This window comes from Apium graveolens, chromosome 9 (assembly GCF_009905375.1).
Source record: "Apium graveolens cultivar Ventura chromosome 9, ASM990537v1, whole genome shotgun sequence".
NCBI classification, from domain to species: domain Eukaryota; kingdom Viridiplantae; phylum Streptophyta; class Magnoliopsida; order Apiales; family Apiaceae; genus Apium; species Apium graveolens.
Genome location: NC_133655.1, coordinates 287,036,560 through 287,108,648, shown reverse-complemented (window position 1 = coordinate 287,108,648; position 72,089 = coordinate 287,036,560). Strand labels below are relative to the sequence as shown.

General features: G+C 35.9%; 1 pseudogene; it reads right to left on the bottom strand.

Annotated features, from left to right (window-relative positions):
* Window positions 1–42,968: 42,968 nt before the first annotated feature.
* On the bottom strand, window positions 42,969–48,014 carry LOC141684005 (protein root UVB sensitive 6-like; annotated as a pseudogene).
* Between the last annotated feature and the right edge of the window lie 24,075 nt (window positions 48,015–72,089).

Here is a 72,089-nt window from a genome sequence, read left to right as displayed (position 1 = left end):
ACAACAACCCTAGTCCTCTTTATCTTCGTCTCCCCCAACCAGCTACTTATTCTTACACCGGAGGCGCCACAGGGACAAAACCCCCCTCTGGTGTTGTTTTGCAGGCTCCCAAACAGCAGTTAAACCTCATTAGCACCCAGAAGGTCCAGGAACGGCGTCGGATGGAGCCGCCCCGCTCACCGGAGTTATCAAAGTCTTTATTAAAGCATTTTGTGATTTGTAATTTGTGCTTTCATTTACGATGATTACAGGGGATCTATGCTTATAAGTTTCCAGGCTTGAGAGAAATGAGGTTTGCATAGGCATTAAAGAAGCCCAAAAAATTTATTTTATAAAGTTAAACAACAATTACCAACAAAAATAATAATGTCATTTGCTCAATTTCCTGACCAACAAAATCTGAACAGTATCTTAATTTGTAATTATTTTGAACAATAGTCAAAATTCGAATATCTATGGCGTATTTTTTTAATTTTCTTTAATTATATAATAATTAATTTTCGTTCAAATTCTAAAGACAGTCCAAAAGGACGGAGTATTTTGTTTATCTATTTAAGAAAACCTAGAACAAGAGAAATATTACACAATCAGAAATCCAATAATTGTGCCCAACGAGATAGATAATAGATTGGTAAGAGAAATTTCAACAGCTTCCTCCAAAGAATTTGAACAACGTCGTAATGACTTCTTGTATCATTAATACTTTTCACTTATCAGTTATCACTCTTATTTTTAAGGAATCACTAGTCATTTATTGTATCATTTTTTAAATATTTTTTTTTCTTTTACTTCTTCACTCTCTTGCTTCCATACTTTTCAAAATTTATTATAAAAATAATAATAAAGAAGAAATATAAAAAGTATTGTTAGAACTGAAATATAAGATAATCATTTTAATTATTAGAACTTAATAAGTATTTTATAATATTTATAAGAAACTTCCTAGCATTGTGGGACTCGCTCTAAGAGCTTCTAATTTGTCTGTCCCAAATTCTCGTGATCCCGAGATCTACTAAAAAAAATGGACACCACCTAATATGTTAGAGCATCTCCAACGGGGGAGACCCCTTAGCTAAAAATCTACGTGGCATGCCATAAATATAATTATAAAGATTATGTAAAAAATAATTGCACTCCAATGGAAATTGACTGTTAGCTAAAATTATAGCCAAGCTTATGATGTTGGCTAAATTTGTTGAACCACTAGAAACCTGTAAGAAAATTACACATCATTTGTTACCATATTAAATTAATACATTCTATTATCAATTGGAGATGCTCTTATAGGCTATAATAAAAATATTAAGAAAGCCACCAACCAAATAGCATACTGGTTTTAAAAAAGAAACCACTAATATCATAAAAGATCCAGTAAATGAAGCACAATCCGACCATAATTTGCAGTTAAAACTCTAACATAGTAAGAACAGATTAGGATATGGTGATACGGGACACGAATATTCCGAAATTCGTTAATGATCGAAGAGTCTTGAATCTAGAACTCGACAAACAAAATAATAATAGTAAATAAATATACATATCTATATTCATGATAAGATTTCTATATGTAAAATACTTCACATTTTCATTCAGAAATCATAAATTCATAACAAGTAATAAAAGTTTAGTTCTTCAAAATAAGTGGAAAATTTGGAAAACCTCGGTCAACATTGATAGGGGATAAGCAACCTGGCTAGGGCCCAACCTGGATCTAAGGGGTATCAGGCTCAAATGATGGATCAAGACCCCCCTCACACAGTGCAATCAAGTGGAGAGACCCAGGCTTAGAGCCAACCAATCAAGTGGCTATGACCGGGATCACCTGCCTACCAGGATCAAGTACATGACCTGGATCACCTGCCTACCGGGATCAAGCACATGACCTGGATCACCTGCATACCAAGATCAAACACATGACCTGGACCACCCGCCTACCAGGATCAAGCACATGACCTAGATCCGGCCAAGAAACAGGATCACCCAGAGGGGGGTCCAGGCAAGCAAATGCACACTCCACAACCCGTCAAGGAAGGGTACATGGGCACGTGACGGTGACAGCTATCAACAACCAATATATCAGACAAACACGACGCGTGTCAGAAGGCCGTTAGGATGCCCTGAAGATGGTCCTCCCCTGGACACGTGTGAGCAATCCACCCAAGTCAGGCGTCCTCCGCCTCCAAGAACCAACGGTCCCGATCTAGAGGTACCAACCCCTAAACCCTGCCTTTTGGGCTTTATATACCCCCAAAAGATGAAGGGTTTAGAGGGGAGAAAAACACTTTCATTACACACACTCACATACTCAGCCTATACACACACAACAACCCTAGTCCTTTTTACCTTCATCTCCCCCAACCAGCTACTTATTCTTACACCGGAGGCGCCGCGGGGACAAAACCCCCCTTCGGTGTTGTTTTGCAGGCTCCCAAACATCAGCTAAACCTCATTAGCACCCAGAAGGTCCAGGAACGGCGTCGGACGGAGCCGCCCCGCTCACCGGAGTTATCAAACATTATGTTCATTTTATTTATAAAGAAGAGACTTCACTTTTGGTTCGTCGAGAAAAAGATTTGCAATTGATAGAAAACTTTTCTCATGAATAAGTATATACAGTGGCTGACTATAAAAGAACCGAGTTTTTTCTAATTTGGTTGGGTTTTCACTACTTGGGCCGAATCAGATACATTTCGTCCCCGAGTCTAATGTGTTTTCGTGCAGACTCCCCACCTGGCTAGTCCAATATGCACTCGGACAAGTTGGGAGAGTCAGACTTGCATACGACACTCAAAAAGAAGATTCCATACTTCCTGGACTTTTACTTACATTTAACCACAATTTGCATAGTAAAAACATCCAAAGTGGGACATCATTTGGGGCTGATCAATCATTACTCCCTTGTTCCATTAGGAAAAAAAAACTCTTTGAATACAAATTGTCTCATCTTTCTGTATAAATAAAAGGATAACTTCTTTTCAAAATTATCCCTATATTTATTATTTTCAAGATTTGATTTTCTAAAATAAAACAGTATTCTCATTTTTCAATATATTAAATAAGAATATTCGGTAGAAAATGTTAACCAACCAACTTTTTCTTAATAAACATTATTTTTTCAAAAAGTATATATAAAATGGACGAAGGAAGTACTATAAGAACCTTAGTTGATTGAAAAATGCGCTTCTACAAATTAATTACTACATTAAAAAGCACAAACGATTTGCTGTATGCATTATTGGGAATTGGATGTAATATGCACTCGGTAAGAGCAAAAGTAGCATCTATACAATTTGAAACAAACTTCACATTGTCAAATAATTTACCAAACAACAATTTAACCATTGAAGACATTGCATGCCTAAACAAAAGAAGACTTCTTCAGGCTACTTGTTCGTCGCTAGCAGCAGAGGCATCTTCTCTCCTATCATTGGGCAACGATAGAAGTTCCATAAGCTCCAAACGATGCTCTAGGCCTCTGACATAATGGCCCAACAGCATACACCTATACAAAGAGGAACAAGATGAGGTAAACATACAGAAACCAGAGATATTGTTGCCTACACAAGCAATCACTGAACAGAGCGAATGCGAACATTTGATAGGCAGTGGGCAAAGAGAGTAAGAAAGAATGTAATACTGAATCAAAAAGTTTAAGAGATGGATACAATTGAGCTTACAATATAGGTTGATAAAAAACTGAATACACTAATGAATCATACTTAATTTGAACAATACGGTATAAGGTTATCTATACTTGACTCCTAAAGTCCGTAAAAGATCTATTTCTCAGGATTACAAATTAGCATCCAAGACATTTCAAATTTTAAAACTTCGAGTAAAAAAACAACCTAACAACCAAATCATTGAAAAAATAACAATAATAATGATAATGAACTGCACAAGGCACGGATACTCGAGCTTGAGAACTGTAACATAGCAAACTGGCACACAGAACCCCACAAATTTTGAGGAGCTGGTGGATGGGGCATGTCATAACCAGAGGGACTAGTAAAATACTTTCCAAACTCTAGGTTTTTTAAATAGCTTCTTTTAATTGTTCTCTAGAAAGTGTCAGTTGACATCATCAACTTGTTGTACAATACCCCTAACTTGTTTTAAACACTTTCTGTTCTCATTGTTGAAGCTTTTTTCAAGTATTTTCAGCACAACCAGAGTTGTACAGAGATTACAGGCTACAGCAAAGTAGCTATGCATTTGCAACGGAGGCTTGTGAAAGTAGCAATAAAAGAAATGGTAAATGTGCAGCACTAAGTTCACGGGATTTAGAAAAGATAGAGAGCTATCGAACCAAAACATGTAGACGTGCTAGATAATCCCGGGTCAACGAAACCATGGGATGAAAATGAAGAGATGTGTTCTCAACAAGATCAGCGTGGTCTTCCTTAATTCCACCATTAGCAGTTCCACTTGAAGTATTGTCCGGTAAATTTGGTGCCTTTGAATGCACTTTTGGAGAAAGGGTTGCCAGGAGACCATGGACCACCGAGTGAATCGTCTCTCTCAATTCAGGAGACGTTGGCTCTGATAATTCAGCTACCTGTTAAAATTGTGAATTAGATCACATATGTAGGTCCCAAATGATACTAAAAGAAAGCGAAAAGGAGAAACCAGATATTCAAATGAATTTGATAGAAATTATCTGATTTGTAAATATATTTTTGACATGGGGAATACCCAAGTTGCAATAGCCAACTGATTAGACCCACTAGACCTGGGCTTAAAATCAACTCAACTTGATTGCAATAGTTATAAAACAGGAAAATCAATAGATAATAGGCATCCACAGCTAGGGCCGAGCCAAACCGCTCCACAACTAGAGCCGGCCAAACGAGCGGTTTGGCTCGGCCCGTTCGTAATTCGACTCGTCAAAATTCGTCTAATTCGGCTCGTAAACGAACGAATAATTATTCGGCTCAAACCGTCAAGTCTAACGAACCGAACACGAATATCATTTTGTGAAACCGGAACCGGATCGGCCCGAACCGTATAATTCGTCTAAGAATTTTTCTTATAAGGAGCGAATAAGCCCGCGAATAATTCGTTCGGCCCGCATAATTAAAAGTTGAGGAAATGCAGTGTGGCACATGAAATTTTTGTCATACTTGCTGAAAGAACAAGACAATTAAGAGATAAAAAATATCTCTAGAGTAAACACTAATGTGAAATAGTTTTTAAAAGAAAGAAAATAAATTAAAGTAATATTTAATACTATTTAGGGGTTATTTATTTCGTTGTTAACTAATACTCCTTCCGTTTTATATTACATGTTCACTTTAAAAAAAAATTACACATATAAGAAGAGTGAAAGTTAAATTGAAAAAAAGTGCATTAAATAAATATAATATGATAAATATGATTAATCTTTAAAATATAAAGTAAAGTTATATGAAGTAAAATTGATTTTAAAAATATAAACAAAAAGATTTCTTAAAAATGAACATGTATTATGAAAGGGAATGAGTATATCTTATTTAATTTTGATTTTTAAACAACAATGGTGCACCTAGCTAGTAGATTGGTTTAATCCATTCGCAGCTTCTGCTCGCGAATAATTCGCCCGGCCCGCGAATAATTCGTTCGCCAGACTACAGTGCACGCGCCTCCAATAATTCGTTATTCGCTTATTCGTTCGCTTATTCGCCAGATCGCCAAATTCGTTCTATTCGCGATCCGTTCACGGTTTCATATTCCTTCTAACCGGCCCGGCCAGGCACGCTCAACTTCACGGGCCGTCCACGAGTTACCTGACTGATGAACCGGGCCGCCAGAAATTCAGCCCGGCCCGCATGGACCGACCGTTTGGCCGGCTCTATCCACAACCCGCATTAAATTACAGGGAGAAAATGAGCCCTGAAACTATTCTTATAAGCAAAAAGTATAAATAAATAATTGCATAATTAAATTAAAATATAAACTTGTGATATGTAAGACCCGAAGAAGCAGTAACTCTTCAAATAGTCCACAGACTGCGCACATACATTGAATATGATACTACTTGCCTAAACAATAAGAAGTACAATAAAACGTGAAAGTTCATTTAATAAATGTCAGTAGTAGCTCAATATAAACCTTTTTTGGCTGCAATGATCTTAGATAATCCAGCAAATCATTTTTCTCTTCCCCAACAAACTGCTGCATCTGTAGAGCAGCAGTTTTCCTCTTGGCTTCACGAAGCTCCTTAAATATGCAAACAGTAAAGTCCATAAGAATGTATGTTTACCCAATCAAAAAGATATGTTACTGAAAGAGGCATGAGTGATACTGCACACAGATATAATGTAGAAAGAAGCATCAACATATAAAATTAACACTGCAGAATTTGTTTCAGGATTCTCTACTCATAGAAAGACAATAAAGTCTATGCTACAGTAATTACAACCAAGCATACTCTGACTTACTAGTACAAAGTTTTTTTGCATGGTAGTTACCTTCTATATTTTCAGCTTTTGTCAAGTGTTAGACTACGTTAAAATAGTTCACTAGCAAGAGAAAACTACAGGAGACTGTATCCGCCTGAATCAGAAACCATCAATCACTTTAGTCTTATTAATCTCTCGGTCCAACAATATATTTCTCAAAAAGCCTTTTGTAGATCCTTTCAATAATCAGTCATTTTCTCTCATTTTCCTAAACTTTCTGTTTCTTTCGTTAACTTCTCCAAATTCTCATATTAAGACTTGACAAGCAAAATCAAGGGCTCACACCTTGTTCCAGTATATAGCAACTACCAAAATACTAGCCTACAAGTTGGTCCCACACTATCAATACCTAATGCAATTTGGTTAGCTAATTACACATTAGTTTACACTAATCGGGGCTAATCTTCACTAATCGCCCTTAATCAGGGTTAATTTTCACTAATCATGAAATTTGAATAAATTTCATTTTCTACAAAATATGTCGAAAAATTAACCTATATTCGTCAAAAATCGCTCGCGGGGGGTCACAGGACCTCGAAGGAGGCCGAGGAAACGTGCCGGAGGTCCCTCAAGGTCCCTACTCGGCCGTTTCTACTTGGCCAGGGGGTCCTTGAAGGCCCTACTCGGACGTTTCTAGTCGGGTTTTTTTTGCTTCTCCCTATCTTGCAACGCTCTTGTGTGGACGTTAGAGGCAGACTAGACTTGACTTCTCGGAGCACTTGTCCTATCATGAATGTTGGTCGTGGTGTAGGAACACAGTTCCTAGTTGGATGTTAGTCGTGGTGTAGGAACACGGTTCCTTGTCCACCTTATTACCTAGTCATTTTTTTCTTGATTTAAGGGCTCACGATGTTCCTAGTCGGACTTTTCTAGTCCTCCGTCGGACTAGGAACTTCGTCGTGACCTTCGACGGCTAAATTCTGCCTTAGCCAAATTTTCTTCAATTAAGGGCTCACATTGTTCCTAGTCGGACTTTCTAGTCTTCCGTTGGACTAGGAACTTCTTCGTGACCCTCGACGGCTAAATTTTGCCTTAGCCAAATTTTCTTCATTTAAGGGCACACATTGTTCCTAGTCGGACTTTTCTAGTCTTCCGTTGGACTAGGAACTTCGTCGTGACCCTCGATGACTAAATTTTGCCTTAGCTAAATTTTCTTCATGTAAGGGCTCACGTTGTTCCTAGTCGGACTTTTCTAGTCTTCCGTTGGACTAGGAACTTCGTCGTGATCCTCGACGGCTAAATTTTGCCTTAAAGGTCATTTTGCTAATCTCTGGCTTTGCTTGTTTGATTAACATAATTAACATCTATTTAGTGAATAACTTTAAGCTTAATCTTGGCTTAAGCTTTTTTCAGTTGTTCACTTAATTCATGGAGTTCCCTACCCGAGATATACCATTTATTACGATCTTTTCCGCTATATAACGCTATTTTCGGCGTTTATAAGGTTGTAACCTGCAAGGTAACCTGTAAACGCGAACCAGCCTGACTTGTGACCTGCTACATTAGGTGCCTTTTTTCTTATAAAAGAACGGAAGAAGTGTTCGTTTCACTTCACTTCTTCATTTCTCATCTTTTCAATTCTCTCTTTCTCTCTGGTTTTTAAGTTCTTCACCCTTCTAAGAAGATGTCTGCGAACAACAACCACGACCCTCCTTCGCTGGGTGAAGCCTTGGCGAGGCGTTCTAGGGAGAGATCTTTGAAAGGTATTTCCCTTCTTCCTCACTCACTTTTCAACATTGTGCAGGAAACATCAAAAGCATGCTGGACGAGCTATCGGATAAGTTTCCGAGTGTCCACTTTGACGCTTTCAACCATTCATGCAACCTTTCAAGACCCGCCTTCAAGCAACTGAAGAGCAAGTACAGCTATCCCGAAGGGGTCAAGGTTCGTGAAGCCTCCCCCAATAATAGGACATGCAACTGGAGTCCTACAAGGTTGTGCATGTATAAGGGCGCTTTGGATCTCGGGTTTCGATTTTCTGTCCATCCTTTCATAGTGGAGCTCTTGAACGAGCTCAAAATTCACCCTTGTCAGCTTTATCCCAATGTTTGGGGACTGATCGTGGTTTTTATTGTGAAATGCCATCAGCTAGGCATCCCGCTGTGTACTACTCTCTTTCGAAGCATTTTTATAGTAAAAAATTCTCCTCTGTCAAGAGCTGGTTGGGTACAAATCAACCATAGGACTGGGGTTGATAACATTGTGAATGCACTCTCTTTGCCTGACTCCAATCATGGTTGGCATAAGAAATTTCTCGTCCTTGAATGGGAAGGAGGAGATTGGGGAGAGTTCTTTAGAACCAGTTTTGGTAACGTTATTGATCATCCCGATTGGATTCTCTTCCTAGATGACAATGCTCTCTGTGCGCGTGACGCCCTTATATCTGACAAGGGGGAGACTCACTATCATTATTTTTTGAACGAGCGAAAGCTTGTCAAAGCTGGACTTAGCTATCTTTCTTTAGATGGTATTCTATCTTTCTTTAGCAACCTTTGGATAAGTTTGTTCTTATTCCAATGTTTTCCTTGTTTTGTTTCAGCTGCTGACATTTTGGATGCCAAAGCTGCCGAGAAGGGGATACAGCCTACTCGGAGGATGATTAAGAGGGCAGAGGAAATGTCAAAATGACTTCCTCCTAAGGTGCCCGTGTCCCAAATTCAGGATGTTTCTGGGAAGAGGAGGACCAAAGGCTCCGACGGTTGCTCCAAGACTCCATTTGTGCCAGCTTGGGGCATTTGCAACCAGGATTCAGTTTTCGGGAGTCCTCATCTTGCCTTGGGTTGGTCCAAGTGCTCCATCACTCCTCCAGACCTTATCACTGTCACGGGTGGTGACAAGATTCTCGAGTACGAGATGTTGGGTGCTCACGCACTATACCAGGCAAGTTTTTCTCACTTGTATATATTTCACCATCTTATGTTCTCAGTTGAACCTTTTTGTTTCAATGAAATGTGCTTAGTCGGACTTTTCTAGTCTGACTTCAAGGCTTCACAATACACCTAGTTGGACTTTTCTAGTCTGACTTTAGGGCTTCACAATGTACCTAGTCGGACTTTTATAGTCTGACTTTAGGGCTTCACAATGTACCTAGTCGGACTTTTCTAGTCTGACTTTAGGGCTTCACAATGTACCTATTCAGACTTTTCTAAGTTATGTCTTCATTCTCTTTTTCAGGCCAATGTTTATTTCACCTCCCTTGCCATTCAAGGCCGTGACCTTAGGGAAAAGAACATGGCCATGGAGAAATCTTTCACTAAGTATGAGCAAGACTGCAAGGATTGGGAGTTGTTAGGTCCCGTAAAAGGGCTATATTAAGCTAGAAGGGGGGTTGAATAGCTTAATTACCAATTTTTAAATTATTATGGCGTTTTAAAAATATTTATCCCTTTTAAAATATTTTACCTTGTCGTTAAGCAGATAATAGATGCGGAAATAAAAGACAAAGTAAAGAAAGTACCACACGAAGGATTTTATCCTGGTTCGCGATGGCGTAACCTCTAATAGATTCGCTCACCCCTACGTCCAGTCCCCGAGCTCCTCTCCCGGACTCGAGATTTCCCTTAATAATAACTCGCTCCTTTAGTAGGCGGAGAAGCCTTTATAACCCAACAAATATTTGTCTTGGAGCGTAACACAAGGGTCACCTCCTCAAAATAAATGTTAACACTACACAACTTATCTTGGACAATAACTCCCCGCTATTTCTTCAAAGTTGATGTAGCCCCTTGTGTAGTCTTTGTCCTTCCTCGCTTTTGCCGGTCTTGGATCTTTGGTCTTAGGTCTTGGGTCTTTCCTCTTCTTCACGGTGCGAAGACTACTAACTTCCCATTAGTACGTCTAGGACTTGGGTCTTAGAACGAGAATCACCTCAATTCACTTCACCTCACTGCAAAACTTAGAAGACAATATCTATGAAATAATCCCTTTATAAAAGATGAGTTTGGACTAATGTATCTTGACTAGACCGGATAAGACTTATAATATTCTTAAAAGAATATTAACGTATACTTTCTTGAGATGTTAATTTATGCTCAAAGTATAGTTATAAATTACTCCAAATAAATAAAATGTAATGTGGGAGTAATAAATGTAAAGTCCTTTAAGTTTTCTCACTTAAGGCTTTGTAAAAGTATACTTTGTGTATTGACTTAAAATAAATGTCAAAGTATACTTGTGATTACTTCGTGATTCAAAATACGTCTATTTCCGAAGTAATGAATATATCAAGTCTTTTGTAAAGCTTTGTTGCTTTAGGATCTTTGATAAACTAACTCATCATTTAGTATAGTCGTATTTAGACTTATACATATATTTTGTAGATCGGGAGTGTTATAAGATTAATTTAACTATTTGCACTAAATAAATTTGGCCAATAAAGATGTGTGGTATTTAAACACAACAGATTACACGATATGAGAGCGGTATTTAAACACAACAAGCACAAGCAATATATATATAGATAGAAGCTTATAAGTTTTTCCCACGGAACACTGAAGGTGCTAGAAGAGAATCGAATTAAGCTTTATGACTGTTATAGCAATATATATATAAAGACAAGATATATATAAAATAGAAGCTTTAAGATTATTTCCCACGGAACACTGAATGTGCTAGAAGGGAATTAAATCCAGCCTTATCACAGTTATAATATCACAGTTATAATATCACAATTATAATATCACAATTATAATATCACAATTATAAAATCACAATTATAACAATTTATATATATATCAAGACAATAAAAATGAAAGCTTAAACAATCGTCTTCCCGCGCAACACTAGAGGTGATCGTCGGGAATACAATCAAGCAAAAATAAATAAATGGCCAAAATAAGTGCGTTTAAGTTAAAGCTAGCTTTCAAGATCTTCTTCCCACGGAACACTAGAGATGATAGATGGGAATTAGATCAAGCTATGTAAAAGATTTGACCGTCGTCAAATGTAACTTCTTTGTTCGAAGTAATATTCTATTTTCGAATCGTTATTCGAATAAATCCTTTGTACGGATTGATAGTCTCGTTTTGAGATCTAATATAAGAGCTTATAAAGATGAAGATATGTAAGTATAAAGCTTTGTATATGTATAAAAAGATGGTCGGTAAGACACGAATAAAAAGGCTAAGAGAATACCACTTTTAAAGATGATCGGAAAAGTTCGCCTGAAAAATTCGCCGGAGTAACGGCCGGATTTTGGAACTTGGTCGAACTTGGGCAGCCCTTTGGGAGGCCGGAAAGTGGTGTGGATGAGCTTTTCTTGGAGATGTAGAGCTTGGTTGGTGGAACTAAGTTTGTAGTACAAAAACCTTGAAAATTTGATATATATTTATAAGAATAGAGGTTTTTGAGATGAAGAATTGTGTATAGATTTGAGAATATATTTGGAGAGGATATTTCTTCAAAAACTCCAGAAATTTAATGGCTCTTAGCTTGTGTAAAAATGGTGGGGGTGAGGGTTTATTTATAGTGGAGGTTAGGTAGAATGAATGGTGGAGATTTAAAAGAAATAGATGGTGGATGATGAAAGTGGCATGGATTGATGACATGGCTTTACTATTTGTGTTTCTTTGCCACTTGCATATAGGACAAACAAGTTTATGGAGCTGGTTCATTTAAATAAAATATTATATTTGTTTATTTCTTTCAATCATTATTTAATTACTTAAATAAGCAATTAACACCATTAATTGCGAAGACCTTGAAAACCCTTAATAAATTTCAACGAAAATTATGATAATTACCTAAATAATATATAATGATGATCTGGAGATTTTGGTCAATTTGGTCAAAGGTAGCTTGGTCATACGCTCGGTCAAAGTCTTGGTCAACAACCCTGAAAATCACACCCCGACGAAAGTTCTCGAAATTTTACGAAACTTTTACCATGTATAGAAAATATTATTTAAATGATAAATCTCAAGTTTCATAATTTTCTAGCAAGTGGAGGTATTTTATTTGGATTTAAAACGATTAAATCAGGGTTCGGTTCCAAATAAAATATGACTGTTCTTTCATAAATACTAGATAAATATTTTGGTTAGAGTTTTGGCTTGGATAAATACTTAGAATATATTTTCTAAAATATAAAATATTTTAAGAGTGTAGGAAATAATATTTAAGTATTTATAAAGTATTTTCTCTGTTAAATAATATATCTGAGAGATGAGAGAAAAATACTTTGAATAATATAAGGTGAGAGATAAAATGAGATATTAATATTCCTTTACTAAATATTAATATTCAAGATTATAAAAATCTTTCTTTGAATAAATAACTATTTTTGATATGAAAAATTTATATTTTTATCCCTGAAAAATATTTATTTTAAGAACAAATTTAGCACGAGTCTTCTAAAGAATATCCAAACTTTGATATTCCTTTTTGAAACTTATTGCCTTATTAATTTTGCAATAGAGGCCTAAGAAAGATCATATCTCGATAATTCTTTTTCGATCTCATTGCTTTGAAAAATAGAGAATATTCCTTAATATATATATATATTAATTTTTCAGCAAATGGAATATCTCTTATATTTATATTTGATATTATAAATATATTTTAAGGATAATTTTGAAAATATCTTGCTAGAAATTATTTTCCACTTTTGATTGTATCGATTAAATAAGTGCCTATTTAGAGAGGATCTACGTGTATTAAATTTTATGTTAAATTGTGTAAATACCAAAATAAATATTAAATCGAAGATATCCTTTCAGGAGTCACGTGCTATAATTGCCGAAGACAAGGTTGCTACAGCCGAGGAGAGGGCCAACTCTTTCGAGAAACAGTACAAGAGCCTTGTCAAAAAGAAAGGGATGGTGATAGGGAATAAAATAAACCCTGATTGCGTAATTAATATCGCATTACTTTTATTGACATTGGGATGACAATGAATCCCAGTTAGAAAGGGCCCAAAACCCTGATTATTAATTAATTTCGTAATTAATTAATAAGGGAAAAATCAGCTATTAAGAAGAGTCCCAATAAGGACATAAATCCTAGTAGATTAGCCTCCAAGGGACCTAAAAAGATAAGGAATTAGTTTCCTACCACTTAGGACTCCAAAATCCATTCTAATTCTGAGACTTACCCACCAAATATCCTAACCCAAGTCCAATTCAAAGACTCCCAACATCTATATAAGGGGCCTCACCCCATCAATCAGAGCGACATTTTTAGACTTAATCCTTGGAGGACATGAAAATCACTACGTCCTTGGTGAGCCCTCGCCGCAATAGCCCCGAGGGCAAGTATCACCAAGAACTACGTTTTTTGACTTGATCCTTGGCAATCAGCAAAGTACGTAGGCATCTTGTTAAGGCAGATTGAGTCACGAAACACAAGAGCAGTCAAATCAAGCCTCGAAGCTCACGTTCCTTAGTGATAAATACAACAATCATATACCCTAGTTTTTGATCCATAACAGATGGATTGCAAGAAACTCATCCAACTTTATCAAGAATCGGAAAATTTCTTGAATCTCATTGATTCTCATGATGACAAGATGCGCTCTGTTAACATGTCCATTGGTTGGAACAATGTTGTTAGCACTGTCCATAGTGAATATCCCAATATGGTAGATCTGTCTCTCTTCCCCAGCCCTTATGCCTTCTTCATTAGTCTCTAGTTCATAAGCTTCGACCCTTAAGCTTCGATCCTTAAGTATGGTGAATAGTGGATTAAAGCCCATTTTATCCTGAGAATCATACATTAAAAAAAATCATATTACACATAAATAAGGGTGCATTAAATATTAAAACCCATTGATTCCTCTAACAATTATAAAAATTAAATGCACTAACATCTAAACACCATAAGTTTCTGGTACGCCACGATGTGTGACATGTATACCACCTAAATTTGTTTAAATGTTACTTCGGTCCTATTACTAAACAATATGCCACATTGGGGTGGTCTATATTATTTTTCATAGCTAAGTGTATACCATCATCAAATCTTGAATTATTCGAAATCTATGGAACTTGGTACGCCACGATGGGTGGCGTGTATACATTCCAATATTCGCAATTTTTCCTTGAATAGAATACTTCAATTCAATATTCATCAATGGTTTGATTTCCAGGTAGTGGAGGAGTCACATCGGTCTCACTAAATACCCACAGCCTTACACGTTCGATAAACCCGTTTTTGACAAAATCGCCCCATATCAGAAATAAAGAAAATTCGTATTTATTCCTTTTTAAAACTTATTAATTTAAGAAGTTTGTTCTAGTAATTTATATAACATTCTAGACCCATAAATTACATGTCACGATGGGTGACGTATATATAATTTATATTCGTCTTTATGTTAAATTACATGCAAACAATAATGGAGACCATGGGATTTAATTTCATATTAATTCCCTCTCCCACTTAGTATTTACTTTGAGGATTTTAATCTAGATGCATCGTCCTATGTTATTTCTTCGAAGTCCACATGTATTATAACAACACAAAGAACAGATAACATAGCAGCATACTATCATGATTAAAGCATTAATAAAAACATCCCTATGTCCATGTCATTCTAGCATGCTAAGGGTTAATATCACATGGCATAACAACACAGACAAGAAACATATAGTAGTAATAATCAAGAGAAGTATAAATTATGTAAAACATAATAAAACACATCCACTATTATGGCCCCAGAAAAATAGCTTCGAATTCATCTTTCAAAAAATTCTGGAAATCTTCGAGAGCCCGGTTGGAGGCCTAAACAGCCTTAAAACGCCTTGAAATAATGGGTCAATGGTCTTTTGACCTTTTGATCCCTGATCGTCTCGTTCTGCCATTTCTGAATTGGTATTGTACGCCTAAATCGGACATCGTATGTAAAATCTGCAGCCAAAACAACGAAGCACCCCGAAAACAGAATGCAGCAGCGGAAAATCTCTATTTCTTGCAGCTCCGTTGATCAAACAATTACATAAAAAATAATACAAATGAACCAGCCTATTCTCTTACATCAGATCATAATCTAAAACAAGTACAAATTGATTTACAAGATTACAAGATCAGAATAAGAAAAAATAAAACTATCACGATCAACCCTCGTGATTTACAACAAAACCACGATAAACCACGTGGAATCCAATCATAACAAAATAACCACAATTAAACCATGTGGGATCCAAACACATAATTAAAATATGGCCATAATAGTGAATAATAACCTGCATCACAGAATCAATACAAGCTTACCACTATATACATGCATATATAATCATGACATGGACAACATATCATAAAACGCAGAACCTAGAACCAGACTCTTAATACCAATTGTTGGATCTATCGAATCTTGGCCTTGCATTTTATTATATTAATTAAAAGAGTACGAATAGAACATTAACCTTAATCGCTATGGTGCAAGCGATTCAAATCCACGTCTTCTACTGTATTCCCTGATTCTCCTTGGACGAAGTGTGGGCTTCGATCTCCCAAGGTGTACCTCTCCCAAAAATCCGAAATTCCAAAACCCTAGCCGCTCCTTGAGAAAAACGGCTGCCTCTCTCAAACCCTAGTATGTGATTTCATTTTTGTGTGTTAACCCTAGCTTTAGGGGAATGAGAATATTTATAAGCTATAGTAGGGATCATGGACCATTAGGTCAGGCCTTCTAATGACATTCCGGGCCAAGCCCAATGTCATTAAATATTAATTCAATCCACTAAAGAATTAATATTTGCACTACCTTTCCTAATTCTGTAAATTAATTATTTAATTCGGCTTCCATATTAATTGCTTATAAATTCCCCATATTTAAGATATCGCATGTCCATTAATTAAATTAATTTCTGACAATTAATTTAATCAATATCTTTTATCCTCGATCATCCACTCAACCTTATAATTATGCAAGAACAAATCTGCCTGCAGGACTAAAGCATAATTATCTTTATGAGCTTTCAAGAGGACATCATCACCCGGATATATTTTTCGGACACAGTTTCCTTTTATAGTTAATATCCCACTCTGTATATAATGTCATTGCCCAATACATAATTTCATAATTTAAGATAAGTTACTTAATGTATGAATCGATGCATGTGCATTAAATACAAGTGTCAATTACTACATCCGGATTAAGAACCTAAGGAATAATAATATCGTAGAATTTTAGTTCTTCTTTATTGTCAGAATAAAAGAAATAATTATTCTACTATTTTGATCCCGTTCAATATACACAAAGTATACAAGTATTATTCAATAGTCAAGATAAACTATTTCTAAATAATACTTCAGCCGTTCCAGTGGTTTGTCTAATACCACCTAGACTGTGAGCCTTTATTATATTACATAAGGAGTTTGACAATCTAATCTTCTGCTATCTCATTTGATACTAGATTGTCTACAATATATAATATACAGACTATGTGAAAATATGCATTCAAGATTCTCAAATAATTTATTATTAAAGTATATACTTCAAATGAATATTTCATTATAAACCCTAACATTAACATCATCTTGTGGTGCCTAAGCACCTCGAACGCCTCTCTGAGGTGATTAATATGATCGGCCTTAGCTAGGCTTTTGACTAACATGTCATCAATATAGACCTCCATGGTTTTTCCAATTAGATGGGCGAATATCTTATTCACCAACCTTTGGTAGGTGGCTCCTGCATTCTTTAAACCAAAAGCCATAACAAGATAATAAAAGACACCAAAGTCAGTTATGAAGGATACCTTTCGGATATCATCTTTGTGCATCTTGATTTGATTATAACCGCTGAAGCCATCCATGAAGCTCGGCATCTCATGTCCAGCCGTAGCATCGATCAAGGTGTCAATCCTTGGTAGGGGGTAACAGTCCTTTAGACATGCATCGTTTAAATCAGTGAAGTCAATGCACATCCTCCACTTCTTGTTGGATTTCTTGACCATGACAGGGTTTGCCAACCATTTAGGGAACTGGACTTCTTCAATGAAACCAGCTTCCAAGAGTTTCTCGACTTCTTGCTTAATGGCTTTCAGCCTATCCGGAGCATAAGTCATCTTCTTCTGCTTGACAGTCTTCCTAGTTGGGTCGACGTTCAACTTGTGAGTTATAAGTTCGAGGTCAATCCTTGGCATATCAGCTGTTGTCCAGGCGAATACATCGTTGTTCTCTTGCAAGAACCTTTTTAGTTGACCCTTTAAGGGATCCTTTAGTGTTGCCCCAATATAAGTGACCTTACCTGGGTCTAAGGGGTATAGAGGAACTGAAACTAGGTCCTCAGCGGGTTTTCCTCGACGTTCTTCGTTATCACGGACATCCATGTCTTCTATGGGGAGGACCTGGCCCCCAGTGCCATCAGGCCTCAATGCAGCCACATAACAGCTCCGCGCCATCTTCTGGTCGCCTCTTTCTTCTCCAACTCCATTTCTTGTTGGAAACTTGAGTTTCATATGGTAAGTCGAAGGCACAACTTTAAACGCATGGATCCCTGTCCTTCCAAGGATTGCGTTATAAGTGGACGAGGCCTTGACAACCAGAAACTCCAACATTTGCGTGGCTTCCCTTGGCTCTTCCCCAACAGTCATGGGGAGTTGTATAGTTCCTTCCACCTTAGACTCTACTCCATTGAATCCGTACATAGGTGAGTCTGATGGTGTTATCCGCGAATCATTGTAACCCATTCTCTGAAAGGTATCGTGGAACAAGATGTTCACGGATGCTCCACTGTCAACTAAGACTCGCTTGACAGGGAAATTTCTGATTACTGGAGTGATAACCAAGGGGTCATCTTGGGGGAACTTCAGTCCTTCGAGGTCGGAATCATCACATCCAAGTGATACTTCAGTCTTGGCACGCTTGGGTGCTTCTCCAACTATATTTATCACCTCCCTGGCATAAGCCTTTCAAGAGTTCTTCGTTGTTCCAGCCGTTGTTGGGCCTCCGAAGATTATGTTGATCACTGGCCCTCAGGGCCGTGGGTTACGACATCGATCGTTGTCCCTCCGATCATTGTCTCTTCTCTGGCCTCCACCATCATCAGTCTTCGTGTAGTTGCCATATTTACCTCTACGAATCAGGTATTCGATCTCATCCTTGAGTTGTTATAGTCGTCGATGTCATGACCAACGTCCTTATGGAACCTACAAAATTGGTTCTTATCTCGTTTCTCAGAATCTCCCATTAGTGGCTTCGACCATCGGAACTCTTTGTCCTTCTGAATCTCCAACAAGATATGGCTCCTTGGAGCATTCATCCTTTCATATTCAGTGTACCTTGGTCCTTTATTTTTCTTAGGGGCAGCTTCAGAGTCTTTGCCAGTTCGAGGATATTTGTTCTTGGCATCGTACTCCTGACTCTCCTTGCGCTTCTTATTACTACTCGGGCTCTCATTGCTTTCCTGAGTTTTCTTCATACTTTCTTCAGCCTTGATATACTTCCCAGCCCTCTCTTGGAGTTGGAGCATGCTTTCAGGTGCACGCTTGGCCAGAGACATCTTGAAGTACTCGTTCTTGGTACCTTACTACATGGCTATCATGGCCACCTTGTCCTCCAGATCAGGGACTCTCAGCATCTCCGTTGTGAATCTATTGATATACCCCCTCAGAGATTCCTTCAGTCCATGCACTATATTCATTAGAGATGCAGGGCTTTTCTCGTGCACTCTCCCACTTATGAACTGCCTTTTGAAAGCTTGGCTGAGATCTCTGAAGTTCCCAATCGAGTTAGGAGGCAGACGACTATATAATCTTTGAGCCATGCCACTTAGGGTTTGGGGAAAAGCTCTGCACTTGACGGCGTCGTCGGCTGGTTGTAGCAGTAAGGCGTTGGAGAACGTCCTCACGTGATTTGTGTTAGTGTATACTGAAAATATTTATTTGAAGTATGTACATTTATTTCTGGCCAGTTATTTGAGAATCATTTGAATGTTTACATGTTGTCTAATATTATATATTGTGAACAATCTAGTATCAAATGGGATACAGAATATTAGATTGTTAAATACGGTTATATAATATAATAAGGTTCACAGCACAGGTGGTGTTGGACAATCCACTGGTATGGTTGTAGTATTATTTAGATTAGTTTATATTGACTAATAAATAATGCTAGTATACTTTGTGTATATTGAACATGATCAAATTTAGAATTGTTCCCTTAATACTGATTAAGAAGGAGAACTAAGATTCTATGTTATTATTAATGCTTAGGTTCTTAATCCGGAAATAGTAATTGACACGTGTATATTATTTACATGCTTTGATTTATATATGAAATAATTCTTTTGAATTATATCATTATATTTTGGGTGATGGAATTATATACATGGTGGATATTATTTATTGAAGGAATCCATGTCCTGATAATATTCCGGTTAATGATGTCCCCTTGAATGCTCAAAAAGATTTAATTATGTGAAACCCTACAGGTGGAATTTATTCTGGCATAATTAAATAAAGGTTGAGTGGATGATCAAAGATAAAAGATATTAATTAAATAAATTATCAGTAATTTATTTAATTAATGGACATATGATATTTTAAACATGGGGAATTTAATAAGCAAATAATATTGGAACCGAATTAATTAAATTACGGTATTAGGAAAGGTAGTGCAAATATTAATTCTTTAGTGGATTGAATTAATATTTAATTACATTGGGCTAGGCTCAAGATGTAATTAGAAGGCCCAACCTAATTATCCATGGTCCCTATTGTAGCCTATATATATTCTTATTCTCTTCTTGCTTGGCAATTGTGTGAAAATATATTGTAGCCACCAAGGAGCAAGAAGAGAGGATAACTTGAGAAGATGGAGGCCACACTTCGCTCAAGGGAATTTGGGAATACAATAGAAGAGCGTGGAATCAACCATTAACAAGGTAATCCTCTTTTCGTAATCTTTATCGTAAAACGTAGTAACACCCTAAGTCCGTGGTTCCCAACAATTGGTATCAAGAGCCTGGTAATGGGTTCTACGTTTTATGATATAATGTCCATGTCGTAATTATATATGCGTGTATATAGTGTTTTGCTTGTATTGGTTTTGATGCAGGTTATTAATCCACTATTATGGCCATGTATATTTTAATTATGTGTTTGGATCCCACGTGGTTTAATCGTGGTTAATTTTTGTTTTGGTTTTCACGTGGTTTAATCGTGGTTGTAATTTACACGAGGGTTGATCGTGTTAGAATAGATTTTACAAAATTAGTTTTGTATTAGATCTATTTTTTTGTAATTGTTCCGGGTATTTTGTAATAGTTATGTGCGATCGGAAATCAATTCCGGTAGTTTTTTGTTCCGCTGTGCGATTACAAGGGGCTGCTGTTGATGTTTGGATCGAACAAAATCAAAACAAAACTCACAGAAAAGCAACAGGCGCGCGCGCGCTCAGCGGCCGCTGGGGCTGCTGGGGGCGTCGGGGGCGCGCTTGGGGCAGATTTTTTTTTTGAGAGCTGGATTTTTTTTTCAAGGGCCATAATAGTGGAAAATTTATTTTAATTTTTTTCATTAAATTTTAATTATTGCTTTAATTTATTGATTATGTGTGTCGTTAATTATGTGTGTAATTCTTTTAAAATTGCATGTTTAACTTAATTAGGACGACATGGACATAAATTTTATTTATTGCTTTAATTAAATGTTATATGTTGCTAAAATTATGTGTGTATTTTGAATGCATGATTAGACATAATTATAACAACATAGGGCCCCATTTAATTTTAAAATTCCTCAATTTTAATAAAAAAAAATCTAAGTGGGAGAGGGAATTAATATGAAATTAAATCCCATGGTCTCCATTATTGGTTGTAGGTAATTTAACATAAAGACGAATATAAATTATATATACGTCACCCATCGTGGCATGTAATTTATGGTGTCTAGAATGTTATAGAAATTACTAGAACAAACTTCTTAAATTAATAAATTTTGAAAGGAATAAATACAGATTTTCTTTATTTCTGATTTGGGACGATTTTGTCAAAAACGGGTTCATCGAACTTGTAAGGCTGTGGGTTTTAAGCGAGACCGATGTGACTCCTCCACTACCTGGAAATCAAACCATTGATGAATATTGGATTGAAGTATTCTATTCAAGGCAAAATTACGAATATTGGAAGGTATACACGCCATCCATCGTGACGTACCAAGTTTCATAGATTTCGAATAATTTAAGATTTGATGATGGTATACACTTAGCTATGAAAAATAATATAGTCCACCCCAACGTGGCATATTGTTTAGTAATAGGACCGAAGTAACATTTAAACAAAATTAGGTGGTATACATGTCACACATCGTGGCGTACCAGAAGCTTATGGTGTTTAGATGTTAGTGCATTAAATTTTAATAATTTAGATCTTAATAATTAATGCACCCTTATTTATGTGATGTTTTTATGCATGATTCTCAGGATAAAATGGGCTTTAATCCACTATTCACCATACTTAAGGATAACAAATTTACCGGACCTAACTATATTGAATGGAAACGAAATTTGGACATTGTGTTGACTGCTGAGGAGTACAAGTTTTGCACTTATGAACCCAAGCCTGAACAGCCTGCTGCTGATGCTCCTGAAGATGAGAAAGAGTATTATAAACGGTGGATTAAGGCTGATGAGATGTCGCGATGTTACATTCTGGCAGCAATATCGGGTGTTTTGCAGCATCAGCATCAGTCTATGACCACTGCTTTGGATATGCTCTTTAATCTCAAGGAACTTTTTGGAGATCAGAATAGGGCTGCTAGGCAAGTAGCCATGAAGGCTTTAATGAACACTCAGATGGCTGAAGGCACACCTGTAAGGGATCATGTTCTCAAGGTGATGTCGCATCTGAATGAGATAGAGATCCTTGGTGCTGAACTTGACGGGGAAACCCAGATTGACATTATCCTTATGAGCTTGTCCAAGAGTTTTGAGCAGTTCCGCTTAAATTACAACATGAACAAGAGGTCGTATAGTCTCGCGGAACTGCTGACAGAACTTCAGGCAGCTGAAGGATTATTTTGGCAGAGTGTTCAAGTGAATGTGGCTGAGAAAGGTTCTTCCTCTAAGCCGAAAGATATTAAGAAGAAGAAAAAGGCTCAGACACAGAAAGCTGTGAAGGCAGTGGGAGTTCAGGGTGGTGTGAAAAAGCCTAAGAGAAAGTGCTTCAGATGCAAACAGTTAGGTCACTGGAAACAGGATTGTCCTCTTCCTAAGAAGACAAACAATACTGGTATGTCTCTTTCTCTAGTTACAGAAACATTTATAGCGGCTATTTCTACGAGCACTTGGTGTGTAGATACAGGAGCCACTGATCATGTTTGTAATTTTATGCAGGGGTTCCAACTATCCAGAATGCTTAGAGATGGTGAGATATACGTGTTCATGGGAGATGCTACGAAAGTAGCAGTAGTTGCAGTAGGAGTTATTCATTTATCTTTTGGTTCTGATAGGATTTTGGTTTTGAACAATTGTCTTTATGTACCTTCTTTTAGAAGGAATTTAATTTCGGTTTCTAAACTTGCTTTGGATGGTTATAATGTTTGTTTGGATCGTAATGTTTCTATTATGATGAATAAACCAATTATATGTTCTGGTACATTGCAAGACAATTTGTATATAATTAATCCTAGTCAGCCTGCACTGCAACTGCAATTTAGGGAATTAAACAACACATCTTCTAACTCTACTAAAAGAAAGGAACCTTCTAGTTTGAACCAAACATATCTTTGGCACTTGAGATTAGGTCATATTAACTTGAGAAGGATTCAAAGACTGGTAGTAGACGGGCCTTTAAGCTCATTGGCAGTGGAGCCATTTCCAGTTTGTGAATCCTGCTTGGAAGGTAAAATGACTAATAGGCCTTTCAAGGCAAAAGGGAATAGAGCCAAACAACTGTTAGAATTGGTTCACTTTGATTTATGTGGACCCATGAATATCCAAGCAAGAGGTGGTTATGAATATTTCGTCACTTTCATTGATGATTATTCTAGATATGGGTACATTTATTTGTTGCACCGTAAGTCTGAGTGCTTTGATAAGTTCAAAGAGTACAAAGCTAAAACGGAGAAGCGACTTAATAAAAGTATCAAGTCACTACGATCAGATCGTGGTGGCGAATACTTGCTTGGAGAATTTAGGGAATATTTATCAGAAAATGGGATAGAATCCCAGTTAACTGCACCAGGCACACCCCAGCAGAACGGTGTAGCAGAGAGAAGGAACCGAACTCTTTTAGAGAGTGTTAGATCGATGATGAGTTATTCGGATTTACCCAAGTCGTTTTGGGGACATGCCTTAGAGACAACAGCTTATCTTCTGAACTTAGTACCTTCTAAATCGGTTCCTAAAACCCCCTTAGAATTGTGGACCGGGGATAAACCGAGTCTAAGACATATTCGAATATGGGGTTGTCCAGCACATGTGCTGAACAAGAACACGACTAAGTTAGAATCTCGTACAGAAGTAAGGTTGTTTGTAGGCTACCCCATGGGAACGAAAGGATATTTATTTTATAGTCCAAAGAATCGGGATGTCATTATTAGCACCAATGCAAGATTCTTGGAGGAGGACTATATAATGAATCACAAACCCATGAGTAGTGTCGTTTTAGAGGAACTAGTGGGAGGGACAAATAATACCCATGAAGCTGTAGTACAAGTAGAACAACCACAACATAATGTACAACATGTCACTAATACTGCACCAGTGCCTCGTCGTAGTGGGAGGGTTGTTCAACAGCCTGATAGATTCATGTTTTTGGGAGAGTCTTCAGACTTGGTCCCTCGTGAACATGATAATGATCCCCGTACATACGAAGAGGCAGTACAAGACAAAGATGCAGATCTTTGGCAAAAGGCGATGGAATCTGAGATAGAATCAATGTATTCTAATCAGGTTCGGGAGCTCGTGGAACCACCCAAAGGTATAAAACCTATTGGATGTAAGTGGACCTACAAGAAAAAGAGGGGATTAGATAAAAAGGTGAAAGCCTGGAAAGCAAGACTTGTTGCGAAAGGGTATACTCAGAAAGAAGGTATCGATTATGAGGAAACCTTTTCACCGGTAGTCATGCTTAAGTCAATTCGTATTCTTTTATCTATAGCAGCTCATCTCGATTATGATATTTGGCAAATGGATGTCAAGACAGCTTTTCTTAATGGAAGTCTTGAAGAAACCATCTATATGCAGCAACCAAAAGGATTCATTAAGGAAGGCCAAGAGCATCTGGTATGTAAGCTTAAGAGGTCTATTTATGGACTTAAACAAGCTTCTAGAGACTGAAATATTCGTTTTGATCAGGCAGTCCAGTCATATAGATTTGATCAAAGTCCAAGCGAATCGTGCATGTATAAGAGAAGTGAAGGTAATGCAGTGGTTTTTCTAGTACTATATGTAGATGATATTTTACTCATTGGAAACAATGTTGAGATGTTGTCATCAGTAAAGGCATGGTTGTTCAAACAATTTGACATGAAGGACTTAGGTGAAGCAGCATACATCCTTGGGATCAAAGTTATAAGGGATCGCAAGAAAAGGATGTTGGCTTTATCTCAAGAGCCCTACATTGATGAAGTATTAGCTCGTTTTAACATGCAGAACTCCAAGAAAGGTTTTTTACCTTTTAAGCATGGAGTTGCTCTATCTAAGAAGCAGTATCCTTCGACACCTAAGGATATAGAGAGCATGAAAGCAGTTCCTTATGCTTCGGCATGTGGAAGCTTAATGTATGTTATGTTATGTACGAGGCCTGACATCTGCTTTGCTGTAGGCATGGTTAGTAGATATCAGTCGAACCCAGGTCAGGAACATTGGAGTGCAGTAAAAACTATACTCAAGTACCTGAGAAGGACTAATGAGTATATGTTAATTTACAAGGCCTCAGATCTATTTCCTTTGGGATATACTGATTCAGATTTCCAATAAAATTGGGATAAGAGGAAATCAACCTCGGGATATGTTTTTACTTTGGGAGGTGGAGCCGTTATATGGAGGAGTGTAAAGCAGAAATGCATTGCAGACTCCACCATGGAGGCCGAGTACATGGCGGCCTTTGAGGCTGCCAAGGAGGCTGTATGGTTCAGGAACTTCCTTTTGGACTTAGATGTGGTACCTAATTTGCCTAGGAGCTTGACAGTGTATTGTGATAACACTGGTGCTGTGGCAAATTCAAAGGAACCGCGAGACCACAAAGCAGCTAAACATATTGAACGTAAGTATCATCTCATACGAGGAATCGTAAAGCGAGGGGATATAGTTGTGGCTCACATATCATCAGAAGACAACCGAGCAGATCCTTTCACAAAGAGCTTGCCAACCAAGGTTTTTGACAAGCATGTGGAAGCGATAGGAGTGAGATGGATGGACACATAGATATTTATGTAATAGTGGATTAAATAAATATTGATGTACATATAGAATATTTTGAGTATAAGTGGGAGATTGTTAGTGTATACTGAAAATATTTATTTGAAGTACGTTTATTTGAGAATCATTTGAATGTTTACATGTTGTCTAATATTATATATTGTGAACAATCTAGTATCAAATGGGATACAGAATATTAGATTGTTAAATACGGTTATATAATATAATAAGGTTCACAGCACAGGTGGTGTTGGACAATCCACTGGTATGGCTTTAGTATTATTTAGATTAGTTTATATTGACTAATAAATAATGCTAGTATACTTTGTGTATATTGAACATGATCAAATTTAGAATTGTTCCCTTAATACTGATTAAGAAGGAGAACTAAGATTCTATGTTATTATTAATGCTTAGGTTCTTAATCCGGAAATAGTAATTGACACGTGTATATTATTTACATGCTTTGATTTATATATGAAATAATTCTTTTGAATTATATCATTATATTTTGGGTGATGGAATTATATACATGGTGGATATTATTTATTGAAGGAATCCATGTCCTGATAATATTCGGGTTAATGATGTCCCCTTGAAAGCTAAAAAAGATTTAATTATGTGAAACCCTGCAGGTGGAATTTATTCTGGCATAATTAAATAAAGGTTGAGTGGATGATCAAGGATAAAAGATATTAATTAAATAAATTATCAGTAATTTATTTAATTAATGGACATATGATATTTTAAACATGGGGAATTTAATAAGCAAATAATATTGGAACCGAATTAATTAAATTACGGTATTAGGAAAGGTAGTGCAAATATTAATTCTTTAGTGGATTAAATTAATATTTAATTGCATTGGGCTAGGCTCAAGATGTAATTAGAAGGCCCAACCTAATTATCCATGGTCCCTATTGTAGCCTATATATATTCTTATTCTCTTCTTGCTTGGCAATTGTGTGAAAATATATTGTAGCCACCAAGGAGCAAGAAGAGAGGATAACTTGAGAAGACGGAGGTCACACTTCGCTCAAGGGAATTTGGGAATACAATAGAAGAGCGTGGAATCAACCATTAACAAGGTAGTCCTCTTTTCGTAATCTTTATCGTAAAACATAGTAACACCCTAAGTCTGTGGTTCCCAATAATTTGCTGGATCACAGGTTCCATCATACGCCTTGATGGTGGGAATATTAAACTTCCTTGAGATGTGTGCCCTCATGATTTTCTCCGTGAATGGAGGAGTTGGGTTATCTGGGTCTCCAAATGGCAACAGATTGTTGGGGTCTGCCCTTGGAGCGTTCATCATCCTGGGAGTGGTATTTAGGTCAATGATATGGGGTTCTACCCTTGTTCTCGCTTCGTACGTTGGCGGCTGCCTAGCCTCCCTGGCCACAAGGTCTTGCTTGAGCCTTCGAATCTGCTCTTCATGCTCACGAATTCTTTCTCTTAAGATTTGGGACTCCGTCTTCTCAGCCCTTTGATAGCGTTGTTGTCCTCTTCCCGCAGGCTCCTTGCTCCTGCGCCTTCTCCGAGGATGAACATCGTCATCAGTGGAAGGATCAGATTCATTCTCAGTATAAGGGCCGGAATATTCACGTTTTCTTGGATGGGTTCTAGACCTCGTATATATTGTGCGTGTTCACTTCCTCCAACCTCGGGCACGAATGGCATCCCGTAGGTGGGGTTAGGGTTATTCGGTGAGGGAACAATGGTGGTGGACATCTGACATCCATGCCGTGAAGTGTCAAATGGTACGTTCACCATCTGAAGCTGGGGATTTGTCCCTGAATGAATCAGATTATGAGGTGTGGGGTTCGCCCCTGATTGAGTCTGATCCACGGGATTTGCAGTTACCGTGGAAGTGCCTCCTGCTTGAGAATCATAATTCGAGTGTGGAGGAATCTCGATTGAAGAGGATATAGTACGAGCAAGGTTTGGGTTGTCACTAGTGCTTCGTGTTCTTGCCATGGTTGATGTTGTTTTCCCACATACGGTGCTAAATGTTGTGGAATAAAACTAAGGTTTGTGTAATTCATGCTAGGGTTGGTTGAGCTTCGCGCTTTTAATGGCTGCACTCACGTTCGGGACTAGTCGGTCCTCGTAAGATGCCTACGTATCTCTGTGTTGCTTAGAGAATCAAGGCAAGACGTAGTTCTAGATTGAGGGATAGAACCCTTTATATAGGTGTTGGACCTTGTATTAGAGTAGGGTTAGGAGACTTGGCGGACAAGTCTCCTACTTAGATGGTAATTCAGATTCCTTGGTGGAGGTGGATTCTGAATCCTTCCATGTTGGATATCATTTCTAATATGTGAACAGTGGTGGTCATGTTCGTAGTTGGGCCTAGCCCACGACCAACTACGCTTGTAACCAAGGCTGGGCCTTGTTCACGATCAAGTGCGTTCGTGCTTGTGGTTGGGCCTTGGACATGGACTTTTAGACATAATTAATGTAGTTATAATTATGTCTCCACAATTTTATATCTATTACTTTTTACCCATATCAGTATATATTTCTGATTTTTTATATCTTATGAAATCATTAAACTTTTTATAATTTTTCATTTTTTCTTTCATTACCTTTTGAAATTTAAATTTAATAAATATTATAGCCCATTTATTTTCATATTATTTAATTATAAAATATTTATTATTATGTTTGATGTATTTTTATAATAAAAATTTAGGATATATATCTTATATATTTTTTAGCTATTATCATCCTAGGTGTTTTAGGTTTAGGATTAGGTGTGCATTTATGTTATGTTGTTGACGTGTTTTAGTTAAAGTATATCGCTGACGACCAAACCCTACCAAACCATATTAACTCCCTTACTCAAATTATATATAAGGATATAATTTTAAAAAATACTTTCTGATAATTAATTTTTTAATATATTAAAAGTATTTTGATACTATATATATATTCCTGAAAATTAATTTTTTTAAAGAATGTTTTTGTTATTTTATTATTCTGAATTTGACAAAAAGATGATTCTTTTGAAATGTACCTTTCATTTTTGAAAGTGGAAAGTTATTTTTTGATACGATTTCTCAAAAATCTTAATCTTTTTTTCTTCAAGAATATCTACTATATCTATGTTTTTCAAAGAATAATAATAAATATGAGTACATCCGTGCAGGGGGAGCAAGCTGATAATATTACCACATCTCAAGACTCTCAAGAAGCATCAGAACCTGTAACTGGTTCTGCAAGTTCTGATGAGCCAAATTCTGATGATTCTGGAAATTCTAATTCTTCAATTGCTGAAGGATCTAACTTAGAGAGCATAACTTTAGGGGGAGCATCAGAAAATGTTGAAAGAGACAGCATGGATCATGGGGGAGGATCCAGTTCTAAAGATCAACTTCCATATGCAAGGAAGTGGATTAAAGCACACACACCTGACTTAATAATTGGATATCCTGAAGCAAGTGTCAGAACTAGAACTGCAACATCAAATGAATGTCTCTATCATTCCTTTCTATCTCAGACTGAACCAAAGAAAGTGGAAGAAGCTCTTCAAGATGCTGATTGGGTGCAAGCAATGCAGGAAGAGTTAAATGAATTTGAAAGAAATTAAGTCTGGACCCTAGTACCAAGGCCAAAGAACAGATCAATTGTTGGTACAAAATGGGTGTTCAGAAATAAAACTGACAGTGATGGCATAATTACAAGGAATAAAGCAAGGTTAGTTGTAAAAGGATATTCTCAATATGAGGGAATTGACTATGATGAAACATTTGCACCAGTTGCTAGATTGGAAGCCATAAGAATCTTTTTGGCTTATGCTGCTCACAAGAAGTTTAAAGTCTTTCAAATGGATGTGAAAAATATTTTTCTCAATGGAGAATGGGAAGAAGATGTATATGTTGAACAACCTCCAGGCTTTGTAGATTCAAAATTTCCTAATCATGTTTACAGGCTTGACAAAGCAATTTATGGCCTTAAGCAAGCTCCAAGAGCATGGTATGAGACTTTAGCACAATTTCTTCTGGAAAATGGATTTCACAGAGGTACAATTGATAAACCACCATTCTACCTCAACCATGGAAAGGACTTACTTTTGGTACAGATATATGTTGATGATATTATATTTGGTTCTACAAATGCCAAACTCTGTGAAAGGTTTGCAAAACTAATGCAGTCAAGATATCAAATGAGTATGATGGGAGAACTTAGCTATATTCTGGGACTTCAAGTCAAGCAAAATGAAGAAGGTACTTTTATATGTCATTCTAAGTACACCAGAAATTTACTCAAGAAATTTGGAATGCAAGATTGTTCAACTGCATCCACTCCCATGACCACTGCAACCAAGTTAGATAAAGATACTGGTTCATCAGTATATATTACTAACTACAGAGGTATGATTGGCTCTTTACTCTATTTAACTGCAAGTAGACCTGATATCATGTATTCTACCTGTCTTTGTGCAAGATTTCAGGCTTATCCAAGAGAACCACATTTACAAGCTGTGAAAAGAATTTTCAAGTACCTAAAGGGTACAGCTGATCTAAGATTGTGGTATCCTAGGGAATCAGACTTTAAACTAATAGGTTACTCAGATGCAGATTTTGCAGGATGCAAAATAGACAGGAAAAGCATAAGTGGAAGCTGCCAATTTCTTGGAGGCAGATTGGTTTCTTGGTTTAGCAAGAAAAAGAAATCAGTTTCCACATCAACTGTAAAAGCAGAATATATTGTTGCAGAAAGCTGTTGTGCACAAATTCTTTAGATGAAGCATCAGTTACTGGACTATGGGTTAGAATTTTCTAAAATACCCATTTACTGTGATAATCAAAGTGCAATTGCTATGACAGGTAATCCGGTTCAACACTCAATGACAAAGCACATCAGCATTAGGTACCATTTCATAAGGGAACATGTGATGGAAGGTACAGTGGAATTGCATTTTGTTCCAACAGATCAACAGCTAGCAGATATCTTCACAAAACCACTATGTGAAGCTACTTTTACAAAATTGGTAAATGAACTTGGTATGGTTTCAGGTTCTTTCTCAAAATCTGCTTAGTTTTTGTTCTCATGCATCAGATTTTATGATCAGTACTTACAGATAATATCATCTTTATGGTATCCTTGATTAAATAGTAATATATTAAACACTGATTGTTATCTGATGTGATTCTATATCCTCTAATAGTGATTTGAATGTTTTTGTGATTATTCAACCCAATGAGGAATACTGTGCTAGATGTTGACTTAGTAGTCTTTAACATACTAGAAATCCCATGTTTGAATCATTCATTTATGTGTTATCCATAACACAAGCAAACTCCGATGTTGAGTTTAGTCAAATTTACTTTATATATCTTATTACTAAGTCACAAACTAGATTATTGCTTCTCATCTGTCAAATTTAGTGTCACTAAATCTTAAGGATGAATAAAATGCTGGATAAGCCTCAACTGTCTGAAGAAAAGAAAAGAAAAAAAACATTGAAATCAGGTACTCCTTTGAGATCTAGAGTAAATATGTGGAAGGGAAGACCCAAGTGCATTGCTGGTATTAAGTTATATGCATTAGAAAAGCAAATAAATATATTTTTTGTGACTTTTCACATTCTCTGATTACTGGAGAAATACTCTGATAATAGCATAAATTCTGATAGCAGTTCTGACTCATTTACACCGAGGAGCCACTGTGAAAAAGAATTTCAAAAGATAAATAAAATAAGCATAAAAAGTTGAGGTGGACTCCTGCATAAATTCATTCTATAGTAGACTTCATTATTAAAGACATATTTTAAGCACTTTTCTTAGCTCTGCCTTAATTCTAAGATGTAATGAAGTATATCAGACTTTACTCTTTGTCTGATATCTTGCTATTGCACACACTTTCACTCCATATGAATGATGAAAATTACTGTGGTGATCAAGTTGTTTCAGATAAACAGTTACGTGTCAGTTGCATAAATTCTGAGGACAAGTTCTGATGTACGTTCTGATGATTACACTCTGACGACAACATGTCAGTATTTATGTGAAGAATCACAAAAACAAACAATCACTTTTTGAGTACAAAAGCCATTTTTTGATGACCTTTAAATTCTGATATGAGTCAAGTTCTGATCCTGAAGGAAACTCTGATGCTTACGTGGCATTATTTATTAACTTGACTTATCTGTGGAAAATACTGAACGGTCATATTTTTATCAGAGATTACTTAAGTGGAATAAAAACAGTAATAATCATTTGCTTAGTGAGAAACGTGTTTGCCTTGAAAAACTGCATGTGCACAGTAATTATTGCTTATTTCTCGTGCTCACTAACAACTGCTTTAACTATTTATTGGCTGACAGGTGTAAAGACTGTTCCACTTTCATTATTACCGTTGTCAAGTGAAGTGTATAAGTAAAAGAGATAAAAGATTTTACAATCTTTTACTTAATTTTCCCATTCTCTATTCTCTCTTTTTCTCTATCTCTCTACTATTTTCTAACAATCTTTACACAGGCATTTTATTAAACACCTTGCAAACACAAAACTTTCACTTAAGTTATTACAGAAATGGCACCAAAAGATTTGATTTTTAATGGAGCTAAGTTTGTTCCCAACAACCACATGGCGATTCTCAATAAGGCTGAAGCTCTATCATATCTTCACTTCATTCAAGATTTTTTATCTCACAGTGAGATTGGGTATGCTCTGACCCAACCCACAGCATTCTCAGGCACTCAAGTTCTGGAGTTTTGGAGAAGTGGAGTTTATGATGATGGTGGTGAAAATGGGATATTCACGGCATAGGAGGTTGAGTATGTGGTAACCTTGTCGACTGTTCGAACGGCTTTACATCTACCAGAAAACAGTGATTAGAGTGCACCAGTTGGGGAACCAGTCCTTCAACAAATGATGGCACAATTGTAACCATGGGTGGGCCTTGTTCATGACCAAGTGCGTTCGTGCTCGTGGACATGGACTTTCGGACATAATTAATGTAGAATTAATTATGTCTCCACGATTTTATATCTATTACTTTTTACCCATATTGGTATATATTTCTGATTTTTTATATCCTATGAAATCATTAAACTTTTTATAATTTTTCATTTTTTCTTTCATTACCTTTTATAATTTAAATTTAATAAATATTATAGCCCATTTATTTTCATATTATTTAATTATAAAATATTTATTATTATGTTTGATATATTTTCGTAATAAAATTTAGGATATATATCTTATATATTTTTTAGCTATTATCATCCTAGGTGTTTTAGGTTTAGGATTAGGTGTGCATTTATGTTATGTTGTTGACGTGTTTTAGTTAAAGTATATCGCTGACGACCAAACCCTACCAAACCATATTAACTCCCTTACTCAAATTATATATAAGAATATAATTTTAAAAAATACTTTCTGATAATTAATTTTTTAATATATTAAAAGTATTTTGATACTAGATATATATACCTGAAAATTTATTTGTTTAAAAAATATTTTTGTTATTTTATTATTCTGAATTTGACAAAAAGATGATTCTTTTGAAATGTACATTTTATTTTTGAAAGTGGGAAGTAATTTTTTGATACGATTTCTCAAAAATCTTAATCTTTTTTTCTTCAAGAATATCTACTATATCTATGTTTTTCAAAGAATAATAATAAATATGAGTAATACTTAATGGAAGTAGTGATGATAGGTAGTCAACTATGTAGCTTATATTAATGTTGGTAGTGTGTATACGATCTAAAAATTATGTGTTTCGTTTTACTTTTACGGTAGATAAATATTAAATTACACAAATAAATTTTATATAGGTTTTGATTTATCCTTAGGTACACAATACAAACCAAAAATATATAAAATAAATAAATATTTACATAAATTTTATTAAAATTATATGAATACATATTTTAAAATAATTTTTTATATTGAATTTACGAAAGATATATATAAAATAGTTTTAAATTTAAATTTCACAAGATTTTACACGCTTGATTGTTTATGACTTATTAATTTAAGATTCAAGTAGTATAATTTTACTAAAATTACACGAAAGGAATGTATACGAACATAAAACGAAACGATCCTTAACGGATCGTGTTTGGATTTGTCAATAATGTACACGAAATTACATATTACGAGAGTATACAAACGAACGGATTAACTGTTCTAACTTATATAATAAATAATTGAACAATGATAAGTCTATTTTATTCTATAAAATTTTATTGTATTTTATGTTATTTGTAAAGATTTTTATTAAGATATTGGAAATTAACTATAGTATATGAAATAGTATTCCTATTAAATATTGTTTTTCTATTTTTCTAAAATTAAAAATTTTAGTATTTCAATTCAAATTAAAAATGTACAAAGTAACAAATTAGCAATTATAAAAACTCATCAAATTATAATTTTTATCACTCAAATACATATTTCGGTTAATGTACTTATTCATCTTCATTTCGACCATATAAATTACAATTCAGTCAATTATAAACACGCCGTTAACAAAATTCCTCAATCATTAAAAAATTGTTAGATCGACAAATCTGAAATAGAACGATAATGTGGTGTTATTTTAAAATCTATATACGAAAAGTTATAAGAAGAAATCAATGATAATTGATGTTTCAATATAAAAGTAAAAAGAAAATTAAAATTTTAAATTTTAAGAATTTAAGATTTTTGTTTCTGAAAATAATACATTATAATTAATGTGTAATTCTTAAATTTTATAATAATATATCAAAATATAATTAAACAAAATATATATATGAAATAGAATTAATTTTAACATTACGAATCTGCATTTGGATAATCTAAATTCTAATTCGTGTTTGATTATTGAATATGCAGTTAAACTGAAAATGTAATCAAAATATAATTAGAAATTCAAAAAGTCGAAAATCGATATAATTCCAAAATCAGACCCAAGTGTCTATTTATGCTCACACCTACTCTAAAGTTTAAGCACATTAAAAAATAATCTCACGCTTAATAATTAACGTTTTAAGAATAAACGAACTTTTGTAAATCGAGATGGAGTCAGAGCTTAATTATAATGTCCTTTTTGTATATTTAGATTTTTTAATAATTAAAAATTTAGTCTATATATCACAAATTTTAATATCACGCCTACATTATAATTTAATAAAAGTCAGTTAAACATGAGAGTAAATTATAGGATCATTTTCAAAAAATTGACTGAATTTTAAAATTAGCCGAATAGTGACTGGATTTGCCGGGCGTCTTTTAAATCCGTGTATGTCGTTAAGGCTGTTAAGTTGGCGCCGTTAACTTTAACACATTGCTCCCGAGTTTTAAAAAGGAAGGAAAGAAAGTGTAGGGTAAGTAAAGTAGTTTCATTTCTCTACGGAATCGTGCTCCCGAGTTTATAAAATGAGCGAAAGCAAGTGTTAATGAATGCAAATTTGACAATCTTTCACTATAAAAATTTCACTCCAAAAATGGGATGAAAATACTTTACCTCCTAATCACTTCCTTCCTTCCCATTAAAAAACTCGGGAGCAAACCCTAAAAAAAACATAAATAAAAAGGGTATTCATGTAAACCAAGTTTGTGTATAATACAAAGATATCAAAAACATATATATGGATACCTCAACAACATATTTTTTTACCAAGACACCATAAACAAACACTAAAATCACACACTACACTTACCAACAAACAAATTAACCAAAATTTGAACATGAATTAACAAAAATAATAAAAATATTCATATATAAAGTGCATGTTTATATCGCTTAAACTTTAAAAGCTGCTTAGAAATTCTTCGGAGCTCCGACCCGGAAACCCGATTACCCTCGTCAACCCATTTTTGAAGCACCATTGTTGCACTTCTTCGTGGAAATACAAGCCCGGAAATCCGAGTCAAAAGATCATTATTTTTAGTTGTAGAAGATGATTCAAGTTTAGAAAAAGATGAGTATTTTAAAGAGAAGGTGTTTGAGTGTATGTATAATTGTCTGAATTGTGTGTATATGCGAGTTTTATAGTGATTGTATGTATTTGTATACATATTATTCACTACATGTAGCTGGTCTCAGCTGTTTGATCATTTTCATTATAATGGAAATTCGGGTCATATACTCGTATGTTGGGTTATCAGAGCATCGGGTCTGATATTGGATAGTGGAATTTCGAAATTTATTTAATTAGTGATATGTTTATTAAAAATGCAAAAATACCCTTTGCTACGTTACAGCTGTTAGACTGTATTTGACTGTAGACACGATTTTCAAAGGCGGAAGGCAAATTAAGCCATCATTCTGCTAATTTGAAAATTCAGCTATTTTTTTTAAAATACGTGTAAAACTTAGTCATATCCCTATAACTTACTCTTAAACACGATTATAGGTTTACTTTAATCACCAAGAAAAAATTCGAGAAGTTGTCGACCATGCATAAAGTCCTCACTTACCTTACTCGTCATGCTAAAGAATTCGAGAAGGTTTTCGATTATTCTCATCATGCCGTACATAAGGGTCTCGAGGCTTTTGATGGTAAAGAACATCAGGTTCTTGATGGTGAAAAAGATGAGGGTCTAGAGGCTTTGGATGGTCATAAACACGAGGATCTCGAGGCTTTTGATGGTGAAGAACCGGAAGCAATCGAGGCGTTTGATGCTAAGTTTGTTGATGTTGATCCTGGTCACTGTTTCTTATCTCTCACGAATGGTTTTTTATACCCTCTCTTATGACTTTAACATTATTTTCTTTATATATGATATGATGCTTAGTAGGGGTGTACATGGGTCGCCCAACCCGTTTAACCCAACCCAAACCGGCCCTATTTTCGGCCAACCCAACCCGAATATTTTAAACCGTAATTTAAATGGGTTAAATTGACATTAAACCGGCTATATTGGGTTGGGTATGGTTTTAAATCTTATTGGGCCAACCCAACCCAACCCGGTGTAATCCAGTAAGTGTCATTACAGTATTATATGTTATACAAATTATAAACAGTGATGGACCATACTGATTACTGAACTTCAAGTCCAACCCAATTATTCCTCCGCTGCATTCTCTAACCCTAAATTAAATTAGCGCGATTATTTTCTCCTTACAAGCCGCAACCCCAAGCTCCCAAGTCCCAACCCCAACTCTAAACTTCACCACCGAACAACAGCTCCACGGCTCCACCTCCAAGATTCACTAGACACAAGTAAGTAAGTACAAATCTTTTCTTTCTTTGTTTATCCTTCACAGTAAGTACATACGCATACACAAACACAATTACACAAATATATCGATTTTGTTTAGTATGTACTTTTTGATTAGATTTTTTATAGATGTATATGTATGCAAGTTTACGTTTATATATGACTAATTGTCTATGTATGTGTTTATGTTTGTCGCTGTGTTGGTTCTTTAAATTATGCACTGAAGTTGTTTGATAAATTGTTTGATAAAGTGTTTGATATCTTCTGCTCATACCTCATAGCATTTACTTTTTGTCACTATTTTGGTTTTATTTTATGTATGTGTTTCTTTTTGTCGTTGTGTTAATTGTTATGCAGCAGCATGATGTATTTACTTTTATGTGTGCGTGAAAGTGATATTGTAGACTAACTCGTTTGAATACGATTGAGTTTGTGACTGAAGTGTTTACTTTCTTTATGTGTAATTGGCAGGAGATGGACCAATATGTCTTTCCACTTGCGGCTGAGAAGGGTGATGTTACTAACCCAAATCCCACCCCAAACATGTCTCCATATCCCACCTCAAATACTCCAAATCCCAGTCCAAATGCTATTACAAATGACACCCCGGACACCACTCCCATTGAGCTTAAATCACCTAAAAAGGAAGCTGACAATGAACCACTCACAAAGAAGAAGAAACCAGTGAGGATCTCCGATGTTTGGGATCACTTTACTAAAGTAACGGGTGGAAGTTCAATGCATCCTAGATGCAAATGTAACTATTGTGGAGCTGACTACGCTTGTCATAGTACCCGTGTTGGCACGAGCAGTTTGTGGGCTCACTACAGAAAATGCAAAAAGAATCCAGAAAGGACAGTGGACAGGAAGCAAAAACTGCTTAGCTTTCAAAAGGAAACTGCTGGAGGCCCTAATCTATTGGCTGTTACCTTTAACAAGGTGAGATGCCGAAATGCATTGGCCAAATTTATTGTGAAGGACGAGCAAGCTTTTAAAGTTGTTGAGGGTGAAGGTTTTAAGGAGCTTCTACAAGAGTTACAACCAATGTTCGTTGTTCCGAGTAGGGTGACTGCTGCAAGAGATGTACATCATTTATTTTGTCGAGAGAGGACAAAACTGAAGGAATGGCTGACTACTACTGGTCAAAGAGTATGCTTGACAACAGATTGCTGGACTTCTAGGACTCAAATGTCATATATGTGCCTTACAGCGCACTATATTGATAAAGATTGGAAATTGCACAAAAAAATCATAAATTTCTGCCTGATTTCGAATCACAGAGGTGATACCATTGGCAAGGCCATTGAAACCTGTTTGCTTGGTTGGGGAATAGAGAAGGTATTCACAGTGACCCTTGACAATGCTTCTGCTAACAAGGAGGCTGTTGGTTTCGTGAGAAGAAGGGTGAATGCTTGGAAAGCTGGTATACTTGATGGGGAACATATGCATATGAGGTGCGGTGCTCATATAGTGAATCTTATTGTAAACGAGGGTTTAAAAGAGATGCACGACTCAATTGCTGCTATAAGAACTAGTGTAAGATACATTCGTTCATCTCCCTCAAGGTTACAAAAATTTAGGAGCTGCGTGGAGAAAGAAAAAATTGATTACAAAGGAGGGCTGGTTTTGGACGTGCAAACAAGATGGAATTCTACTTATCTGATGTTAGATGTGGCACTGAAATTTGAAAAATCTTTTACAAGGTATGAGGATGAGGATGATAAATTTTTGAGTTACTTCAATGAAAAAGAAAATGGTAAGAAGAGGATCGGGCCCCCACGTCTACTGATTGGCAAGCTGCTTCAGTCTTTGTGAAGTTTTTATCCACTTTCTATGAGGTTACTCTTAAATTTAGTGGGACTTTACATGTAACTTCAAACAATTTCTATCATGAAATTTGTGAAGTCCAGGCTATATTGAGTGATCTGGCTGCTAGTAATGATGATTTTTTATCTTCGATGGCTGCAAGCATGAAAGGAAAATACGACAAGTATTGGGGGAATGCAGATGATATCAATCCATTACTATTTTTAGCTGTTGTACTTGATCCGCGTTACAAGATGGGCTATCTGAAATACTGCTTTGAAAATATTTATGATGCAGAATGTGTTGCTAGAACTGTTGTGAAGGTGGAGTCTTTGCTACAACGTTTGTATCAGTCTTATGATTACAAAGGTGACGTTGATGGCTCTAAGGTATTCCTACTGAACCTGCTTGTTCGTGTCCTGATTCCTAAATAGCTTATATGCATTATTAGTTACACTGTCAAAGCATGGCTATTTTGTTCATCATATTGATTATCTGAATAGATCATTGTTATAAACTAATAAAACTATAGTAGTTGAAGCACGATAAAATTTAAGATTGTGCCATTCATTTCTTATTCAGACATGTGTTATCTGATACAAAGGTTCTGAGATATATGATTATGTGCTCACCTTATTCTAATAGCAGTCTCTGTTTTTTGTGTGCATATTGCTAGGAGCTTAAGTCTAATAGCATGGTTGGGTGTCCTGAACACAGGAAACTAATGAAGAACAATATAATTTATATATTTTTTATAATATGTTGAAATTTTGAATACTGAACCTATCATTATAAACTCTGCAGTACTTAGTAGTGAATACAATTTTAAACTTTGTTACACTTCTAATGACAGGCTGCTAACAATTTACCTCCAACAAGTGCTGGTGGTACTGTGGCAAATAGAAGAAGATTACTGCAGAATTATATGCATCAGCAGCAAATTGAGGTGACCGAAAAGAAGAATGATATTGATAGGTACTTGAATGAAGAACCTCTGGATCCTATGACTTCTTCATTCGACATCTTACTTTGGTGGAAGGATCATGCTGAAAAGTACAAGATTTTATCTATGATTGCTAGAAATGTTCTCTCAATTCCAGTATCTACAGTTGCTTCTGAATCAGCCTTCAGTACCAGCGGGCGTATTTTGGACCCTTTTAGGAGCTCTTTGAGTCCAAAAATGGTAGAGGCATTGGTGTGCACGCAGAGTTGGCTGAGGGATGATCAAGGGGGGCTGAAACTTGACACTTATCTGGATGAAACACATTCTTATGAGTTTCTTGAGGAGGGTAAATTATCTAAATTCAGTTTTATTCCCATTTTTCTGTACGAGCTTACTTCCCAATTCCCATGAATTTATATTATATATTTATCTATTTTGTAGAGAAAGTTAACAAGGTGAAAGATAAGGACCATGCCAAAACAAGTGCTAAGATCGCCACCAAGACCATCGATATCATCGACGTGTGATTTTGACATGGATTCTTCAGCAGTCAACACATGTTTATGTTATGCACTTTGATTAGTTTGAAGTTTAAAGACATTCTCTATTTGGCTAAAACTGTTATGACTTATTTGAATTAATGATTGTAATATTTTGGTTGGAATTTAAGATACTGGACAGTGGACTTATCACTGAAATTATGAATTATGATGGAATTTGTCTAAATTTGTTCTAGTACTGTTTTTTTGGTTCAATTTTGTACAGGAGAGCAAACTTTTTATATTTTCAGAATTTTTTAATATTTTCAGAATTTTTTAATAACCCGTATAAACCAACCCAAACCAACCCAACCCGATGTACTATGGTTTGGGTTGGTTTACGAATAAATTTTGATGGGTTGGGTTCGAAAATTATCAAACCGTTTTTCATGGGTTGGTTTAAGTTAATGCTTTAAACCGGGCCAACCCGGGCCGTGTACACCCCTAATGCTTAGTACTTGGTAACAAAATTTTGACATCATAGTATTAATCTTTCAATGTTTTAGACAATCGTGGGGAAGGAATTTAGCCTAAGCTACTCTCAATATAGGATTAAACCCCTGCATTAAATTTTTGACATCATACTATTAATCTTTCGATGTTACACTATACAAAATCTACTTGTACCTTCCTCTTATTTTATTCATCCTTTTAGCTTTATTTTAAAGTTAAAATACCTCATTTTTTGGCTATAAAAAACCCCCCACACTCATTTCTCAAGCCATTTTGAGCCAAGTATATGCTGCTACATTCTCTCTAAAAACTCTCTCTAAACACATTTATTTGCTTTTAAGAGTTTTTAGATTCAAGCTTCTTTTCTTACTATTTCTACACCCTTTTAGCTTGATTTCTTCACCATATCTTTCTCATCTCCCAAACACTTGTATACTTAAGTTTAGGCAGCCCCAAGACCCATTTTTAGCAGCCTCTTAGTGTCCTTAGGAGCCCATAAAAGTCAGTTTTTAAATCGCCCTTTCCGGCCATTTTCTGATGACTTTTTTGGCGACCCATTTTATGTGTTTTTGGCTTCATAACTAGCTCGTATATCTTGTACCACCTCTTTTTAAAGAGGATCTTGAGCCTTTGTAAGGTCAAGAGTCATAAGTTAGTTTATTTGTGTTTGTTCTTTCTAGATCTATCCTTTCTTAACACAAATTTTTTGTAATTTTGATTTCTGGTTTATATATACACTTTTGTAACCGTTACCTCTTTCTAGTATATATATATATATATATATTGTTCAAGACTTAAAGAGAGTTAGTTGGTTATCTATTCTCTCTCCCTTTAGTTGCTTATATTCTTGGATTTATTTCCGAAATTAAAGACAACGCTTTACTTAAGTTCTGTTATGAAGCTAGCTTGTATAAGTCAAAAGTAATGACATAAACAAAAAGGATTCCGTGTGAATTTTTGTATCTCATTTTAACTCTTATTCAGAGTTATAAGCTAGTATTTTAATTTCGTTTAGGAAATATAAATAAAGCTTCTTTAGTGAATTTTTGAGTTAGCTCACTTTTATTTCCGAGTTGAAGTTGATTTGTATAAGTCGTAAACACATAAACAATAGACTTCTTCACTGAAATATTATGTGATGTGAACAAACTCGTATTCCGAGATCTAGAATATTCGTATAAGTCTCATATTATTATTTAGAGATATAAACGAAACTCTCTCTCTTAGAATATGTGTGAGTTTGTTTTTACTTCGGACTACTAACTAAAGATTACTCGATTATTTATTTTTCAAGTTATAAACGAGCCTTTTTAGTTATGTTTTTGAAGTTTATTACTTAATAATTTAAAGTTTATAAGGCCTCTCGTATAAGACATATATTAGTTATAAATGAGCCTTAACTTTTTATTTAAATTGAAGTAAACTACACTTTGATTTGAGTTAGAGAAATATTCGTATAAGTTGATACACGATATAAAAGAAAGTTCTATGTTTCTAATCTTAGTAGCATGTCTTAGTTCGTTTTAAAAGGCCTTAATTTTTACTTGTTAATTTTCTTTCAAGGCTTTTATAAACAACTTAGACTTGTCCAAACGAACTTGAATTTATTCAAGTTAACTCGTATTAGGCCATATAATTTAATTATTTGGTCTTTTATATTCTTTGTGTGATATTACGTGCTTGCATTTGTTTGTACTTTTATTTGGCATATACACTTGATTGCTTGCATATACATGCACACACTTTTCCCACTCACATTTATATATATTGTTGCCTTAGTTATTTTATATATAGTGTGTTTGTCTTTGGTCTAGTACCGTAATGTACTAGTCCAAATAATTCTTTCTTCTTAAACAGGTTTTAAGTCGTAAGATTTGTTATCTAGACTTTGTTGTAAGGTGAAGTGAGGTGAGGTGATCCTTTGTTCTAAGACCCAAGCGTTAACGTGATCCTTTGTTCTAAGACCCAAGCCTTAACACGTTAACGGGGAGTTAAGTGTTAGTGCGCCGTGAAGAAAAAGGAAAGACCCAAGATCCAAGACCTAAGATTCAAGATCTTCAAAGTCGTAGACTAACATAATCTATACAAGGGTTATTGCATCGTTGTGAGGAGGTAGCCGTTTGTTACACTCCAAGATAAACTTGCAAGGGTTCTACTTAGATTACGAGGAAGTAACGGGGAGTTACGTTCCAAGATTATTCTAGTAGGTATTGGTATTGTATTTTGTTGATAATATGTATGGATTGATAATATTGCCAGGATAATAGGGGACCCAAAATGGGAAAAAGAGCTTAGCTTATCAACAAAGACTACAATATATTAGACAAAACTGCTTTATTATTTTCGCATAGTACAACCTATTACATTTTATCTATCCACTACCATTGCTTTCTCTTACAAACCTGAAAATGGTCATAACACACATTCTTGGTTGTACAAGTCACAGTTACTATACAGTAGGGAACAACAGCATCTTACTTGAGGTATCCGACACTCATTATGACCCATCTGGTTGATGCCTAGTGCTACCACAAACAAGTGCAGTAGCTCCTCTCTCCAAGTTTAAATAAGCTATCTACTTGCTCGAAACTTGGATGCTCTAGATATGAAAATGCCCATGGAATTGACACCTTCACTTGGTCAATCCACAGAGCCGAGCTCGGCCAGGATTTAGATGAGATTCTGCCATCGCCCAGCCCTGCACAGAATAAAAAGCATTACCAGAAGAATCATTATTATTACAATATATCAGGCATTTAAAACATTCTCAATTTCTCCCAATATCAAATGAGAAAAAGCAACCATTTTACTTACAAACTAGAACACAGCTCTATATTATAATTTTTAACGTACGGATAGCAACCTCTTACAGAATATTCTGAAGCACCCAGCTTGTCAGCCATGACACACCTCTTAATTATGATGTGACTATCACATCATGCAACAAAGACAATTAATCATATTTTCTGAAGTAGGAAATTTGTTTAGTAGAAGGATTTAGTTTTTATATCCCGTCATCTTTTTAAATGAAATTTAAGACCTTTCCAAGTTAAACTAGTATAATGACTTCTACTCCACCAAAAATAACAATTTTTAGGCCTCACAACTGAGAGAAGATGCCATCAACAGATGAAAGAAACAATGTTTCTTCTTGTGTTATGCATACACAAGCACATTAATTTGAGCCTTTGAGGCGGTTGACCATCATGACGATCTCAACGCTAAATGCAGTTGTATCATATTAACGACATACAAGTACTTTCAGCTACCTGTTCTTTAGCTTTGCTCTTAAATGGCACATACAAAGCTGAGACCATCTTGAAGGAGTCTGCAATATGAGCTTCTAGATTGGTTAAAGAGGGCAGCAAAACTCAAGGATCAGTTTCATTTTCTCTCCTAGAAGACCTATTCCCGTTTGATGAACGGATGATATGCAGAAGTGCATTAGCCTGCACACGGGTAAATTTAGCTTTGTCCACAATAATATGAAATCCTCCATTCGTACAACACAAGAAGATCAGTTTTGCTCACATGGAATGTAGCTTGTCATCGGGCTTTGCTTGATCCTTGAACATATATATTACCCTTAGAAGGATTATATGTAATTACATATCTTTCTCTCTGAGATGAATAGAAACACAAAAGGCAAAACCAATAGTAAGTACCAATGAACAGCAGCAGAAGCAAGTCTGCAGTAGAAACAAAGGGTTATCAGCCAGAAATTATGAAAACTCTATGAGATCTTTGTTGTACCTCAAAAACGGGCTCTATGGCAAGGTAAGAGTTTGCATCCTGGAATGCATCTTTGAATCGTGATCCTAAAATTCACAACAAACTTTGAGTGGCAGCTAGAGAATGAATCATAATTTGAAAAAAATAGACAATCAATTGTGAAAAAGACTTGAAAAATAAAGTACCGAGAAGAATGGGGCTGTGATTTGACCACGGTAAATTAAATACACTTTCCATTGCATTTCCCTCCTGCAATGTTGGTACTCGCCCTGAAATTTTGACTTAAGTACAATCAGTCATCTCAACAAATGGAACCCACAAAAACAAAAAATTCCCTCACCAGTAATAATTAGGAACATTGCTTAGGGAGGCAAATGTCCACCAATGAAGGGTGATGAGAAAAGATAATATTGGCTATTATGTGACAAGAAAAGGACGATAAAGCATGCAAGCTAATCAGTCTTAAGGAAAGAATTTGCAGCCACGGTGAATCTAAATCAACCTTCGACAAAACTGAACAATTAAGTAAATACATGAAAGTATACTAGCGTATGTCTAACAAAATGTTGATGTATATATCAAACCTCTTGGTAAGTGCTAAAAACGTATCCACAAGACAGTAAAGCGAAGGTGGTAACTAGAGATGGATTTCCTTTTGTAACCATGATGCTAAAGCCAGTACCCAACTTCACAATACAAAAGATTCATTGAAATTAGCATCAACTGGAATACAGATACCATGTGACAACACATGGATCACCAAACACCAAGACATTAATATATGTACTCTATTAAGGAACTGGTAAGTTTAACCGCAAAACTACCTACTATGCTTTACTTTGATCAACTATCTTAGTTTCAGGTCTTGCCTTTGCACGTGGCTTAGAACAAATTATGGGTGAAACCATCTTTTACTTTTTTACATTAGCAAGTACCAACATACAATAAAGAGGACTGTTGGCACAAACTTCTAGCACTGCATCTTAAAACATTGGTTGCATCTAAGCTAAAGAACTATAATAATTGTAGGATAAACTGTACCAGGTCTGCAATTTTTCCAACACATTCTCCTTTTGCAGTAACATCACCAATGTTTTCTCCTCTAGCAAAGGCTTTGTATATTAGGGTACAAGTAGACGTTGATGTGACCGCACCAACATTCTACATTAAAAAAAAGTAGATAAGATCACTGTGCATGCAGCAACCAACCGAAACCTGCATGCATAACTTATACTTCAAACCTTGGCTACATTGGCAGCATACGCTGAAGGCAAGAAAAGACCTTGGCTACATTGGTACAGCTGCAGTTGCTAATTCCACGGCAGCTCCCAACTCCATTAAAAGGTCACCAGCAAACCGCAGCTGAAAGACTGTTGTAAAAATTAATACATCACCACTGAAAAATGGTGAGAAATTTCATTGGAAATAAATGTAACCTGTTTCAGATCATAGTCAATTTTTTTCCCTTGCTGGGAATAAAGCATCTTCCCAACACGCCCTGCTCCATCCTGCATAAAAATATAGATCTCAGTTTTTTCCTCATAATAGACGGTGAAAGCAGTGACAATGTGAAGGTTGAAAATCATATGCATAACATGCAATAAGAATAAGGGGTTAGGTTAACAAGAATAAAAAATTGACTACATGTTACTAAAACCCTCATATAACTTAAAATTATAATATTATATATCAAGTTTATTAAGTTCCAAATAGTGTGAGAATTTGGTTGACGACTGAAGTAGTTGTAGTAAGTGACGACCCTCTACAGATTCAATCGGAAACAACCAATCATGCTAACAGCAAATTATAAGCAATAAGTAAAGTTTATCTTGTCTTCAAATATTCTGTATACAAACACTGTATGATCAAGCATACCTTGAGAATCCAGTTAATAGCAACAGCCCCAGGTGTAGATCGATTTCTGGAGACCCCAACTGAGTTCAAAAGCGTCTGAGTTGTGAAATGCTACAGTGAAGGAAAACATCAGCAAACAGAACAAAAACTGACTGCAAAGACTAGTAAATAAGCACATAGAATGAGAATGCTACCTTCAAAACTCATGAAGTTATATCATCATCCATATTGTGAGATTTTGCCACATCCCTAGCTAGAATATAATTCAAACAGTGTAATGCTTACCATCAATTTAAACAGAACAATACACTCTGAAACCAACTTATTCCCAGACTTAACCAAATCAAGCGCCACGAAAAGCATTTTAACACAGCTAGTCACTTGAGAGGCTAGATTTATTCTTCCCTCGTATTTAAATTTTTAACAATCTCTTCTCCACTGGACACTGAAAGAGCCATTTCCTAGCCACCTTGATTAGAAATCAAACTGGCCACTGGTCTTGGATCACCACAAACTGCTAGAGCATATCCTGTATATGTCACCAACACAAGTGTAACCAAGAAGTTTAACCACCGCCCCTGATGTGGTGGCCTGTTCCTTTTTGCAATGAGCAAACCAATAGTTCCAACGCACGGAACCAATGCTACAGCAAAAGTAGCATTTAAGAGAACCATTTGTGTATATTATATTATCACTATCACCACGGCCTGATTTCTGAACTACTTGATCAAATCTGTTGTAGATTTTTTAAAATTTCAAGTTTATTCTTAGTTTCTACCGTCAAACCGTCCAAGTTGATTTTCTTCTTTCTTAATAAACGTTCAAGCTCTTTTTTGGTTTTACTCTCCAAAACCATCAAATAATCTTCAGAACGTTCGCTAGCCAAACCTAAAGAAAGGGATTTACGACATGAATCAAAGGTTAAATCGGGATAAATGTTAAGTGGATCCCAAACGAACCCCATGTCATAAACGAGCCATAGAGAACTCACATTCTTCCACTTCTTAATTATATCTAATTCATGATAATCTAACTGCACCACAGGCCATCTCCCATCTTCATCCTTATGAAAGCACAATTCTATTTTTCTTAAAACCACGTCTGACCTCATTGCTTCACAAATAAAAACACTAAGTAAATAATATGACTCCTCATCATCAAATCTGAACACCTTATGTATGGCATCGGATATAATATCGAAAGAAAACATACTTGGAGGACCATTCCTATAGCCGGAATCATAAGCAAGTACGTTCGATTCGCCAATAGCATATCCGGTCAGGTAAGTAAAATCAAGAACAACGGAGCATTCAATACCAATCCGGAATCCAACAGTATATACATTAGGTTTATATATGATAAAATCAACTATATTATTATCCCCAACCACGAGTCTAGCAACAAAAAATACATTATTGTAACATTTACTAGCTCCTAAATAATGCTTTTTATGTCCTGACTCACCAGATAACTTCTTAGCAGCAGCAAACACACGAAGTTGAAGAATAAAAGCAATGTAATTGAAGCCAAGATTTTTATCAAATTCACATACCTTAAAAACAATAATATCATCCTCAGTAATCATTTTTGCATCGAAAAGTTTGGCTTTTGGCGGCATTTGAAGGTTGGGGGTTGTCCGTATCAGGGGGTTTAGTATTAGGGTTTTGGTTGGGGTTTAGTATTAGGGTTTTGGTTGGGCGAGAGATAAAAGTATTTGGGTTTTGGGTCTTGGACAAAGCAAGAAAAGACAAGACCGGGAGAAAAAAAGCTAACTTTAATGTATTTTATATCTGCATAATGAATTATAAGGCATTCACTCAAAAATCTCTTATAAATTAAAATATTTCTCCTAAACAGGGTTTCGTCCCAGATTCGTGTTTCAATTTTTTAAAAAATATTTCTCGACGATCCAAACATACGGATGTCAAAAATCATCATTTTAATGTTCTTGCCAAAATTTCAGAAAAAAAATAAATTTATTTGATTTGGTAATTTAACGGTCAACTAGTACTTTGACTTGTACCCCTAAACATGGTTTCATCCTGATTCGTGTTTCAATTTTTTTTTAAATATTTCTTGACGATCCAACCGTACGGGTGTCAAGATCCATCATTTTTAATGTTATTGCCAAAATTTCAGAAAAAAATAAATTTATTTGATTTGGTAATTTAACGGTCAACTAGTATTTTGACTAATACCCCTAGACCGAGTTTCGTCCCTGATTCGTATTTCCATTTTAAAAAAAATATATTTCTTGACGATCCAATCGTACGGATGTCAAGATCCATCATTTTTAATATTTAAAATTTAAAGAATAAAGTATTAATTCATAATTTCAATAATAGAAAAATAGGTTAAGTAGCAATATAGAATATAATATTTTAAAAAAATTAAAATATTTTTTTGACTTGTGAAAATTATTATTTCACTAATTTTCTATTTTTTTTGTTCCTCCATTTTAACTAGTTTGTAAAATAAATTAAAAATAAAATAAAAATAGGAAAAAGACCAAATTTTTAACTAAAATTCATACACACCAAAGTAGTCATACTTACTATTTGTGTGATGAATGTTGCCCTACTTTTACTAATTTTCTATTTTTTTTATTTTTCCCCCATTTTTAACTAGTTTGTAAAATAAATAAAAATATAAAAAATGCCAAATTTTGAACTAAAATTTATACACAACCAAGTGGTTATACTCACTATTTGTGTGATGAATGTTACCATACTTTCACTAATTTTCCATTTTTTTTATTTTTCCCCAATTTTTAACTAGTTTGTAAAATAAATTAAAAAATTTAATAAAAATAGGAAAAATGCCAAATTTTGAAGTAAAATTCACAGACCAAAGTAGTCATACTCACCATTTGTGTGATTAATGTTACCCTACTTTCACTAATTTTCTATTTTTTTTATTTTTCTCCATTTTAACTAGTTTGTAAAATAAATTAAAAAATTAAAAAAAAATAGAAAAAAAGCCAGAATTTGAATTTAAAATTTGGTGGTATGACTACGTGGGTGCGTATAATTTCTGAATCAAAATTTGGCATTCAATGATGATTTAAAACCAATACAACATTATTCAAAACCAATTTATTTTGATTCGAACAAAATCCGATCGGAGATAAGAAAAGATCTGAATCGATCCGACCCGAATTTAATCCGATCATAATCTGAAATTTATCCAATTTTGATCTGAAATTAATCCGATCCGAAATCAACCTGATATGATCTGAATCGATCCGACCCGAATTTAATCTGACCATAATCTGAAATTTATCCAATTTTGATCTGAAATTAATCCGATCCGAAATCAACCTGATATGAATTGAAACCGATCAAAATTATGCAAAACCGAAATTAGATCCGAATCGAATCAAATCCGATTCGAACTATATCAAAATAAGTCAGAACTGAAAATTGATCTGATCCGTAATTAATTCGATCCAAATCCAATTCGATTATCTGATTTGTCAGGCCCGATTATCCAATTTGACAGATCTATCCTTCTCCTTCAAGTATATAAGGCACAGGCTCAAGACAGTAGGCTCGGAATCAGGTTAGGAAGTTGCCTTTGGCTGTGAATCCTCCATAGCTTTCCGAACCTCTCTGCTCATGCAAAGCTTACCTACAAAACCCCACTCTTTCTTACCTTTATTTCCATTCTCACTAAAGAAAATTCTCGTGTTATTTATACACACATTTACAGATACATTTGTACTTAACTGTCGGTTTGGTTCATCTATTCAAGTTAACTTAAGTTCTTTTTATTGATTTTTACTTGTTGGGTCATCATTTATTTAAGTTTTTTGAAGTACTGTTTCTTAGCTAGCTACTCTTACTATTTATAGTTCATGAAATTATGAAAGTGTACTATATTCTCTAAGTAGAATTTATGTTAAGTAACCCGTACGAAGCGGGCTTACCAGGATCATAATTTTGTTCAAGTTTAAGAAAATTCTTAATTTCACAAGAATTTTCTGTTTGTGTTGTCGAGTACTTAAATTTATGTTTGTGTTGTCGAGTACCAAAATATATAAGGACAATATTAAGATAAAGTGCACGCTCATCAACCTCCAAAAATGATTCCACTCATGTGCCCTATGAGGATTAAGAGCAGCATGGCCTGATGAAGATCCAAGAGTAGAGAGTTTAGAAGCTTCAAGTACAGCTTTGAGCTGTGCATCAATAGGATCAGAATCAGAATCTTCACCAAACTTATCAGGAACATCAAGAATGTTAGGAACTGACTCATCAATTCTGCTCTTTAAGTTTGAGATCAAGAATTGACTTAGAAGGCCTAGTATCATGTGATGAACCTGAAATAAAAGTGTTAGATATATTTGATAATGTCATGGCTAATATGATTTATGTTTAGATCTTACTTAAACAGGATAAATCAGTACTCACTGGAGGTCAGGACTTAAGGATATCAGTACTTATATTATCAGGAGATAATCATCAGAAGATGGATATCAGAACTTAAGTGCTGAAGGACGTTCAGATAAGGACAATAGTTGATTAAAGGAAAGAAGATCGAGATAAACATAAGAAGAGATAAGGACAATAGTACTTTGACTTGTACCCCTAAACAGGGTTTCATCCTGATTCGTGTTTCGATTTTTTTTTTAAATATTTCTTGACGATCCAACCGTACGGGTGTCAAGATCCATCATTTTAATGTTATTGCCAAAATTTCAGAAAAAAATAAATTTATTTGATTTGGTAATTTAACGGTCAACTAGTATTTTGACTAATACCCCTAGACCGAGTTTCGTCCCTGATTCGTATTTCCATTTTAAAAAAAATATATTTCTTGACGATCCAATCGTACGGATGTCAAGATCCATCATTTTTAATATTATTGCCAAAATTTTAGAAAAAACTAAATTTATTTGATTTGGTAAATTAACGGTCAACTAGTACTTTGACTAGTAACCCCAAACATAGTTTCGTCCCTGATTCGTATTTCAATTTTTTCAAAAATATTTCTCGAAGATCCAACTGTACGGATGTCAAGAACAATCCTTTTTAATGTTATTGCCAAAATTTCAAAAATAAATAAATTTATTTGATTTGTTAATTTAACGGTCAACTAGTACTTTGACTAGTACCCCTAAACAGGGTTTCGTCCCTTATTCGTGTTTCGATTTTTTTTTAAAATATTTCTCGAAGTTCCAATCGTACGGATGTCAAGAACCATCCTTTTTAATGTTATTGCCAAAATTTCAGAAAAAATAAATTTATTTGATTTGGCAATTTAATGGTCAACTAGCACTTTGACTAGTACCCCTAAACAAGATTTCGTCCATGATTCTTGTTTCAATTTTTAAAAATTATTTCTCGACGATCCAACCGTACGAATGTCAAGAACCATCATTTTTAATATTGAAAATTTAAAGAATAAAGTATTGTTAGGAATATGTGTATTAGTTTGATGATAAGTTAAGCAAAACACTTAAGTAGAAATCTAGTGTCTGTAGCCTCAACGGATAAGACCATCTTGGCTATCCGTTGAAGGAGTAGCCTTACTTAGCAATAAGTTTGGTATTGTAGCACATTTCACTCTCTGGTTTCAAGCTGTAATTCTTAGATGTTGTTAGGAAATAATCAGTCATGTTGACTACTAATGGATGTACAAATAGGAGGGCTAATTGTAAATATTTCATGCCTTGTAAGTTTGTATAATTGAAGAAGTGTCAACGGATATTGAAGACCTTCAACGGATAAGGAACAAAGCTTCAACGGATGTCTCTAAAGCTTCAACGGATAATATCCATCAACGGATAAGTGCTTCAACGGATAAAGCTTCAACTGCTAGAGCATCAACGGATAAAGCCATCAACGGATGAAAGCTTCAACGGATGCTCAGTCTCATAGCAGTTGATAGTGACAGTTAACAAAGCTGACAGAGGCACATGGATTGACAGAGATGTGGTAGCCTATTTCAGGAACAGCAGAAAAAGCAGCCGTTTTTAGTCTGGTTCAAAATGGAAAGTCAACAGATAATTCCATATTACACTGGATAAAAATGGAATAGAAACAAGTGGAGAACTATTTTCTTATTGTACTTTATCTTTGTCTTCACTTGTAAACTTGGTGATATATAAACCAAGTAGTAGCTAGTAATTAGATGTGAATTTTCCCTGAGCTGTTTAGAAATATCAAGAGAGAAAATCATCTAGTTTGTACTAGGAAGCAGCTGTGATTTAATTTTGAATCACAGATTTTCTGAAATAACACATCTCTGGTGGAACAACAAATCCACCAGAAAAGTTTTAAGTTCTTTGTGTTCATTACATTTGTGTTTGAATATATATCTGTCTGCATCAGCTCCAAGCAATTCACACACATTTGATCACTCAAACACTTAGCCTTACAAACTGCTCAAAACTTGAAAAAGTTTTGAGATTTACATTCAACCCCCCTTCTGTAAATCTCATTGTTAGTCCACTGGGAATAACAATTGGTATCAGAGCAAGCTCTTAACATATAAAGAGTTTAAAGATCTATTCTGCTAACATCATGAGTGCACAGAAGAACTCTCCTGTTACCATCATGAATAGGAAGGATATTGGTGTAAAGATTCCAGTCCTGGAAAAGGATAATTATCATCACTGGAAAGTGAAGATGCATTTACATCTTCTTTCTCAAGATGAAAGCTACATCAACTGTATTGAAAATGGTCCTCACATCCCTCACAAGGTAGCCACAGCTGCTACTGCAACAGCTGCTGTTGGGTAGTCTATTCCCAAGCCAAGAGCAGAATGGACTATTGAAGACATGGAAGAAATCCGCAAGGATAAGAGAGCCATGAACATTTTGTTTAATGGCTTAGATCAAGATATGTTTGACAATGCCATCAATTTCCAAACTGCAAAGGAAGTTTGGGACACTGTAAAAATCATCTGTGAAGGTACTGAGCAGGTCAGAGAGAACAAAATGCAGCCTCTTATTCAACAATATGAATATTTTCACTTTGAAGAAGGTGAATCATTAAATGATACCTTCAACAGGTTTCAGAAACTGTTGAATGGATTGAAGCTGTATGGTAGAGTGTACCAAGTCAAGGATTCCAACTTAAAATTTCTTAGGTCTCTGTCAAAGGAATGGAAGCCCATGACTGTCTCTTTGAGAAACTCTCAAGATTATAAGAACTTCACACTTGAAAGATTATATGGAATTTTGAAGACTTATGAACTTGAAATGGAGCAGGATGAGCTGTTGGAAAAGGGAAAGAGAAAAGGAGGAACAGTTGCTCTTGTAGCTGACAGTGAGAAGATGGAAACCAGGAATGAGGAAAAGACAATGCCAAGTCTCAAAATTGGCACAAGCAAATCAGAATCAAGCAAGGGTAAAGAGCAAGCTGCTGAGGATGAAGACAATTCCAGTCAGGATGAATCTGATGATATTGAAGAACATTTGGCCTTTCTGTCCAAGAGGTTTGCAAAGATGAAGTTCAGGAAAAACACAAAATTCACTAAGCCAAACAAAAACATGGTGGACAAATCAAAGTTCAAATGTTACAACTGTGGCATTAATGGACACTTTGCAAGTGAGTGTAGGAAGCCAAATTCTGAGAAAAAGAAATTTGAGCAAGTTGATTACAAAAAGAAGTATTTTGATTTGCTCAAACAAAAGGAAAGAGCATTCCTCACTCAAGATGATTGGGCAGCAGATGGGGTAAATGAAGATGATGATGTGGAATATGTCAACCTAGCCCTGATGGCTAATTCTGATGAAAATGAAACTAGTTCATCAAGCAACCAGGTAATTACTACTGATCTCTCTCAGCTTTCTAAACATGAATGCAATGAAGCCATAAATGATATGACCAATGAATTATATCATTTGCGCGTTTCCCTTAAATCACTAGCAAAAGAAAACACTAGGATCAAGGAGAATAATGTGTTTTTAAGTGATAGGAATGCTGTGTTAGAGGATCAGGTAATTGAGCTTGAAAAGATAAAACTTAAATGCCTGACTGCTGAGAGTGAACTAGCAGAAGCTGTTAAGAAAGTGGAAATTCTTTCTAAACAGTTAGAAAGTGAGCAAGAGGTAATCAAGGCCTGGAAAACATCTAGGGATGTTAGTGTTCAGATTGCAAAGGTCCAGGGAATTGAATCATTCTGTGAGGATGCCTGGAAGAAAAACAAAAAGAAGTTAGAATTAATTGACGGATTGTCAACGGATGTGGAATCAACGGATGATGAAAGTTATCCGTTGAATAAAGAAAAGGAGCATCCGTTGAAGGCTCATCAATTAAAACATGCAAGTTCTTTTATAAATAAAAATCTAAATAAAAAGAATGATTCAACTCTCAAGAACTTTGTCAAAGAAGGAGCTAGCACATCCAAAGATGTTAGTAAGGTGAATATAGGACACATGACTATAGACCAGCTAAAAGATAAGCTTAAGTTGGTTGAGGATAAGAAGGAAACTAAAAGAAAATCTAAAAGAAATGGGAAGGTAGGGATTAATAAACATAACAATTACACACCTGATAGGTATGCTCCTAGAAAAAGCTGTGTGCATTGTAAAAGTGTTAATCACCTATCTGATAATTGCAAATCTGTTAAAAATGCTCCCATGCCTTCAAATCCCTCCATGTCTAACATGTCTATGTCACCTCTGCATGCTATGCCTGTTATGTCTCACCAGAATCCCCATGCACATTTTGCAAACATGTCATACATTAACAATCCTTACTTTACTGCATTTAGTATGCCTCAAATGCCATACAATATGCCTATGTGGAATAACATGTTTGCACAACCTATGCCTTATCAAATTCAATCAAATGTGTTAAATGATTCTGTGACTAACCCTACACTTCAACCAACCACATCTGAGACCAAGGTTGACCCAAAGTTACCTAAGTCAAAAGATGCAGGAGGAATAAAGTCTAGGAAAAAGACTAACAAGGGTGGACCCAAGGAAACTTGGGTACCAAAATCAACTTGATTGATTTTGTTGTGTGCAGGGACAAAGAAGGAATCTATGGTACTTGGACAGTGGTTGTTCAAGACACATGACAGGAGATTTCACCCTGCTCACAGAGTTTAAGGAGAGAGCTGGCCCTAGCATAACCTTTGGAGATGACAGCAAAGGATTCACTATGGGATATGGCTTGATTTCAAGAGAAAATGTCATCATTGATGAAGTTGCATTGGTTGATGGTCTCAAACACAATTTATTGAGCATCAGTCAACTATGTGACAGAGGGAATACTGTTTCCTTCAATTCTGAAGCCTGTATTGTCACAAGTAAAAAGGACAATAAAGTGGTTCTAACTGGAGTTAGAAAAGGGAATGTGTACTTAGCTGATTTCAACTCTACAGATGCAGAATCCATTACTTGTCTTCTTAGCAAAGCAAGTCCAGTTGAAAGTTGGCTATGGCACAAGAAGCTGTCCCATTTGAATTTCAAGACAATGAATGATCTAGTCAAAAAGGACTTAGTTAGAGGAATGCCTCTAGTGGAATTCACAAGGGATGGACTGTGTGATGCTTGTCAGAAAGGAAAGCAAAAGAAAGTATCATTCAGTAAGAAGCTTGAATCTGCAATTGATGAACCACTGCAACTTCTACACATGGATCTTTTTGGACCAGTCAATGTATTGTCAATTTCAAGGAAAAGATACTGCCTAGTGATTGTAGATGATTTCTCAAAGTTTTCATGGGTTTATTTTCTTGGATCAAAGGATGAAGCTAGTGAAATCATCATCAATCATATCAAGCAAGTCAACAATCATCCTGATTTCAAAGTAAGGAATATTAGGAGTGACAATGGAACTGAGTTCAAGAATTCAACCATGAAGATGTTCTGTGAAGAAAATGGGATCATGCATGAGTTCTCAGCTCCAAGAACTCCACAACAAAATGGTGTGGTAGAAAGAAAGAACAGATCACTAATTGAAGCTGCAAGGACAATGCTTGAGGAGTCAAAACTCCCAACTTATTTTTGGGCTGAGGCTGTTAACTGTGCATGTTACACTCAGAATATTTCTCTAATCAATCAAGCAAAATGCATGACTCCCTATCAATTATTCAAGAGAAGAAAACCAACTTTAAACTTTCTACATGTCTTTGGTTGCAAATGCTACATCTTAAGGAATCAATCTGATCACAAAGGAAAGTTTGATGCAAAGGCTGATGAAGGAATATTTGTTGGTTATTCTGCTGGAAAATCATATAGGGTCTACAATCTAAGAACCAACATTGTCATGGAATCTGTACATGTTGTGTTTGATGATAAAAAGATTGATGGACTAACAGATGAGGGACATCATGAAGGACTCAAATTTGACAATATTGAGATATATTGTGATGATAGTGAAGATGAGAATGATGAAGAAGGCATCTCAAGAAGAAACCAGAGTTTGCCTTTGGATAATGCACAAAATGCTGCATCCGTTGAAAGTCATAATTCAGCTTCCGTTGAAAGAAGCAATACAGCATCCGTTGAAAGACAAAGTGCATCATCCGTTGAAGTTCATAACGAAGCATCCGTTGATCACAGTCTGTCAACGGATAATCAATTCACCTCATCAGTTGATAGAACTCCCAATTCCTTTCAAAGGATCAGCAACTCAGGGGGAGTTTCAATAAATCAACATTCTATCTCACATCATGACAATACTGAGGCAACCTCATCAAGAGCTAATCTACCACCTCAAAGGAAATGGACCAAGAATCACCCTTTTGAACTGATCATTGGTGATGCTACATCAAAAGTACAAACTAGAAGGGCTACTCAAGATGAATGTTTGTATAGTAGCTTTCTATCACAGGAGGAACCTAAGCGAGTGGAATAAGCTCTTTTGGATCCAGATTGGATTTTAGCAATGCAAGAGGAGCTAAACCAATTTGAGAGGAACAAAGTATGGAAGCTGGTACACAAGCCAAAGAACAAGAGTTCTATTGACACAAAATGGGTATTCAGAAACAAGATGGATGAAAATGGCATTGTCATAAGGAATAAAGCCAGATTGGTTGCTAAAGGCTACTCTCAACAAGAGGGAATATATTTTGATGAAACATTTGCTCCAGTTGCCAGACTTGAAGCCATCAGAATCTTTCTAGCCTATGCAGCTAATGCCAATTTCAAAGTCTATCAGATGGATGTCAAGAGTGCATTTCTAAATGGGGAATTGGAGGAAGAAGTTTATGTAAGCCAACCTCCAGGTTTTGAAGATCCAAATTTTCCAGACCATGTGTATTATTTGTTGAAAGCACTCTATGGACTAAAGCAAGCACCTAGAGCCTGGTATGAGACTTTATCAAAGTTCCTTCTAGATAATCACTTCACAAGAGGTACTGTTGACAAAACTCTCTTCTTTAGAAATGTTTATGGCTCTAAGATACTTGTACAAATTTATGTAGATGATATTATATTTGGATCTACAGATGATAAACTTTGTAAAAAATTTGCTAAATTAATGCAAAGTAAATATGAAATGAGCATGATGGGAGAGCTAACTTACTTTCTTGGTTTACAAGTTAAACAAGTTAGTGGTGGAATTTTCATTAGTCAAACTAAATATATTTATGATCTTTTAAAGAAGTTTGACTTAATGGATTATTCACCTGCAAAAACTCCCATGGCCACTGCCACTAAGCTTGAATTAAGCAAGGCTGAAAAGTCTGTGGATATTACAAGTTATAGAGGCATGGTTGGCTCACTTTTATATTTAACTGCTAGTAGACCTGATATTATGTTTTCTACTTGTCTCTGTGCTAGATTTCAAGCTGACCCTAAAGAATCTCACTTAGTGGCTATTAAAAGATTTTTCAGATATCTCAAGGGGACTCCAAATCTAGGAATTTGGTACCCTAGAGAGTCTGGTTTTGATCTAATTGGCTACTCAGATGCAGATTATGCAGGTTGCAAAATAGACAGGAAAAGCACAACAGGCACCTGTCAATTTCTAGGGAACAAGCTTGTATCATGGTTCAGCAAGAAGCAGAATTTTGTTTCCACATCAACAGCTGAAGCTGAGTACATTGCAGCTGGTAGTTGCTGTGCACAAATACTATGGATGAGGAACCAGTTATTTGACTATGGTATAACTGTTGACAAAATTCCAATATTTTGTGACAACACAAGTGCCATTGCCATTACTGAAAATCCAGTGCAGCACTCAAGAACCAAGCACATTGATATCAAGTACCACTTCATTAGGGAACATGTGATGAAAGGTACAGTGGAACTTCATTTTGTTCCAAGTGAAAAGCAGATTGCAGACATATTTACCAAGCCACTTGATGAATCAACATTCACAAGATTAATAAGTGAGTTAGGTATGCTTAACTATTCATAATCTATGTCATCTATGTAATCTGTCTTGTAGCCTGAAATGAATTCGCTGCAAGAACAAAGTTGGCTTTAATCAAGACTTATCCTGTCAACGGATATTCCCTATCCGTTGAAAGCCAAAATTGTTCTATCAACGGATATTCGTCATCCGTTGAAAGACAAATACATTTCTGGTAATTTTATCCTTCAACGGATAAAATGGTGTTGTTCATCAACGGATAACTATTTACCTTATCCGTTGATGTGTCACGTCAGTGAGTCACAGCCGTTGATTCTTTTACTCAACCATTGATACAGATATACAGTGTTGTATGTATTTGTATTTACGGTAGTTTTCAGAATTTCTACAGTTTTATTTATTCCTGAACGGCTGTCACTTACTTAAAAGTATCATTTAATTATTTTATTTATGTTTTAATTCAAGAAAGTATAAAAGCCCAATTGAATTCTTATTTTCACCTTACGCTTTCTTGCAATTATCATTCTCTTTCTCTCTCAATTCTCAAGTTTTTCTCTGCAACCTCTACTCACAACAATGACACCAGTAGTCAAAATTATGTCTCAAACATGATTTGTTATGAAAAGAATAATTTCATAGTCTTAGTTGAAAAGAATGAAGCCCATTCTGATTATCACAAGATGATGGACTTCATCAAGAACTGCAAACTGAGCTATGCAATGCTGGAAGCCCCAACCATCTACTGTGAAGTGATTGAGGAAATTTGGACAACTGCAGAGTTCAACTCCACAGATATGACTATTGCCTTCTCTCTCAAAGTTAAGGACTATTGCATTAATTGTGATGATATACAATCTTGCTTTAAGTTGCCTGAGAATAATGCCATGACACCACATACTGATAAAGATGTCTCTGCAATGCTAGATTCCATAGGCTATGCTTTTGATTCTGCTAGTTTAGGTAGTATTAGAAGGAAAGGCCTTAGGAAAGAATGGAGTTTTCTTGGAGATGCCTTTATTAAGGTTTTCTCTGGGAAGATTAGCAATTTTGATGCTATCACTTCATCTCTTGTTAATATGCTCTATATGCTAGTTTCTGATAGGTACTTTAATTTTAGCAACTGTGTTATGCTAGAATTAGGTTGCAGATTAGGCAACAAAGCTAATAGACCACATAACATCTACTTTGCTAGATTCTTTATGTTATTGGCTAACCATGTTGCTGAAGGTTTGGTTATATCCAATGAGAATAATAAACTTAAATGCTGGGCACAAGAGAAAAGGGTCCTTGCAGACCTTTTGAGAATGAACCTCAACAGCCAGGTGCCATTGGTATACTTGCCAATCATGAATGCACCACAGGTAAGTAAGGTAAATGTTTCTATAACTCCTACTATTTCCAACCCTAATGTTTCTTTGCCTTCTAGTGTGGCTGTGGAACCTGTGTCTTTGTCCAAACAGGCTCCTACCAAAGCCACCAAATCTAAAGTTTCCAAAGTCAAGTCAAAGAAACCTACCTCTGTTGTTTCTCAAAAGACAACAGTTGTAACAACTACCATAAACCCTGAAGGGAGTGAACAGGGTGTGAATGGTGAGGGGAGGGGTGAACATCAAAAAGCCCCCCAGGATAAGGTGGGAGAGGTGAGTGGTACCCAAACCAGCCAAGCCACAGTCTCTCAAAAGACTGTGGTGGTTCAAAAGGAGTCCAGCACATCCCTAGTTGCATCCTCCCAAAAGGTTGTAAATATTGAAAATAGTCCCCAACCAGGGACACAGAACAAAAGAGGGAGGGACACTGAAGCCACACATTCACCATTTAAATCCTTTTTAAGGAAGAAGAAGGCCAAGACCCTAGTTTCCACACAAGGGACACACACAGCACAGATACATCCACCTGTATCTATGCCTTCTCAAATTCAGCTTGATGTGATTCCAGCAAATGTGGAATCACAGCCCCATTCTCTCAATATAGAAACACACCATTCATCAAACTCTCCAACACCCTCTCTGGATGGGGATATGATATTCACATCAATTCCTGATTCTCCCTCATTAAAACTCAGGGAGGAGCCCCACTCAAAACCTGGTGATCATCATCTTTTAGATGATTTGTTGGATCATCAGCCAATTCTTTCAGATGTAGTTGCAGAATCTGTGTCACCTCACTTAAAATCAATCCACACAGATTCAACAATTATATCACTTTCTATATCTACATCTTTTCCTTCTTCAACGGATATCTCTCATCCGTTGACAAGTGGTTGTTCTTCAATGGATAAGCTTAACAGCAGTTATCCGTTGATACCATCAGTTTCTACTTCAACGGATACTCCCTATCCGTTGATGGCCTCTACACACTTAACAGAAATAATTCCAACTGTAGAGGACATGGCAACTGTACAATCACTTTTAGGCTTGAGGGAAGGGAGTGATTTTTTGAGTGAGAGGCTGGGTTGCTCCCAGGCAAAAGGAGAGGTTGAGAGTCACCAAATGCATGCTATTTCTTCCAGTATGGCAAAAGTGAGTGAGAGGAGTGCCACCTTAGAAGGTGAAGGTGAGGGTGTGAGGGTATGTGTGAGCCAGGGGGAGCCCCTGATGCAAGAACAGAGAGAAATTGAGAGAAAGGCAGGTACATAAGCTATAAGGGTGGATCCAACCATTGCTAGTGAGTTAATGAAAGTGGATGATGCAGATAAGGAAAGACAATTTCAGCAACATTACAAAGCTGTCATTGATAACATTTCCTTGGATGCTGACACTTTTACTCACCCTGTTTCAGCCTATCAATTATTGGCTGCACAGGGCAATGTGGAGGCAGAACAGACACTACACATTATACACACTTCAGAATCTCTTCTCAGAGACAAAGCTGCTGTCAACAGGCTGCCTTCTCAAGCTGGTGAGCCATCTGAAGAATTTGGAGTAAATTCTAATGATGATGACTCTAATTCTTTGAATGAGAGCATGAACTTAGGGGGAGTAGAAGGCCCAAGTTCTGCTTTTGCTCTTCCTGAATGGGCACTGGCCAAATCATCAACACCAGGAGAATTTGGTGTCACTTTGGTCAGACAAGTCATGACAATTCAGAAGGCCTTTCAGGAGATTCAAGATGCTGGTACCAAGGCAATTCTTCAAGCTCATCTGGAATCTCTGCATCTCTTGCAGTTGCAGCATTACCAGCAAAATCTAAGTGTGGATGAGCTCAAGCAGGACATTGCTGATCTGAAATCCTACAATGCTGAGAAATTGGATTCAGTTCTACCCTATGGTACTATGCAAGATTTGTTGGGGAGACTGAGGAAAGCATCTGATGCTGACAAGAGGCTGGCCAGATTGGAAGATAGGGTTCAAATCATTGAAGTATCTATGGTCACCATTCTTCAGAATCAACAAACTCAAACAAATCTACTCATGCAGCTGGCAAAAGCACAAGGCTTGACCCCTACCCTTGATGATAACAAAAAGGGGGAGAATAAAGGGGAAGGGGAAGGAGAGCCATCTACAACAGTTCAGATTTCTCAAGTGCTAGTTCCTGTCATCACAACTTCTCCACCAATTCAAGTCAAAGGAAAGCTAGATGGAATTGATCTAATCCAGATAGCAGCAGCTGAATTGCAAGTCAAAGAGCAAAGGAAGAAGATTGATGAAAAGATGCAACTAATATTTGGTTCTACAACTTCTCAATCACAATCTGTGAAGCATAGCACAAAAGTGGAATCAATTATTATGGAACTCAAGCCAGTAGGGAGGCATAAGGATGGAGAAACTTCTTCCAAAGATCTGCAACCTATGGTTCTCAAGCCCAACAACAGCTTCAACAAGGACTCTACAAAGAACCCTCTAAGCCTTGCTCAAATGAAAGGAGTGGATTTTCCTCTTCCAAAACCTGATGAAGACAAGCTTTTAGGTAGAAGTATCATAAAGCTCAAAGAGAACATGGATGAGGCTGTAAGGAGGAACACGACTGTTATCTTTAGAGAGGGAAAGAGCATCTATGTGATGCAAGGACATCCCAAATTCTCAATAGCCAAGAGGGAAGAAACCAAGAGGTTGAAGGAAGAAGCCAAACAGCTAAAGGCTAACAAAAGAGCACAAACAAAGCTTGAAAAACAGCTAAAGTTAAGTCAGGCTGAAGAACAGAAAAAAATTGAAGACAAAGGTGAAGATAGAGCTATGGGGGACATGGTTGGTACTGAGATGGAGGAAAGAAGTAAGGAAGAATGGCAGAAAGGGAATAGAAAGAAGGTCAATGCAAAGAGAAAGATGGTAGATGAGACTGAAGAAAACCAATCAATATCCAAACCACTACCTGAACCCATTGTGCCTGACCCCTTCATAAACATTCATGGTGAACCAATCATTCCTAAGGAGGAACCAATTGATTGGGACACCATCAAATTGCCCACATTCCTAACCTCTCTTACACCATCAAAGAAGCAGAAAAGAAGAATCAAATCAACACCCTCTAAAGCCTCAACCAAATTTACACAGAAGCCTAAGCCTAAACCTCAAACCTCTAAAGATGATTATGTTCACATCTCTGACATAAAAGAATTTTCAGACATTGAACTCTATCTGGATGAGCTGGAGGATATAAGGGGAATAGCTGCCTACAGACAGCTACCAGAAAGACTAGTGTTCAAATACAAAGGAGCTGGGGAAAGAACATGGCCTCTTCACAGAATTCTGAATGAAGGCTACTCTACCTTGATTAGAGTCTACTCAGTCATACAAAAGGATTCTGGCTTTACCAGGACTGCCAGGACTGAGATTCTCAACAAGATTGCCAACATAAGGAAAACTTGGAGGGAGCGCAATGCCTTGCCTAGAACTTTACTCATTCAAGAGAGAGGTATTATAATTCACAAATCACCTCATTGGTTGATGGAGTTCAGAGACAACAAAGGAGTCAGAAGATTTTTCAGAATTGAAGATCAGCTAAAGATTGCCAGTAATGAAACTCTCAAGGATATGCAATCTAAGTTAGATATCAATGAAGAAGATGAAGCTGAATTCTACAGACAACTTCAACTTCAAATAGAGGAGAATGACAGGAGGCTAGGAAAGAAAACCAGGGATCAAAGGAAAAGAAAGTAATTTGCTCAGGCTAAAGGAGCACCCTTGGAAACAATGTATTTCTTCAATTTCATCTCAGCATATACACTTTTGTAGCACTTTTGAATTTCTGCTTTGTTACAGTTTATATATTTGTTAGGTGTTTTGTTATCATCAAGCTCAACCCAAATTTATGCCTACAGTTCTAGTAGACATAAATAGGGGGAGATTGTTAGGAATATGTGTATTAGTTTGATGATAAGTTAAGCAAAACACTTAAGTAGAAATCTAGTGTTTGTAGCCTCAACGGATAAGACCATCTTGGCTATCCGTTGAAGGAGTAGCCTTACTTAGCAATAAGTTTGGTATTGTAGCACATTTCACTCTCTGGTTTCAAGCTGTAATTCTTAGATGTTGTTAGGAAATAATCAGTCATGTTGACTACTAATGGATGTACAAATAGGAGGGCTAATTGTAAATATTTCATGCCTTGTAAGTTTGTATAAGTGAAGAAGTGTCAACGGATATTGAAGACCTTCAACGGATAAGAAACAAAGCTTCAACGGATGTCTCTAAAGCTTCAACGGATAATATCCATCAACGGATAAGTGCTTCAACGGATAAAGCTTCAACTGCTAGAGCATCAACGGATAAAGCCATCAACGGATGAAAGCTTCAACGGATGCTCAGTCTCATAGCAGTTGATAGTGACAGTTAACAAAGCTGACAGAGGCACATAGATTGACAGAGATGCGGTAGCCTATTTCAGGAACAGCAGAAAAAGCAGCCGTTTTTAGTCTGGTTCAAAATGGAAAGTCAACAGATAATTCCATATTACACTGGATAAAAATGGAATAGAAACAAGTGGAGAACTATTTTCTTATTGTACTTTATCTTTGTCTTCACTTGTAAACTTGGTGATATATAAACCAAGTAGTAGCTAGTAATTAGATGTGAATTTTCCCTGAGCTGTTTAGAAATATCAAGAGAGAAAATCATCTAGTTTGTACTAGGAAGCAACTGTGATTTAATTTTGAATCACAGATTTTCTGAAATAACACATCTCTGGTGGAACAACAAATCCACCAGAAAAGTTTTTAAGTTCTTTGTGTTCATTACATTTGTGTTTGAATATATATCTGTCTGCATCAGCTCCAAGCAATTCACACACATTTGATCACTCAAACACTTAGCCTTACAAACTGCTCAAAACTTGAAAAAGTTTTGAGATTTACATTCAACCCCCCTTCTGTAAATCTCATTGTTAGTCCACTGGGAATAACAAGTATTAATTTATAATTTCAATAATAGAAAAATAGGTTAAGTAGCAATATAGAATATAATATTTAAAAAAAATTAAAATATTTTTTTAACTTGTGAAAATTATTATTTCACTAATTTTCTATTTTTTTGTTCCTCTATTTTTAACTGGTTTGTAAAATAAATTAAAAAATAAAATAAAAATAGGAAAAAGACCAAAATATGAACTAAAATTCATACACACCAAAGTAGTCATACTTACTATTTGTGTGATGAATGTTGCCCTACTTTCACTAATTTTATATTTTTTTTATTTTCCCCCCATTTTTAACTAGTTTGTAAAATAAATTAAAAATTAAATAAAAATATAAAAAATGCCAAATTTTGAACTAAAATTCATACACAACCAAGTGGTTATACTCACTATTTGTGTGATGAATGTTACCATACTTTCACTAATTTTCCATTTTTTTATTTTTCCCCAATTTTTAACTAGTTTGTAAAATAAATTAAAAAATTAAATAAAAATAGGAAAATTGCCAAATTTTGAAGTAAAATTCACACACCAAAGTAGTCATACTCACCATTTCTGTGATGAATGTTACCCTACTTTCACTAATTTTCTATTTTTTTATTTTTTCCCCATTTTAACTAGTTTGTAAAATAAATTAAAAAATTAAAAATATAGAAAAAAAGCCAAAATTTGTATTTAAAATTTGATGGTATGACTACGTGGAAATTCTGAATCAAAATTTGGCATTCAATGATGATTTAAAACCAATACAACATTATTCAAAACCAATTTATTTTGATTTGAACAAAATTCGATCGGAGATAAGAAAAGATCTGAATCGATCCGACCCGAATTTAATCCGATCTTAATTCGAAATTTATCCAATTTTGATCTGAAATTAATCCGATCCGAAATCAACCTGATCCGTATTGAAAACCGATCAAAATTATGCAAAACCGAAATTAGATCCGAATCGAATCAAATCCGATCCGAACTATATCAAAATAAGTCAGAACTGAAAACTGATCCGATCCGAAATTAATTCGATCCAAATCCAATTCGATTATCTGATTTGTCAGGTCCGATTATCCAGTTTGACAGATCTATCATTCTCCTTCAAGTATATAAGGCACAGGCTCGGGAAAGTAGGCTCGGAATCAGGTTAGGAAGTTGCCTTTTGCTGTGAATCCTCCATAGCTTTCCGAACCTCTCTGCTCATGCAAAGCTTACCTACAAAACCCAACTCTTTCTTACCTTTATTTCCATGCTCACTAAAGAAAATTCTCGTGTTATTTATACACACATTTACAGATACATTTGTACTTAACTGTCGGTTTGGTTCATCTATTCAAGTTAACTTAAGTTCTTTTTATTGATTTTTACTTGTTGGGTCATCATTTATTTAAGTTTTTTGAAGTACTGTTTCTTAACTAGCTACTCTTACTATTTATAGTTCATGAAATTATGAAAGTGTACTATGTTCTCTAAGTTGTGTTTATGTTAAGTAACCCGTACGAAGCGGGCTTACCAGGATCATAATTCTGTTCAAGTTCAAGAAAATTCTTAATTTCACAAGAATTTTCTGTTTGTGTTGTCGAGTACTTAAGTTAATCTTTTTGCTTCTTGTTCTAGTTCTTGAATTATGTTGGTGGTAAAAGAAAGTTAGTTTAGCCTTATTTTCAGCTTCTAGTTCATTAAATGTTGTGTCTTGTTAGTTTAATTCTCTTGATTATTCTTGTACTTGTTGAAATATGTTGCACACGAAGTCCGAGTCTGATGTTACTAGTTTAACTACATCATCACCATCAAGGTCATCACCGAAACGACCGGTGTACTTTGTAGTTTGTGCAAAGTCCTTCAAGGGATTCTCATAATGGGGATAAGACCTCATCAATGCAACCAACTCCGAACTTTAATAGTCCAATGGAGTCCCCTTCACACCCTTCGTATGGTCATCACTCTAGGAATTCTTCATCTAGTCGATTTTCTGGGATATTTAGGTCATCTTCGGGGAGGAAAGGAGGTCACCACAGATTCCACAATAGTTTCAATTCCAAGTACATTTATTTCTACTCTCTCATGGATATTTCTCATCCGTCGAGTAGTGATTGTATCCCGACGGATAAACTTAACCGCATTTATCCGTCAGATAGTCAAACTGCTAACCCGATGAATATTCCTCACCCGTCGGGTATCTCTACACAACTTCAAATTTCATCTATTATCTCTAGTGCAGAAGACTTAGTGGTTGTACTGTCATTCTTAGAATTGAGGGAAGAGAGTGTTATGAGTGAGAGTCTGGGTTGCTCCCAAGAAAAAGGAGAGGAAAAGAGTGAAAATATGCAATCATTTCTTCAGAATTGGCAAAAGAGAGTGAGAGGAGTCCCACCTTAGATGGTGAAGGTGAGGGTGGGAAGCCAGGGTAAGACCCTGATGCAACAAAAGAGAGAACAAGAGAGAAATGCAGGTACATGAGCTATAAGGATGGATGTCATTGCTAGTGAGTTAATGAATGTCCAGGATGCAGACAGGGAGGGACTATCTCAGCAACCACAAGCTGTTATAGATTCCACCTCCCTTGATGCTGAGGCATTTGCTCACCCTGTTTCGCTTATCAACTTCTAGCTGAACAGGACAATGATAATGCAGAAACGATGCTCAATTTGGTGCATACCACTCAGTCAATGCTAAGAGCTAAGGATGCCATCACAGTTTTGCCCTCTATAGCTGGTGATGTTGATTATGAGACTGGTGGTTCAACAGATTTCTTTGAAGATGAAGGTGGAGATAGTGAAGAAGAGCCATTGGACATAGGGGGAGAAGTAGGTTCCAGTTCAAGATCAGGCATGCCATCATGGGCATTTTCAAAACATTGTGATGAACACTACTTCAAGACAACCCTGATCCAACTCATAAATCAGACAAATTCTGCTCTTCAAACCACTATAAATGCGAACACCAAGAAGCTCCTTCAAGCACATCTTGCTTCTCTGCAACTACAATAGATTCAAGGCTTCCAACATGCTAGAGATGTCAACACCATCAAGGGTGATATTGATGAGATGAAAAAGGCTATTTCTGACAAGATGGACTCTGAGCTTCCAGAAGCTACAATGCTTGATATTAAGAGATAGCTCATGAAAAATTCTGATCTTGCCACAAAGATAAATGCCTTGGACACAAGGATGACAGCTATGGAAGCATCTTTAAAATCCATTCACCTGCATCAAGCTCAACAGACAGACTTGCTTCAGAAACTGGTGGCTGCATAAACCTCCTCCTCTATTCAACTTGATGATACCAAAAAGGGGGAGAAAGGACCAAGTGAGGGAGAGAAACAACTTAACATCCAAATCAGTAAAGTAATTGTGCCTACAATTACTTTTACCAAGCCACCGGTAATAGACGGTATTGATCTGATCAATGAAGCAGCAACCAACATAAGAGCAGCTGAAAAGGAGTAGTTGAAGCCAATCAACTGGGAGAAGTTTGATGAGGATATTCAGAAGAAATTTGGGCTAGTAAAGAATCCAGAAAAGTCAGCCATTCATCACTCTCAAGTCAGGCAAATCTCTGTGAATTAAATGAGCATGAACTATCTGGAAAGAGGACAACCATCTTGCATCAAATCTCCAAAGGCAGAAATAATTCTGAAGCCAAGGGTGAACTATCCAAAATCATCATTAAAGAACCATTTGGATACAGTATATGAGACACCTAAGCCTGATGAGAAGAAGCTTCTGTTAAGATCAATTGCCTTCTACAAGGATCCAGCTGATTCAGCTTTAAAAATGAGAATTGCTAAAGTTTTCAGAAATGGTAAAGAAATTTGTGTGGTGGCTGGACATCCTCAATTTGCTCAAGCAAAGAGAGAAGAAAAGGCAAGATTGAAGCAGGAGAAGAAGCAAGCTATTCTAGATGCTAAAAAGGCTAAACAAAAGAAAGAGCAAGCTGCTATCTTGGCCAAACTACAAGCTGTGAATCCAGCACAACAAATTCCTGCTCAGCCATCTAAAATCACTGAATCTCAAGATCCAAAGAAGCAAGTTGAACCACAACAGAAGAAATCTCAGAGATACAAGGAATTGGCCAAAAGAACCAAAAGGAAATTGAACTTTGTTGGTAAGGAATTGGAGGATCAGTTTCCCAAGGAATCCACCCCAACTACAACTCAAGCATAAAAACCCTCTGTGGTATTTGAAGACATCAATGTGGTGGATCCTTACAGGAACATTCATGGTGAACCTGTTGTGCCTAAGGATGAACCAATAGACTGGGAGAGCCTACCAATTCCTGACTTCAATCTGCCAATCCTTAACAAGCCAAAGAGAACAAAGTCAAGAGCAGTCAAGAAAGTGAAGTTGTCACCTCTCAAATCTAAATCTATAGTCAAAGCTCAATCTAAAGTCAACAAGGGAGATTACATGTACTCGTGTGACATTAAGTAATTATCTGATCTAAATCTCTATCTAGATGAACTAGAAAAACTGAGAGGGATTGATGCATACAGAAATCTACCTGAAAGGTTAGTTTTCAAGTACAAGGGAGGAAAGGAGATTCAATGGCCACTTCACAGGATCCTTCAAGAAAGCCAAGTTGTACTGATAAAGGTTTATTCATCTTTCAAGAAGAACTTTGGGTTCAATGTAACTGCAAGAAGACTGGTTCTAAAGAAGATTGAAGAACTGAGGAGTATTAGAGCTAAAGATGCACTCCCAAAGACTCTAATTATTCCTTATACAGGGAGAAGAGTGCATCTAAGGCTCTACTGGCTGATGGAGTTCATAGATGACAAAGGAGTTAGAAGATTTTTCAGATTAGAAGACCAATTGAGCATCTCTAGCAATGAGACTCTTTTAGAGATGCAGTTTAAGCTAAATCTCTCAGAATCTGATGAACTGGAATTCCACAAACAGCTCCAAAATCAGATAGAAGAAAACAACAGAAAGTTTGGAAAGAGATCCAGACCTTCATGGAACTAGATAAATCTGCTCAGGCTAGAGGAGCACCTTGAAAATGACTGTGAGCTAAACTTTGTACATTTTGTTATGTTAGGTATGAATACAACACATAGGGGGGTGAATGTATTTTGGCTTAAATGTTTACTTTTTGGTTTTGCTCTGAGTTTAGCAGTTGATTGTTATCAATGATTTTGTGGAGTAGATTTTAAATATAAATAACAATGTAAATATATAGAACAAAAAATCTTCAAAACTCACTTAATTTTATATTAAAAATCAAGCAGTGTTTTGCTACAAAATCTCTAAGTTCTTGTTTTAGAACTTACCTTCTTTCTTGAGAGGGAATACTAAATTTTCTATCTTCGTTGTTCTTCTCCCTGACTAAGGACCAGTGTTAACTTTATAACTCAGTTAACTGCTGGTTTACACAGTGTGTAATAAACATGCTATTAGCTTTTCTAAACTGTCACTTGTCATTTCTATTTATAGAAAAGCAAATCTTCTATTTCTGGCTTAGCATATCCATAGCATCCCGTGTTTACTTTAATCTCCTCTGTCAGTTAATCTTTGTCATTGATCTTGCACATCTCTCAAGCTGCTTTTTGTAGACTTGTCAATCCAGCTGTGTGAATTGTTTATTGATTTGCAACCTTGGATATTGAACTGTTCTGCAATTCTGTACTTAGAGAAATCTCTTCAATTCGAGATCTGCAATTAAGCTGTAGAGAACTCGACATCTCGATAGGCATGTTGGCTTGTCGATATCTGTGAAACTTCATTGTTGACTTGACTTATCGACAACTTTGAGTTCTCTAGTGAATTTTGGTTTATCGATAACTTAGAGTTCTCTAATGGACTTTGGCTTATCGATAACTCAGAGTTCTCTAATGAATGTACACTTGTCGATATCTCTGAGTTCTCGAATAGGTATCTGACTTATCGATATCTCCAATAGCATTTCCTGAGTTCTTGATAGACAATTCCTGAGTTCTCGATAGGTCTTTCTGAGTTCTCGAATGACTTTTCTATAACAATAATTCTGTGACTTGTAGAGATCTTGACTTAGAATGTTTTTCACTAAACAAAATTATTCAACTCCAAGCTTCTTCATAATTCTTCTGAGGCATGACCTTCTTGATCTTCTTCCAGATAGAATTCTTAGGCTTGACACTGTTTAGAGAAAAATGCTTCAGTCTGCTCCATTTACATTTTACAGACATTAAGTGTTACAAGTATGAATTACAGATTAAGGTTACAATACAACTAAACTTAGGGTTGTCAGTATGACTTAGTCTTGTTATGATACAGGCATGTCTTGCACAACAATCTCCCCCAATTTGTGAGAAGATTGCTTGTCACAAATTCATGATTGTTAATAAGACTAACCCCAAGTTAAAAGAATGAAAATAAAATGATACAAAAGCTGATACAACACTTGTACAATGAATATTTGACAGTTTACAATAATTAAGTAAAGACTGAGTTGTCTAATTCTTTCTCAATTATGTTCTTAATTTGCATAAGTATTTCCAATTCTTCTAGGATGGGGGTGTCAGTTAGAGCCTCTATTAGCTTCAGCAAATTTGGCTTAGGATAACTAGCTAACATCCTTATCATGTATCTTGACAAAGAGCCAGCTTTTATATTCAGAAATCTTCCATCCTTTGATATTCTGCTCTTGCCTGCTGCCTTCAACTCTTCTGATCTTCTAATATACTCATATCATAGATGTTGATGATATTATTAGCTCCAGTAATCTTTGACATCATCTATTATATATTATAATCTCCCCCAACTTGTTCATTATGAAATTATGCACAAGTTCTGATTGATGATGTCAAAACTTTAACTAAATGCAGAAACCAAAATCAGTCTTCCCATCAGGTCTTCTTTTGTTGAGTTGCATTTAGATTTATTCAACATCCATTAGCTGTTTTGGCATTTAGTTATATTCTCCCCCTTTTTGACATTATCTCCAGGAAGAAAGATCCAGCTAAATGCACAGTGTTCAAGCTGCTGTCATTGTCCATTTGGAACACTGTCTGCAGCTCCAAGCTTCATTGAGATTCATGGTGATGAGTTTAAAAAGAAGTTTCACTTAGATTTGCAGAAAAAGTCTGTTAGTGATAAAAGTCCTAAGCTCTCTGTTCTTTTGAATAAGTAGTCTCACCAATTCTCACTGCACTAGTCTCATGACTTTTGAGAGTCAGAGTTCTCTCACAAGGATTACTAAATCCATACATTCATCTACCTCTCCTTTTTCCAGGAAGGATCCTGCCTCTCTT